The sequence below is a fragment of the Pleurodeles waltl genome, chromosome 9 (assembly GCF_031143425.1).
Source record: "Pleurodeles waltl isolate 20211129_DDA chromosome 9, aPleWal1.hap1.20221129, whole genome shotgun sequence".
NCBI lineage: Eukaryota > Metazoa > Chordata > Amphibia > Caudata > Salamandridae > Pleurodeles > Pleurodeles waltl.
Window position 1 is genome coordinate 142139375 of NC_090448.1, and position 72089 is coordinate 142211463.

Genomic DNA, 72089 nt, shown 5'->3' on the forward strand with positions numbered 1-72089 from the left:
CTCTGTATAAAACTCTCAATTCAACAGCACCTATTTAAGCAATATAGCACTCACTATACTCACTTATGTCATGAATGTAGAATGTCAGCATTCTAGTTGTTTATTAGAACTCTTTGTTGAAGCAGCGTAACACACCGAGAAGTTAAATGATAGCTTGCTGCTGTTGAAAAAGCATGTTTTACTCGGCATATCAGACTTTCACATGGATGAGGAAGGTATATGTGAATTTATAGAAAATGTGTTCTGGTTTAAGCTTCTAGAGCTGCACAATGGTTAAGGTAAGGTAGACCGTAAATAAACAGTGATGAAGTAAGAAATATTAGTAAAGCAATTATTCTCTTTAGAAAAAAAAAAAAAAAAGACATGAGTCAATATCACAATCAAAATATTTGCTAATAATTTTAGACATAGTAAAATGTTCACAAACTATACAAAAATGCTTCAAGATGCAGTCCAGTCACACTAGATACATTTTACCAGTCAGAAACCTCAATCCTGTATATGAAACAAAGGGAAGCCTAAAAACGATAGGATTCCGGTCTTCCCAGTTCATGAATATGGGTGATTTAGAGCAATGCTCCAAAAGAAAGATCAGAGTTGCTGCTCACCTGTTCCTTGGACATGCAGCCAAGAGTGAAGCAGGCTCCAAGATAAAGAGACATTTTAGTTACGTATTTCAACAGGACCAGTGAATCTGTCTATTGTGAAAAGTCAACATGGTTCTGCCAGGCTGACAGACATTTGGTTGAACTGCCAATGGACAAGTAAACATGTACAATTATACACTTGCTTTTCTATTACACTGGATCCTAAAACAAAGGAATTCCCAGTACAATGTCATGAATCTGTTAAACAACAGAGCAATTTCAGATTTGACATGCACATTTGCTACGTCGGATTTAGGGTCTTCCTCTTCATTCTTGTATATTGTTCAGCCTTACGTGCAAATGTGCAAATCCAGCTGCCCGTTTCGAAGAACAGGCATTTACCTAGAGGGCAAAATATTGAATTTATTACTATAATGTGATTAATCCTTTATGACTAATTCAAAAACGAAAACTGTTTTACCACGTTTATTAGTTAAATAAACTACTACTTTAACAGAATCAAAGCACCCATGTATAAATTTAAAGACTACAACAATCAGTCCAAATTTTGAACCAAAGGAAAATAACACATCATATCCGCAATAAGATCTTGTTCTGCAAATTAAGTACTCAAAACTGTCAGTCACAAAGTGCAACCACCAGACATTTCAAACATGACATTTAGGTGCCAAACTATTGATAACTGCATAACTGCCACCCAGCTACATGGCATAACATTCAATAACACATATACAGAGTGATTTGTTTAGTAACAAATACATGGTTACAACTAAAATTAAAACACCATACAAAAACTGAGGGACACACCGTTCTGACACCATTAATCTTGCTCTACAGACTACACCCAACACTTTTCACTTTCTGTGAGAACTGATGCTGAAGGAGTTATTATAATTGTAAAGAAATGGCTCCCTGTTGCAGTTACCCCCCACTTTTTGCCTGATACTGATGCTGACTTGACTGAGAAGAGTGCTGGGACCCTGCTAACCAGGCCCCAGCACCAGTGTTCCTTCACCTAAAATGTACCATTGTATCCACAATTGGCACACCCTGGCATTCAGATAAGTCCCTTGTAACTGGTACTTCTAGTACCATGGGCCCTGATGCCAAGGAAGGTCTCTAAGGGCTGCAGCATGTCTTATGCCACCCTAGAGACCCCTCACTCAGCACAGACACACTGCTTACAAGCCTGTGTGTACTAGTGAGAACAAAATGAGTAAGTCGACATGGCACTCCCCTCAGGGTGCCATGCCAGCCTCTCACTGCCTATGCAGTATAGGTAAGACACCCCTCTAGCAGGCCTTACAGCCCTAAGGCAGGGTGCACTATACCATAGGTGAGGGTACCAGTGCATGAGCATGGTACCCCTACAGTGTCTAAACAAAACCTTAGACATTGTAAGTGCAGGGTAGCCATAAGAGTATATGGTCTGGGAGTCTGTCAAACACGAACTCCACAGCACCATAATGGCTACACTGAAAACTGGGAAGTTTGGTATCAAACTTCTCAGCACAATAAATGCACACTGATGCCAGTGTACATTTTATTGCAAAACACACCCCAGAGGGCACCTTAGAGGTGCCCCCTGAAACTTAACTGACTGTCTGTGTAGGCTGACTAGTTCCAGCAGCCTGCCACACCAGAGACATGTTGCTGGCCCCATGGGGAGAGTGCCTTTGTCACTCTGAGGCCAGTAACAAAGCCTGCACTGGGTGGAGATGCTAACACCTCCCCCAGGCAGGAGCTGTGACACCTGGCGGTGAGCCTCAAAGGCTCACCCCTTTGTCACAGCCCAGCAGGGCACTCCAGCTTAGTGGAGTTGCCCGCCCCCTCCGGCCACGGCCCCCACTTTTGGCGGCAAGGCTGGAGGGAACAAAGAAAGCTACAAGGAGGAGTCACTGGCCAGTCAGGACAGCCCCTAAGGTGTCCTGAGCTGAGGTGACTCTGACTTTTAGAAATCCTCCATCTTGCAGATGGAGGATTCCCCCAATAGGGTTAGGATTGTGACCCCCTCCCCTTGGGAGGAGGCACAAAGAGGGTGTACCCACCCTCAGGGCTAGTAGCCATTGGCTACTAACCCCCCAGACCTAAACACGCCCTTAAATTTAGTATTTAAGGGCTACCCTGAACCTTAGAAAATTAGATTCCTGCAACTACAAGAAGAAGGACTGCCCAGCTGAAAACCCCTGCAGCGGAAGACCAGAAGACGACAACTGCCTTGGCTCCAGAAACTCACCGGCCTGTCTCCTGCCTTCCAAAGATCCTGCTCCAGCGACGCCTTCCAAAGGGACCAGCGACCTCGGCATCCTCTGAGGACTGCCCCTGCTTCGAAAAGACAAGAAACTCCTGAGGACAGCGGACCTGCTCCAAGAAAGGCTGCAACTTTGTTTCCAGCAGCCTTGAAAGAACCCTGCAAGCTCCCCGCAAGAAGCGTGAGACTTGCAACACTGCACCCGGCGACCCCGACTCGGCTGGTGGAGATCCAACACCTCAGGAGGGACCCCAGGACTACTCTGATACTGTGAGTACCAAAACCTGTCCCCCCTGAGCCCCCACAGCGCCGCCTGCAGAGGGAATCCCGAGGCTTCCCCTGACCGCGACTCTTTGAACCTAAAGTCCCGACGCCTGGGAGAGACCCTGCACCCGCAGCCCCCAGGACCTGAAGGACCGGACTTTCACTGGAGAAGTGACCCCCAGGAGTCCCTCCCCCTTGCCCAAGTGGAGGTTTCCCCGAGGAATTCCCCCCTTGCCTGCCTGCAGCGCTGAAGAGATCCCGAGATCTCTCATAGACTAACATTGCGAACCCGACGCTTGTTTCTACACTGCACCCGGCCGCCCCCGCGCCGCTGAGGGTGAAATTTCTGTGTGGGCTTGTGTCCCCCCCGGTGCCCTACAAAACCCCCCTGGTCTGCCCTCCGAAGACGCGGGTACTTACCTGCAAGCAGACCGGAACCGGGGCACCCCCTTCTCTCCATTCTAGCCTATGCGTTTTGGGCACCACTTGGAACTCTGCACCTGACCGGCCCTGAGCTGCTGGTGTGGTGACTTTGGGGTTGCTCTGAACCCCCAACGGTGGGCTACCTTGGACCAAGAACTAAGCCCTGTAAGTGTCTTACTTACCTGGTTAACCTAACAAATACTTACCTCCCCTAGGAACTGTGAAAATTGCACTAAGTGTCCACTTTTAAAACAGCTATTTGTCAATAACTTGAAAAGTATACATGCAATTTTGATGATTTGAAGTTCCTAAAGTACTTACCTGCAATACCTTTCGAATGAGATATTACATGTAGAATTTGAACCTGTGGTTCTTAAAATAAACTAAGAAAAGATATTTTTCTATATAAAAACCTATTGGCTGGATTTGTCTCTGAGTGTGTGTACCTCATTTATTGTCTATGTGTATGTACAACAAATGCTTAACACTACTCCTTGGATAAGCCTACTGCTCGACCACACTACCACAAAATAGAGCATTAGTATTATCTATTTTTACCACTATTTTACCTCTAAGGGGAACCCTTGGACTCTGTGCATGCTATTCCTTACTTTGAAATAGCACATACAGAGCCAACTTCCTACAATAATGAACCCCGGTTAATAGAGTTGTACAAATAAAAATAATAATCTCCTAGTAACTTTTTAATGTAAAAAATGCCTTTTAAATTTGCCTTCGTGGCTCAATTTGCAGGTTATTGCCCCAAAGTGGAATAAGTATCTCCAGATATTAGTCCTGCTTCCGCCAGATTTGTGGGCTGTTTGCTCCATCAGGTGCAAGCATGGGTGTGTATGTATGTGTGTATATATATATATATATATATATATATATATATATATATATATATATATTTTAAAATAGTTTATCTTATATTTTAAGTGCATGTGCGACCGCACCCATTCAAACTTTTTGAGGCACCCACTGGCTTTGAGAAAGTAATCCTGCCTCACTCTCTCCATACATGGATCTCAGTGCTGGCAGAGCAATTACTTGACATAGGAAGCCTAATGGCCAAGAGATGAGGAGAGTCCGTAGCCCGTATTTACTTCAACGACCATGGTCTCCACTTCCAGACTCATGGGAAGGTGTTATGAAAGAACGAGTAGGACACCCACCAAAGAAGCCAAACACATTCTTTAACAGAAGGGGACATTGAGGCAGGCAAATCTAAGCATTGCAGCTGATGACCTCTCTCTCTTATGTAGGCATACCTAACAATTTGAAGGACACCTATGGCACAGAGACCCAAGATGGGGGTTTTGGGTTGTAAAACTAGATTTATGGCTCCTTGCCTGAGGAGCGTCTGTGCTTGTTTCAAAAAGTCTAGCGCGAGGTAATATCTGAATAATGGGGCAGGAGATGGACTATGAATACTTTAAACGGTCTGTGGCAAGAAGAGAATGAAAGATTTAATGGATCTCTGCTACTTTATTCTCTGGGTACTCTCGAACCAGTTGTGTGGTTCAAGAATTTACAACATTCCTTGAATGTCAGTAACGCTAGCAACATGGGTGTCCACACCATGCTGTTTAAACAGTGGGTGTCATCTCCAAACCTTTTGATTTTGTCCACCACATTTTGCTGAATTTGTTCATCTAGGCCTTAGGACTCTGTGCACTTCACCACTGTTAACCAGTGTAAAGGAGCAAGTGTGTTCTCTCCTTAATACATAGCAGAACTGACCAGTAAACTTGTTAGACTTGGCATCCTTGGCGTGGTCTCCCCTAACTTTTTGTCTCTGTTTCCCAGGTCACTGATATGTGCTGGACTCTGTTTTTGCTGTTTTTGTTACTCTGGGCACTTTCCCACTGCTATCCAGTGCTAAAGTGCCAGAGCTCCTATGTAAAATGTATGTTCCATTGGATTTCCATGATTGGCATATTTAATTTACTGGTAAGTCCCTAGTACAGTGCACTAGAGGTGCCCAGGGCCTGTAAATCAAATGCTACTAGCGGGCCTGCAGCACTGGTTGTGCCACCCACATTGATAGATCTGTAAACATGGCTCAGATTTGCCACAGCAGTGTCTGTGTGTGCAGTTTTAAACTGCCAATTCGACTTGGCAAGTATACCCACTTGCCAGGCCTAAACCTTCCCTTTTCTTACAGGAAAGACACCCCTAAGGTAGGCCCTAGGTAGCCCCATGGGCAGGGTGCAGACTATGTGTACGGTAGGACATATATTACTGTGTTTTATATGTCCTGACAGTGAAATACTGCCAAATTCGTTTTTCACTGTTGCAAGGCCTATCTCTCTCAGAGGTTAACATGGGGGCTGTCCATAAATATGATTAAAGCGTAGTAGATTCCCTTTGGGAGCAGATAGACATGTGGAGTTTGGGGTCTCTGAACTCACAATTTATAAATAAATTTTTTAGTAAAGTTGGTTTTGAGATTGTGTGTTTGAAAATGGCACTTTTAGAAATAGGCATTTTCTTGCTTAAACCATTCTGTGAGTCTGCCTGCTTGCAGATTCCCTACCTGGGTTAGTTTGACAGTTGGGCTGTGTGCACCTCTCTCTAGACAGAGGCACCTGGGGTGTAGCCTGCATATCCTGATGAGCCATCTGTGCTAGGAGGGGAGGAGTGGTCACTTACACCTGAATGGGCCGTGACTGCCCTCACACAATGCAGTCTCCAACCCCCCTGGTGTGTGTCTGGGGCCTGGCCTGGGCAAGGCAGGATCTCACAAACAAGAGAGACTTTGCTTTGAAGTAGGCCAACTTCAAATGCAGAAAGGGGGATAAAAAGAGCACCCCAAACCCCTGAAAATTAGATCAATTCTGGAATCAAGAGGAACCTCTGCAAAGGAGAAGAGCGGAGTAGAAGTGCTGCCCTGCCTGTGGCTGTGCTTTGTGGAGCTATCCTGCAGTTACTGATTCTGCCTGTGAAAAGGGACAAAGACTGGACTTTGTTGTGCATTCCTTGCTTGTGGAGAATCTCCAAGGGCTTGAATTGAGCCTGCCTCCAGTTGTTGAAGTCTTAGGGCCATCAAAGAATTACCCTGCCAGCACCTGGACTCTCTGCTGAGAGTCCTACCCTGACAGCTGGTGTCCTATTCAGTCCCTGGGCACTTGAAAGGTGAAGGTGGTGGAACCAAGGTGGAAATCCACACAGGAGGCGTGCGGGGAAAATTTTGATGCACCATCTGCAACGTTGCTGGAAAATCGATGCGCCGCCTGCTTCGCGCCTGCCTCGCGGCTAAAATCAATGCACCACCTGCATCACGGCTGGAGAAACGACGCAACACCTGCTTGTGGCTGCTAAAATCGCCGCAACCCCCACATAGCGTGGTTTTCCATCACCGTACAGCCGGATTTCGCACGCAAAATCGCTGGGCGTCAAAATCATCGTGAACCTGCATGGACCCAAGGGGCTCTGTCCGTACATCAACGCGAGAAAAACAATGCATCGCCTACCCGACCAGAGAAGAAACAATGCATGGCCTCACTTGAGAGGAAGGAATCAACGCATCGATGTCTTTTCCAACGCACCCACGCTTGTGCAGCTTTATTTTTTACGCAAACCAGGTACTTTGTGTAACAACGTTTCCATTGTTTTCTACGGAGTAAGATTCTGTTAGTTTAAAAATTCATAACTTTACTTGTTTGATTTAGATCAATATTGGCTATTTTTCTAAACTGGTGTGGTGTCCATTTTGTAGTATTTTTACTGTATTACTGTTTGTGTTGGCACAAATACTTTAAACATTGCCTTTGAGTTAAGCCTGACTGCTTGTGCCAAGCTACCAAGGGGGTGAGCAGGGCTTGTCGTGAGAGTCCCTGCTTGGACAGAGTTCAAAATGACTTCCAACCAGAGACCCCATTTCTAACAGTTATTGCTTATACTAGCATGACTTTAGTAGAAGGCCTGTGAAGCCCTTTTTAGACCCTCTGTGTGCCCTTTCTAGTAATCTGTTCCTACCCAATACAGTCCACTAATCCACCCATATTCCTAGTGCTGTGCCTGGGCCAGTGAGCTCCTTATGCAGCTGTGCAGATCTGGCAAAATGTATGTCTACATTTAAAAAAAAAAAATTTCCCCCTCAGCAGTGCAAGAACTGCTTAAGACTCAGTTCAGCTTTTCCCAGACTTGACGTTTCACAGTTTGGCCCATTGGAGGTATTGCATGCATGTTAGTGATGTTAGAAGCTGGTGTGAATTTGTCTATTCTGATTCTGGCAGAAGACAACCTCCGGTTTAAAAAGAGGAATGAGAGGCCAATTGTAGGAAGCTGCCTCCTTATCTTGTGGACCAAAAAGAGGTACCCTCTTTAAAGAGTCTAAGCAAATCTCAAAGGAATTACTGAGGCACCAAATGCTTTGTTTTGTGGTGGTGTGGGGAAGCAGTTGGGCGTATCCGAGGGTAGTGCTAAGCATGTATTGCACACACACAGGCAGTAGGTGAGAGACACACTCAAAGAAATCCAACACCAATTTTTAAAAATAATACATACTTTTATATACATTTTAATACCAAGGTAATCGGAATTGGGTGAGTACTTTTCAAGTTAAGAACTTTTACAGTTTTCCAATGTTAACAGTGCAATTTTTGGAGCGGTAATGTTATCCTATGAGGGGAAAACATCCTGGTACTTAACAGTGGCTTACATGACCAATCTTTTGGACCTAAGGTAAGGTCCAAAGCAGCACCAACAGGTCACTTTGGGAGGCACTGGGGCGTCTGTGTGCAGAGCTGCTTTTCAGCACCGAGTGCCCAATGTTATCCTATTGGAGGGGGGTGGGGGGGTGGTGTTAACATGTACTGCATTCGGGCACTTAGCAACGACCTACAGGACTATTCTACTGGAGTTAAGGTAAGTATGGGGCAAGGTCCAAAGCAGAACCAACTGTTAACTTTGGGAGGCACTGAGGATTGTAGGTGCAGAGGTTCTTTTCAGCCTCTGGTGCCCTAATGTTATCCTATTGGAAAAAACAAAAAAACAGACACTGTATATGGGCACTCGGCAACAGCTTACAGGACGGTTCTTCAGGAGCAAAGATGTGTAGGATTCTCAGAGAGTCCAGGTGCTGGCAGAGGAAGTCTTTGATGGACCTGAGACCTCGGAACAGGTGGTACGCTCAGTCCAAGCCCTTGGAGAAACTTCACAAGTTGGAATATACAACAAAGTCCAGTCTTTGTCCTCTTTCAGGCAGAAGCAGCAACTGCAGGCCAACCCAACAAAGCACAGCCACAGGCAAAGGGACAGTACTCCTCCTCTTCTCCTTGGCAGAAGTTCCTCTTGGTTCCAGAAGTAATGTGAAAATCTGGGGTTTTGGGTCCACTAATTATACCGCTTACTGCCTTTCAAGTAGGCAAACGTAAAAGGAAAGTCTCAGTTGTTCACAAGATCCTGCCTTGTCCAGGCCTGGCCCAAGAAACAAACCAGGGGTTTGGAGACTGTATTGTGTGAGGGAAGGCACAGTACATTCAGGTGTATGTGTCAGCTCCTCCCTCCACTCTACCCCAAATGACCCATCAGGATATGAAGGCTACACAACAGCTCCCTTTGTGTCACTGTCTAGTGTAAATTCACAAACAGCTCAACTGTACGTCTGACCCAGACAGGGAATACACAAACAGGCAGAGTCACAGAATGGCTTAAGCAAGAAAATGCCCACTTTCCACAAGTGGCATTTTCAAACTGACAATCTAAAAACCAACTTTACCAAAAGAGGTATTTTTAAATTGGGAGTTCTGAGACCCCAAACTCCAAATCTCTATCTGCTCCCAAAGGGAAACTACACTTAAAAGATATTTAAACCTATGAGACGGATAGGCCTTGCAACAGTGAAACACTAATTTGGCAGTATTTCACAGTTGGGGAATGTGAAACGCATCAGTACATGTCCCACCTTGAACATACACTGCACCCTGCCCACGGGGCTACCTAGGGTCTACCTTAGGGCTGCCTTGGATATACTTGCCAGGTCGAATAGGCAGTTTAAAACGGCACACACAGACACTGCAGTGGCAGGTCTGAGCAATGTTTACAGGGCTACTCATGTGGGTGACACAACCAATGCTGCAGGCCTACTAGTAGCATTTGATTTACAGGCCCTGGTCACCTCTAGTGCACTTTACTAGGGACTTACTAAAATATTTAACATGCCAGTCATGGAAAAGCCAATCACCAATACAATTTACACAGAGAACATATGCACTTTAGCACTGGTTAGCAGTTGTAAAGTGCCCAGAGTCCTAAAGCCAACAAAAACAGGGCAGAAACAAATAGGAGGCAAAATGTTTGGGGATGACCATGCAAAAAGGGCCAGGTCCGACAGTGACCATACCATTAATAACAGAACAGACTCTAGCAGTAGTCCAAGTGTTAACACTTCTAATTTTACTAATCCTATTTCAACAATTACTAGTGTTACTACCACTGGTACGAATACTGCTACTCCTGATAGCAGTACAACAACTACTGGTCCTGCTTACTAGAATGGTTGCCATTACTACAGTAGCAATACATTAACATTATTACTTGTTGTAATGTTATTGTTAATACTACCAATAGTAAAAGGCAGTATTGAAGAAGCAATGCTTGGGTGGCTATTTAAGGCAAGAATAATCTACTGTTGTGATATCACTTCATTATAGTGTAATGAACGGAATATAAACCGCAGCAAGGTGAATTGCTTTCAGATATCATTGCAGCCTACTTCACATACATAGTAAGACTACAGAAAGACATTCAATTAAGCCCATTTTAGCCACAGTATCTTCCTTTGTACTGCTAAATAATCAACTGTTTCAGCTTGAAAAGTAAGCATAGTACTTCATCCTTCTGAGTATACTGAGATTTGTAAATTTCTATTGAAGTGGATGTTTCAGTAATGTGAACAACTGTGTAATGGATACAGAGCTGTACATAAAAAACATTCAAGTTACTACTAACACTAAATCAAACGAAGGCTGAAAAATTGAAAAGAAACAAGCAAAAGACTCAATAGTGCCTTAAAACAATAATAAACTAACAGGCATAGTGAATATTGTACATTTATAAATACCTTCCTCATCCACCTCCCGCCATTGGTGGGGGAGTAGGACCTCCACCCATGTGATTAATTCGACCCATCCTGCGGCGTGGATATCCAGGTGGCCTGCATTAGAGGAACAAGATGTACGCAAGTTAAGAATGCACTTCTTTTATGAATTAAGAATACACCTCTCAATTTTGTTCAATTTCAGGCAATCCCCTGCTTCATTCAATAAAATGCGATTGTCATGAATAGTGAACACTTAATTACTGTAACATTTGGTATTTTACACAGGAAACAAACAGATCTCCAGCACAGACATACATAAGCCACTTCATCAATACAACAGGCCAGTACATAGATCTTAAACTGACACACTGTACGAGAAGAGGTGTTTTTGAGGAGTCACTTTAAGCTTCGGTAAGGTATAACTGACTAAACAGTATTTGTGCCACTTGCAGCACTACATTCCTATTTTGCGCTTCATTTGGGACTGCTTTAACTTACTTTACTCAAAGGCCGTTTCTAGTTTTTTTCAACGTAGTCTGCACTCAATTTATTATTGTTTTTTTTTTTCTTTAGATCTGCTACACCACTCTAAGCCTGAACTCCCTCAGGCCCTACCTTCTGGTCCCCCATTCTGTGCTCCCCAGACTTCAGTCTCCTCTTCACCTGCCCACTTCTTCAACGATACCGGTAGTTGAGAAGTCACTAACAGAATCACATGACCTGCCTTGGACAATCTCTCAACATTAACCTGGAAGAACCGGCTTTCAAACTGGTGATCTGTGCCCAAGAACGGTCTTGTGCAAAATCACTGCTAAAGCATTCAGCTACGAAGGAAAGACTGAGAATACATTTATCGGTCGTAGTGCTGACAATACTTTATTCTTGTTACCTGTGCCTAAACTTAGGCATGTCAATGTGTGCTTTGTACTTGCCTGAATAGAGTATTGTTTCTGGCTGATTGCCCTTACAACTGCTCTCCCTCCAGTTGGTATTTACCACCACTGGTGGCCCTCACTGGACAGTGACAAATTCATTGTCCCGCTCTCCTGTGCATCCCCCCCTCCCCTCCCTTGGAGCTCTAGCACTACCCTTAAATTAACTGCAAAAGCAGCCACATAACTACTCATGTGACCTTTAATGCCAGCCCTCTTAACCTTTAGTGCCAGCCCTCTTAACCTCTACTGCCATGGTGTCCAAATAAAAGAGTGAGAGGTTAAGGGATTCTTCACTGTTTGGACCTGTTAAAGGTCTTTGGATCAAACCTTTGCTCCCTATACATTCTCTGCAAAAACGAATGACCTCAGAATCCCTTGCTCTAAGGGCGGAATCAGATCATAAACAACCGAGTACAGGTAAATTAATTGCCTTCAAGTAAACTTTATCTCTGCTATGGTTGAAGTTGTTAAGTTGTTGTTAATTAACATGTTGCTGAGGTAACCTGTATCTTCTAGTGGGTTTGTACCTGCGCTCTTAACTACAACCCAAGAAATAAAAGCTACTGGGGGTATGGCCTGCAAGATGCTGGGCTAGTCGTAGACTCTCAGAGCTCAGTGTCTGCCCATTACACCCTGACTCTGTCCTGCATCCCCCAGACCACTCGACCCCACTCCCCCAAACCACTCTGATTATGCCAGGGAATGGTGGAGGCACATGCTGATCTGAGTTTCAATGCCCGAGGTGTCCGACTGCTGAGGTGTGCCACAGAGGATGGTAGCTTAAACTATTATAAATGACGCCAGGAGGCTTTGTGCATGGCTGAAGTGGCAGTGGTGGCTTTTCCCTGACTGCCAGTAGGGGAGGCTTGGGGGTGCCAAGTGGAAGGTAGTGGATGCAGTGATCAGACAGGGGGCTCCCCCAACAGACATAGGCAAGTGTTCATGAAGAGATGGGGGGCTGGTAAGAGGTGGGACCCGTGAGCCGAGCTGCGGCTGGTACAGGGGTCCTTTGGTGTGGTGCCCTCAGAAGGAAGCTGATTAGGCTGAACCCCGGACGGAGACTTCGGCACCTAGGACTCTATCTGGCAACAAGTGGATTAACTGGTCCCCTCCTACCCTTCTATACTCCACTTTGTCCGGTGTTGGCCAATGGGGCAGCTGGGAACTGTGTGAGGGCCGGTGAGCGGCCCCGAAGACTAGCCCACATGTACTCTGCTTTTGCTTGGAGGGGTGGGGTGGGGTAGGTCTAGAGTCCTGGAGACCTGCATCAGATGCTGGCAAATCCAGATCTTGGGAGCACTAGGTGTGAACCTGGGTGCAGAAGGTGCCGCATGGACTTAGAGCCCTGTTTTTGACATCAAGGGACAGTGAGACATTGACCCAAACAGCAGCCTGTGAGGCGCAGTCTGCATCTGGACAAATGGAGACAACCCTCCCCCCCCTCCAGAGAAAGGCCCTGGATGTGGGGCAGAGGGAGGGGGGACAGAAAGTGGGCTCTGACTGAACGGAGTCTGCTAGCTGGGGGCACTTGGTATTCACAGTGACTGCTCTTATGGACTGGAGAGCTCATCGTGGGTGTCCCCCCTCTAGATGTCAGTCGTGATACTGTGGGACACAATTGGCAACCCACTGTCTATTCTTTCCCGACATGGCCGAATATAAAGATCCTAAACAACCCTCCAGGGCAAAATAGATAGATTTACTAAAGTAGTAACCCCCCCTCCACCCCTGCAGATGAACAAGAGATTGGTGAAATCCGGTCAAAGGTAACTCTTGAGGCAAGATCTCCGAAATGTGGCAGATCATGTAATGGCCGAAGAGGTTAGAGTGTCTGAAATCGAAGATACGAGCCGCTCCCTCAGGAAAGACCTGGCAGAAGTGAGGGCAATCACTAAGGACCTGGCCTGAAGTGTTGATGATGTGGAGAACAAGGCCTGATGCAACAATCTGACCCAGCGGTGTTGGGGGTGCCAGAAGGAGTTGAGGGGTACCAATATGATTGCTTTTTGGGAACAGTGGCTCTGTTCCACCTTCACAGCTGCAAATGTTTCCACATGTTTTGTACTTGAATGGGTACACAGGACTCTCTGGCCGGCCGAACACCTGGTTGTCCCTCCTGCCCCCCCCCGCACCCCCCAATATCATAGCATGCTTCTCGAACTACCGGGAAAGAGATGTAACACCCCCCAGGAAGGGGGGTGTTATCAAATATGACACATCCACTATCATGCTATTCCCGGACTGGATCGAGAAGAGACCCCAGCCGTCGCAGGGAGAGTGGAAGGGGACTCCCAACCGTGGCGAGCTAGGGGCACGGCCTTAACTTTAGTCCTCCATCCAGAAAAATAGAAAGAAAGTGGAGACTGGGAAAGGAAGGGCTAGACCCCAGGGGGGTGTGGTGGGTGGATAGGTGGTCAACAAACTTGGAGGGGCAGGCATTCCACATGCGAGCCAGCTCTTGCTGGTAAAGAGTTGTCGGCCCGGCAGATGACGAAGGACGATCTGGGTTGCGGCTCAGATGATGCTACTTCTGACCTTGAACTGGCCAGCAGAGTGCCTGATGACCAAGAGGACTTTTGATTATTGAAGGGGGGGGGTTAGGGGCTTGCATTGATGGTCACAGCATAGGATAACCCCCTCAGAGGCCACACACTTCTCAGGCCTGTCCTACAATGTGAATGACATGGGAAATAACGTGAAACGGGAATTAGTGACAATACATAAATAGACATAAACCTGATGTGGTCCTGCTCCAGGAAACTCACCTGAGGGGGACTCAGTGTTTGTTCATTGGTAGGGGGTGGCATAGACTACCCTGGCTCATGTGAGCTTCACAACTGGATCCAGGGGAAGGGCTGTCCTGGTAAAGAAAACATCTCAGGTCACCAGGATGTGGATTGACCCAAGCTGTCCATATGCAGCGGGACAGGGGATGTGGAGTAGCCCAGTTATTACTTTGGTTAGTGTATATGCACCTCCCTGCCTTCAGGCTCCCACACTGGACAAGGTGGCCTATTTGCTGCTGGAAAGATCTTCCATACACATTATAGACCGTACCAGGCAGGATGCGATCCGAACCCGCGAGACACTCTTGGTGTGCTTTGTGGCCACGCTGGGACTCACCGACATGTGGAGGCATTGACACTTTGAGGTGATGGACTACTACTGTTATTTGGGGGCTCATGGAGTCTAACCCAGGTGTGATTATATTTGCCCTGGCAGGCAAAGAGGGGACAGTGACCAGGGCTGACTATATGGCACAAGGACTAACGGATCATTCTCGTTCTGGGTTTCGGTGGGGAGGAGGCGGTGACTGGTATCAGCAGAGACCGAAGAAGAATGCCTGGGATTTGCAAGAAACTTACTTCGCTTGCGAATTACATAAAGGATACGTAGTTCTACTTCTCTGAAAATGAGGGTTCAGTTAACTCCACTCAAACACTCTGGGAGACATATGAAGTGGTTCTCCGGGACCTTGCACAAAAAAAGCCATGTGAAATATAGCAGGTGAAGAAACTTGCGTGCCAGATGACAACCCTGGAGGTTACACACTGGCGCCAACCTACTCTGCAGATACACCAACAACTTAAGGTGTTGCGGACGGAATATCGGGATCTGGTCCAGGGAACGGTACGGCGGTCTCAGTTTGTCACCCATGTCATAAAGTTGACGGTAGGTGTCTAAGCAGGTAAATTGCTGGCATGGGTTAGAAGGAAGGAGGCTGAAGCGTGTTTGGTGGGTAACATCACAACACCCAGGGGAGAAACATACAATATGGACTCCCAGATAGTTGGAGAATTTGCTTGCTATTATGTTGCATTCAATAGGGCGCCTCCGTTCCCGAATTCCGATCAAATTAGGCACTTTCTAGCTACTGTAACAAGCCTGGTCCTCTACGCAGAGGACCAAATGAAGTTGAAGGGGGGCAATGATCCCTGAAACTCAGACTACCATTGTGGGGCTAAAACCAGAGAAGACAAGGGTTCTAATGGCCTCACAGCAGAGTTCGTTAAGTGATACGCTACATTAAGTCTCCATCTCCCAAATATGATCCGTGAAGCAAGAGATCAGGGGGCGTTGCCACCTGACATACAATGTGCAACTATCAAAGTAATACATAAGGAGGGCAAACCAAAGCCTAGATTGACTCACACCGCCCGATCTTCCTACTAAATGTGGAAGCTAAGGTGCTTGCCACTGTTCTAGCTACCAAGCTGTTAAAGGTCATTACCTTGCTGATACATGGTGCCCAATCAGGGTTTATGCCAGGAAGATCCACCTGACTCAATTTGCAGAGACTATATAGCTGGCTGGCATAGGTAGTAGGGACACCACTCCGTGTCTTTCTATTGCTAGGCGTGGAAAAAACCTCCGACTTGATAAATTGACCCTAATTGCGACAAACTTTGGTGAAATTTGAGTTTGGTCCTCGATAGGTTGCACTCTATTATCAAGCCTCGATGGTCAAGGTAAATAGGATCAGGGATCGCTTCACTATCCAGGGATTTTGGGTCTATACAGCAGCCTCCGTGAAGGAGAAAATTTCCCTTTACGCACACAACATCCTCCTCTATGTCATTGATGTATGCCATGATCCAAATGATCTTTCAGACTATAAGGACATTTGGGGGTAACTATGTTATCAAAATAACTGGGGAAAGTCTATAGTTTCAACATTACGGTAAAACTGAGATTGTCGCCCTCCATGGCAGGTCACAGGTAGAAACATATTTTTAAATATCTGGCCATTCATGATAGAAATTTGAGAGGGTGTATAGTAAATTTTGGGAAGATGCAGAGAGGTAGCATAAACTGCTTCTGACTCTTCTCGGGAAGGCTGTTATCTTAAAGATGATTACCCCCCCCCCCAAGCTGCTATTCTGCCTTCAGAACACAAATTGCACAATCCAGAGAAGTGGCTTAACAAAGCTGATAAAGAGGTAAGGATGCCACTGTGGAGTGGGGTGCATCTCAGCATGGAGTTGTGGACTCTACAAAGAAAATCCTATATCAGGGGTATCGCCTTGCCCGACGAACTGGGGTACTATTGGGCAGTTCATCTTATCTCCATCAATGACTTGTTGTTGCAAATGTTCCAGTGATAATATGAAAGATGGGCTAGAAAATGTCATCAAAGATATAGTATGTGGAGTATTTAACTGTGCCTGGCGGAGGCACGAGTTATAGTTACCTTAGGGCGCGAATTATAGTTACTTGAAAGAACTCTACGGCTGAATTTCTATGGTTTTGTACGAGTAAATTTCAGAACCTAACTATAACCTCCGTTTTTTTTCCCAGCGAGTTTCTATGTTTTTTTTTTTAAACCTATAGTAATTTTCATCACTATACGTTAATCCAACCACCGCCATGCATGGCCTTTGGCTGTGCGCTGCAGCGGTTGGCACACAACATTGCACTGTGCAGGGCCTCTGCCTGTGGATAGCTGGGGTTGTCCTTTAGGGCTGGCCTGCAGCCAACTCCCCTAGCCACCCAGCCCCATGCTGTGCACAGCCTTGGAGCTTGCATGGCGGAAGTTGGCCGCAACCTCTCTGGGTGAAAGACAGAAAGGAGAGAGAGAGAGAGAGAGACACAGACACAGAGACAGAGACAGAGACAGAGACAGAGACAGAGAGAGAGAGAGAGAGAGAGAGAGAGAGAGAGAGAGAGAGAGAGATATTAAGGGTCTGAGTGGGTGTGTGAGTGGGTAAAAGAGAGAAAGTGAGAGGGAGAGATAGTTTAGGCTTTGATATATGACCTACTTAGAATGAGATATTTCTGGACAAATATATAGTTAGGTTCTGAACTTACTCGTACAAAACCATAGAAATTCAGCAGTTAGAGGTCTTTCAAGTAATTATAACTCGCGCCCTGAGGTAACTTTAACTTGCGCCCTTGTCATGCATGGGCATGTAAATTCAGAACTTAACTAACATCCCTGTAACCTTTTTTCCCCAGTGAATTTCTGTTTTTTTTTTTAGCGCAAAGTAACTTTAATTACTGTACTTATTTCAACCCCCACCAAAGGCCGTGCACGGCAGTGGTTGGTCGCAAGGCCTGGCAGCCAAGCCTCCTCCTCCTAACAGTTCTGGTCTCTCCATAACTACTAAGCAACCCACTGTACTTTCTCTATTGGCCTTTTAGCGCAATCAGGTTTGTTTTCCACATCTTGAAAGTCCTACAACAAGCTTGCCCATGGTCCTCCATCCCGCCTCCATGTCATGAGCCCAATACTCTACAACCAACAGATTATATATATATATATATATATATATATATATATATATATATATATATACACACACACACACATTTTATTCATTACCAAAACATGGCTCTGAGATGATGCTGCATCACATGGTCATCCCACAGTATCGCCCCAGACTTTGCCCCAAGAAGACATGTGGAAGGCTAATCATTTACAAGCTTCTTAACCACAAATTTATAAGACTTTTTCAATGACAAATGTGAGTCACAGTTCATGTGCTATGCAGTTACAAATAAACAAACACTCACCAATGCGTTTACTCATTACGTCCTCCCACACCACCATTAGCAACAACAATCTCTCTATTCTGGGCAACCTGGACTTAAGGTTTGAGCCACCAAATCGGAGACCCAAACATGATGGATCCTTTTTGTGGAACCCAGAGGCTCTCAACGTCTCGCCACTTGCCTTCAGGCCAACACAGTCAGCTGGAAATACCCTTGGCGCACTCTTCTCCCCACAAGTAGTGTTAGAAAACAGGTGTTTTGCTGATTGCCCTGCCCTGCCCCCCCCCACACACTTTTTGCCGTGATTTGGACTATTAGATGCTGGCTTTCTGATTCAGATCATGCCCTGGGCACTGCTAACCATTCCCAGGGCCTGTATTCTGTATAAAAGGTATATGGTAATTAGGTGGTATTACAAATGGTACTGACAACCTACCTTTAAGTCCCTGGTATATATTAGGGCATGTAATTTTAGAGCCCTGTAGATTTAATCCCCGTGTGAAATGCTGTGGTGCCTGCTATCATTTTAAAAGCCAGCCCTGCCTTGCAGACAGCCTTTAAAATAAAACTAAGTCTAAATTCAACTTTGGAATTAGAAGTACTTCCAAAGTCTTAAGGTACCTTTTTTTTTTACATAGGTCACCCCTAAGGTTTACTGTTGGTGCCTCAAGGGTAGGGTGAATTGTAGTAATAAGCAGAGACATTATGAAAGATGATTTATATGCCCTGGTGAGAGAGAAACTGCCAATTTCACTTTTCCCCACTGTAGTGCTGCTAGATCCATAGGCTTACACGAGAAGACTTTAATAAACTTCAATAAAGTCTAAATTGTGACAAGAATGAGCTACAACAGTCATTCAAATTGTTAAAATAATAAGCTAAAATAAATCCCACAACTTGCCAAGGTTTGATTTATTATAACTAGTACAGGATAGTAGCTTTAGAGCTACTTACCTAAATTTATCTAAAATCAGCCCGGTAGCAGTCACTTCTGATCGCTCAGCCTTTGACTGCTGAGCCAAGCACCAGCAACTCTGATGAGGGGTGAAGTGGCCTGAACTGAGACAAAGGCAACATCTGGTGGGAGGACATCTGCTGCCTGCAGATCCCAGAACAGGAAGGGGGCTGGGTAACAAAACTGGTCTTCAAAGGGAGAAAGACAAACAGCACAGAAACCAGGCCAAACGCCACTTCCTGCACCCCCAGCCAGATGGAACCCCCTGAAATTGAATTGGGAGGGGGGCTGGAGGGGGAGTGTTGGGGAAATTTAGCCACGCTCCCCTGGGGGGCAGGGTGGCGTTGATGGAGGGAGGCAGAGGGTGTCCCCCTGCACCCCACTGGTCAGGGGTGAGTTCCCCCCCAAAATAAAATCTCCCCTCAGGACCTCCTGAAAGAAGCTCCAGAAGTTTGGTATCATTTGAAGAATTTTTTGGGGGAAAAATCCGTAAGCTGACCGACCCGTCGTCAAGAGTCAAGCCGGTGATGGCAAACTGCAACTTGGCCTGAAATTCAGGTTTTCCCTGCTGAAGCTCTGGAGTTCTTCGCTGCTGCCGGGAACTAATACCTCCAGGAATCATTTAGGCCTTCTGCTGAAACAAGCCACTGTTGACAAAAAGCAGTCTGGCCTGCCCAGGAGACTCGCTAGACGTAGAGAAAAAAAAAAGTGCTAAGGTAAAATTTTGACAGAGGCCTACAGCTTAGTGTAGCCAACCCATGCTCTATTGTGGTCGCCTTAAAGTTTGACTTTGTACCAGTCAGGTGCAACCAGATTGCTGTGGTTCGCGCTTTTCACTTTCAATCTTTAAAAATTCCCTATATTGGATTTTTGGTAATTTTTAAGATACACATATTCTCTATTTTTATATATTGGTGTTGGATTTTTATTGTGTGTTGTGTCTTACTTATTTACTGCTTTGGTGATATTAAATGCGTTACACACATGCCTGGTAAGTGACGCCTAACTGCTTGTCAGCAAAGCTATGAAGGATTGAGCAAGAATTGATTTATTGAAACTTTGACTCGTGACTAGAACCTAGCCAACTCAATGCAAAACAGAAGTGAAACAACTCTATCATGGGTTATCCAAAGACCTTGGCAAGACTAACAACCATCAAGACCTCCTTGCTCCTTAACAGGAACAGAAGCATCCCCTAAAGTAGATCTTGTCTGACCTATCTGACAGCTCAAGCATTATCCAAATCCTTTTCTGCTTACCAGCTCCTTTCTACCTTGAGTCAGGTGTTTTTCAAGGTTCCTCCTTCTCGGTTTTACTTTTCAGCACCTACATCAGCATGCTCCCAGACATCATCAAATCCTTCATCTTCACCAGATACAACTGCACCAATGACTCAACCTTCCTCAAGTTAGAACACCCAATAGATATAAAACACCTCTGGCCTAGAGCACTGGCTCCGAGAGATCGACTGCTGGATGCTGATTAATCATCTGAAATTAAACTCATCCAAAACAGGAACCTAGGCTTGAATAAAATGGTTGGACTGCCAGACGAGGCCAATCTTGCTCATCCCCTAAACAACATCATCTGAAGTAAAACAAAAACGTGGGAGCAAACAGTTATTACAACTTCTCACTTGCTTGCCTAGTGAGCCAAGTTACCAGAAGCACATTATCCACCAAGAAAAAAAAATCTGGTTAACTAACTTTGTTTTCACAGAAGGTCCCAGAGTTCCTCATGGTGCTGTTGCAGCAGGGCTATCTAAAAGGTCTCAACACAGGAACACCACTCTAACTTCTCTCTCCAACACATGTCCATATTTTTAAATGCCCTCCTCTTTCTGCAGTACAAGTTAGCAGTAATTACAAGTGCTAATTAACAATAGTAATTTCACTAGCATTATGATAAATGAAGCTATTAAGCAATCAAAGCTGTGACTTTGTTAAAGTATATATCTTGTCCAAAGTATATGGCATTGCCCTTGTACAGTGCTTATGAAAATGCCGTTCATATTGATTTAAGTACTCTGCACAAGTGCAGCTACTCTCAGTTTCAACCAATTTTACTTAAGCTAATTGGGAAAAGTAATTTTAGTGCCTTAAGTAGGACACATCAAAAGAAACACAGTTTGGAAGAACTTTGGAAATCACCAACTCTATTGACACATAGATGTGAACTGGTAGTACAACAATTTTCTGGCTACAATGGTTATCCTGGGTGGTATGTGACACGCTAAGAAAAACTTTAAGTAACCACTATTTTTCACAGTTGACTAAGGCCCAGCGCAGAATGAGGAGATTCCGCATAGGTGCTGCAGATAGATTTCAGATTAATGACTTTGGACTACAGCCAACCATAGTCAATAATAAGTTCATGGTGACTATCAGTGCCCCAGCTCAATTCGACCTCATTCCCTTCTCAAAATGGTACAGAAATTTGTTGTTTTATAGTGTGAGAGATGTGCTTAAAAAGGCCACAAAAGAAAAAACAGTACAGTTAGACCAAATAAATACTCGGCTAGTGTCTCTGATTTATTAAAGAGGAGCCATACATCAGCCTACACATAATGTGGGTATACGTGTCCTAAATGGTGTGTACAGTAAAATATGTAGTCCAGCAGTAAATGTGCTTTTTCATACAAAAAGGCCTTACTGGCAGCAATAGGAACTACAACAGTTTAGCAAGCTTTAGAAGTAATCATTATCCAGACTGAAGAAACCCTAACGGTTAAAAAAAAAAAAAAAAAAAAATGCATCCACTATTATATTCATCGAGAAGAAAATGTATTTTTTATTATTTATGCTGTTTAATTAAGAGTTTACCATTACTCAACTTAACGGTACACAATTTAGCAGACTATGAAGGGGTGAAATGCTGAGTTGGCTTGGATCTGAACTGTTGAACTTCAGATCACACAACTATCTGTGGCAAGCATGTAACTAACTAAGCCTGAAGGATCAAAAAAATGATAGGTGGAATGCTTGAATTAATCTCAGCCATCACAGATTAATCGCTTTTGCGCCACTAAGGGGGTATCCATATGCAAATCAAACATGGTCGGGTTCCTTTGGAACAGCCAATTTCTAACTGCCAGGCCAGTCCCTCTTTAGATGGGAACTCGCAAAACCCAGACTAGTTAGGTCTTGTAGGACCATATCACTGAAGTGCAAATTAAATCCTCTGACACAGCGAGCATGGCATCAACTTCTGGGCATACCTTTCGCATTTAGGACATCAACAATTGATGGTGGGGTACTTGAACTAATCAATCCCTGCAGTCAATCTATTTTTTATTACTCAGCAATCTTGACCGCTTAACAGGAAATTGTTGTGTGTAAACTGTCAGAATGCATTTTATAGTACATGCTGATGAAGCAGAAAAAGAAAGACTAACAAATATTCATATATCATGTAACAAAATCGTATAAGGTAGTGTGATTTTAGTAAAGAAAAATAATGTACGTATGAAAATGTGCCCACAAGGTAGTTTGCCATTATTATAAACGAGCTTAATTAATCATGAAGAATCGATAAATGTAGTAATCCGTCATAACTGCAAATGTATTCTATGATTCTTGTTGAAACTGTTTTATGCTTAGCTTAAATTTAGCAGAGGCTTTGACCTAGTTTGCCTGGTCTCAAATTTAACTGCATGGTTTTCACTTGTATTAAAAAAACGTATATTTTACTTTAAGGTTTTTTTTCCAGTAGAAATGACTAATACACTTATCTCAAGGTTTCGTTCTAGGCTAGTTTCATCCCCTTTGAAGCAAGGTCAGCTTCTGCAGGTGCAGACAATAAAGACTCTGATATAGAAATAATTTGCAAACTTTGTTGCAACTTGTGTTCCAAGGCTCCAAGGACACCTTATGCATAAATGAGTACTAAGAGAAAGACACTATTCATTGGTCAAAAGGAAGCCACCCTATGAACCCTCCAATGGAAGACCCTGAAGAATTTGGAACGTTTCTTACTTAAACCCACTGGACAAAGAGAAGTCAGCCATTTTCTTTGATGCCATTTTGAAGCAGGACGCCATTTTAAATGACCTTTTGATGCCTTTTCTCTGTCGAAGAGAGAGACTTTAAGAATTCTCACCCTAGAGACTTTAACTTTAATTTTGCCCCGTCTTGTCCATGCAGTAACTTTTGCCCCATTCTCCTTGCTGCTGCAAGGAAACTTGCTGTAACTTTGCCCCTTTGAAATCTGCCCCATGCTGATCGAACTGGTACCTGAAGGACAAAGATTTTTCCTTGAATGCTGTTTGTATTTGGTAAATATGAAAGGATAATTGTATTATGAATTGCGTTTTCCTTCTTAGGTACCAACTGCTTATTTTGACAGGGCCCAAGCTAGAAGTTTTCTAAATTTGTGTTGACTAAATTCGTTTTGCATGAAGCCCCACATGCCAATGCTAATTAGAGGTTAGTTGAGGTATTTATGTGATGCACCATGCTAAATTGAAATCTTGTTATGCTGACCGATGTATGCAATTAGTCAAATCCAGTTGCTCATACCAGAGTGCATTATAATCCAGATTTTGCGTAGACTGCGTTTCTTCCGTCGCTATGGACAGCTAGTAATGTTCGTATACGTATATCATTTGATATTGAGACTGACTTATATTGTGCTAGCTTTGTTAATATAGGGAAATAAACTCATTAACTTTTAATAAACTGGTGTGGTTATTCATGACTGAAAGGTCATGGTGCGTCAAAATACTGATTGTTATTGATTTTAAAGTGTTGTTTGATCTATTAATTGAGTATTGGGTATTGATTATAATGGTTATTGATTATTGACTTGAGTAATCCGACTATTCTTGGATGAGGAGAACCCAACTCGGTTAAAAGGTTCACCGACCTCCAGCGTGTCCAAGTACAAGTAATTTATAAAGACTGGACGCGCTATCAATGCTCTGTATTAAAAATATTTTGACTGTTGATGAATGACTTAACAAATCAATGGCAAGTCATAATGAGGTGACTCCCCTCAACAGTTCTCATTTCCCCCTTATAATCACTTGCTTGCGAGCTAAAGTTCAGGAAAGACCTTGAAAACTGGCTCAGCTAGTCAGTTTAACATCCGATTGCAAGGGTGACCCTTAAAACGGCAGTCATTTTACTGTAAACAATCAACTCATATCTAATATATATTGAAATAGATTAACTCAAGAAACTATTACAAAAGGTAATAGTATGGAATAGCCTTCCATTAACGAGGATGTTTAACTGCACTGAGGGGAGGTCTTTCTATAAATTAGCAGTGCCAAATTTCGAGCATATTCTGACAACAAAAAAAACAGCATGAACAAGTGTGACACCAGTTACTTTAACGTTCTAGTTTTTCCATCATCCACAGCTGGAAAGATTCACTGCACATTACAAAATAATCAAGTACCCTCTTCCATCATCTGGTCTTGAACTTGATGAAGACGATATGCATCCCCTCCTCCTTGACACTCCAGGTTGAATTATGCTCTGAAAGCTAAAACCACCAGACAGAAAACATTAGTTGTTTTAAAAGATGTACATTTACATAAGATCATACGGGTCCAAAATAACGTTGAATAACATTGATAGTATTTTTCAGTTCTATAACCAACAAAACACTATTTACTTTATCAAATAATCTACAAACGTATTTGTTATTATTTTTACCGAGACGTTTGATATTAAAATTTCGCTTACGGAAACCCAGAGTTTTCATGTAAAACCACCTTTTCCGTTTGTAAAGCGAAACAGGGAAACAAACGAGACTACAGCACTTATCGATAAAGAATATATCAGATTTAGGGTAGGTATTTAGTTATTTCTAAACTATGGAGCCACTTCACAGATTATGCGGACTTCTGGCTCCAAACCAAAAATGTGAAAGAGGAGATAAAATGTGAAGATTGCTTGTCAGGTAGAGAATACTGGATATAAGCACATCTGTCTATGCAACTTCATACCACATAAGTAATGTTGGTTATCCCTGCGTTGGGACAGGCTTTAGTTTTCAAGACAGGTTTAGTTTAATGATAAAAAAGAAGAAAAAAAACGGAAATGTATAGCTACTTTCAATCCATCACGTGCAGTCACTGCTACAGTACTAGGCACGTATAACCTCATATTCACTTTAGACATGTAAAATTATTCACTGGTCACACCCGCAGAAGCCATTACTCTCCCAAGGCCACTTATCCCCATTATAAACAGTGCTAACGTACTTCTACTCGCCTTCAGTCTCAGATTCTCTAGACAGGTTATGCCTCATTTTAAGAGTGGGAATTTGCATCTCTGCAACGTGTCAAGCCAATTTAAACAACCATCGCTTAAGTGTATATACATTTACACACAGATAACTCGCTCTTTGGGCGGGAGCAGCGTATGATCCCTTTTATCTGCTATCTACAGCTCTGTTGAATCCCGAGATCATCCAGTGGGTATCAATACTACATCAAGGCACACACCAATAAAACTGGTGCTTCACAATACCAAACAAAACCTATTCATGTATCGTTCTCCTGTAAGGGCTCTCGGAGAAAGACCGACCGACCAAGTGTTTAAAACGAGCAAGTGCAGGCTACTCAAAGAACAGAAAAGTTACAGAAGCAGCACCTTGGTGGGTACATGAAGGAGTAACTTTTAGATAAGCAGATCATAACTATTTCAGTGAATAACAGGAAGTTGAATAAAGTACTCACAACATAGCCACAAAGTCAGCTATTCCCCAAAATAAGTCTGTGATAAACGACAATCTCCATGGTGATCGGCTTTGGCCATCCAATACTTGACCTGTAGCAAAAAATAAAATAAAAAGCATGTATTGCACAAGAAGCAATTTAAACAATCAACGGTGAAAGGTGTATATTGATTATGAATCTTCTTAAATACAAACGTCAGCAAAAGAAAAAATATCGCTAAATGAGTCTTTCAAAAACAAGCAAAGCCTTCTCAGACAACAACCGTCCTGTGGACTTTCCAAGAGGGAACAGCAAGACGTCAACTCTATAAAATTTGTGTCTGAGTGCTACTTTAGGCTGTTATTTAATCTTACTGGCGGAAGTGCACCGTTTACCATTCCAGTTCTTAAAAGAACAGAATCAGTGTGTGTTGGCTAAGCCTGAATGCTTGCAGGTCACCGCAACCCATTGCGCAGTAGTTGCCTTAATAACAACGGGCATACTCGTTTTGTAGATTTAATAAATAAATAAATACATCTGCTTGCTTGAAAATCATGAAGTTAAACAAAGAAAAGTATCGTGTTCAGAAGCCATTACGTTATCATGCTGGCACTTCTAGCCGAATCTGGTTAGATGTTTAAAGAATGTTTCTAAAAAAAGGTACAGATAACCTCCATTTATGCATCATCTGTTTTATATAGAGTGAAAAAAGCCAGCAATCCAGAAAAAGCAGGATTGTACATTAAAAACAGTAATTAATCTGAACATTCATACTTGTTTTTAATCCTAAACAGCTGGTGGGTGTGGTTATCCTAAAATGCACAGTCTTTAGTTGTTTTTCAAAATGTCAGGTGTTTAGATGCTTTTCAGAATGCCAATAGGTTTTACTCCACTGGTACATTTATCTGCGCTGAACTATTCCATTCCCAATCAATCAATCAAAAAATGTGTAGAGTGTGCTACTCACCCGTGAGGGTCTCAAGGGGGGCGAGGGGGGTGGGGGGGGTAAAATCACTGGTCGAACAGCCATGTCTGGAGGTTCTTTCTGAAGACAGTAGGTCTGATTGATTGATTGAATAGGTTTTACTCCATCTGCGCTGAACTATTCCATTCCCAATGGCAGCGCTGAACTATTCCATTCCCAATGGCAACGCTAAAGACATTTTTGTCTTCTTTCCCCATACAAAGTACTGGCTGATAGTATTAGAAGATGTTGAGAGATTTAACAGTATAACCCTTATTAAAACACAGTGGTTCTTCCGATCGTCTAGGGTAGCCTTTTTAGTGCGGTAGAGGGGCGAGACTGAATATGTACTGTGAAGTTAGGAAGTCAGTTATGTCTGGTATCTGAAAGAGGTTTTGAATGAAGAGGCCATGGTGAACGGGAACTATTATGAACAGTGTTCCCATGCCATTTTATTTTAACAGGCCTGTTCCTATGGTGTTTTTTTTTAAAAAACAGTACCTGACGTGTTAAGGCTTTCTTTGACTTGTCCGAGTGGAAGGAGGTACCCACTGACCTCACCTGACACTTTCTTATCCTTTGCCTTATTCCCCTCGTGTTTAAAACTACTACCTCCTTTTTCCGGAAAACAGAGTGACAGAATGCTGCTGCTGAAGCCAGGGTCTATCTAGCTAGCCACACCGCGGAGGGGCTTACTTTGCAATGCTGTCGCTCCGCATTTTCTCTTGAGGCATTTTTAGGCCCATTTTCAGCTTTACCGTTTCCAAACGCCGTGGACATAAGCTTGTTCACATCAGTACAACAACCAGACAAAATACGAAATCTTCAAAGTTGGTTTGGACTTAATGTTAAGATATCACATAAAAAAAAGAAAATAGTGTAAAAAACAAAAAAACAAAAAAACATTACAACGCAACGTGGGGTGAACATTTAAGGACCAGACAAGGAACCCTTTCATCCTCTTCTTACCAGGGTGCCTGCTTCGTGAAATAAATGTTAATGTGCTAAATTGGTTCACAAACTGGTAAGAGCACACTGAATATCTGCAAATAATGCATTTTCGCAATATTACATGAGCATTAGCACCAGATCAATAGATTTATCAGTCAAACCAGCCCTTCAAATTATAGCATTTGCAAAACTGAACGCAGCTCGTAGTCGAACATTTTCAGCAAGGTTTAGCTTAGTGTCCACTCCCGTGACTGTCGGTTTGCCTTGTGTTGCCAAAATGTGTTTAACATAAACAGAGGGTACCCTTTGTGCTCTAACTCCACAACACCAGTCTTCAAGGTATTAGGACACCAGCCGTTTGAAAGGCAAATCTAGCAATCATACCAAAGTGACTGTTGCACAAGGACACTCCTTTGTATTGGAAGCAAAACACATTCATCCCATATTTCTGGTAAAAAAAAGTTAGTGGAAAGGTCTTGTGCTGAAGTCGAGTGAAAAGCATAATTCCAACCTCAGTCAGGACTGGTGTTAAACCGGAGTTACTGTCTGACAATTTACTAATTTCCCAGGGTGGAAGATGAAGTCATAATTTATTCAATTGTGAAACTTGACTCTCCTAGTTCGTTTACTACTCTGCTGCTCGGGATACATATACCCATTATTAGTTGTCGCCAGCTCCGCAAACTTTAAATTCTTCTCAACCACCGGCAGGTAGCCACTGCAAAAGCAGCTAGCAAATCCACACAGAAATGCATATTAAGATCAAAAAGTACTAACAATTTTAAAATGAAATACAAAAAAATTCCAAAACTAAATTAGAAAATCAGAAAAATGTAAGAACCGCAAATGCACGAACATCATTACAATTAGATAAAAGCAACCAGAGAGAAGAATTTTAAAACCTAAAAAAGTTAAAAGTGATGCAAAAAAGTAAAGTGTCAATCATAAACAGAGCTAGCCATAGTTGAAATTTTAGGCCGACAGTGATGAAGAAAAGAGTGAATACATCAAGCAGCACATTCTAGTCATAGATTCACCGCTTGACTAGGTCTCTAAGCATGGAAATGAAAATCCTTTGGACGGGAAAGGTACAAGGCTGAGGCCGATCAGGGTCCCTTGAAGTTCGAGCACCAGCAGATGCGACTGATTCTGGCACCAAGAGCTCAAGTTGGACTTCGTAGCTGCTGAGGTCACTTTGTTGTTACCGGGATGGTTTTGGGACCTTGAGCCAGTTTCAAGTTTCATTCTAAGACTTAGTTACTTTTTTGGTTATCAAAAACACTACAGCGGGGAAATAATGGAAGCAGTAGCCAAGCATGGCTCCAAAAACACCAATACCTTTACTGGAAGGTCCATACGGTTTCAGCACACTGTCCTGGTCCTCCGCTGATAAAAAAAAAAAATGAATTCCAACTTTGCGCCAACATCTGTGAAAGTTCTTTCTGATCAGTCCTGATCTCTTTTCAGCTATGGCTTTTGCAGGGTCCAGTACTCTGGTCAGCTGGGTCCTTTTAAAGTCAATAATCCTTCTGCTTTGAAATTCTCTAGAATGAGCATACAGGAAGACAACTACCTTACTCTTGGAGCACAGTTCCAACCCCTGGGTGCTAGTAGGAGTTTAGAGTCGTCTTCGTTCTGTAGTGCCTTCTTTTTCAGATGTCTTCACAAGTCCATGAAAATTCTGAGGAGGTGATGGTGACTAACTAGAGACTGGATAATTTCCCCTACCCAATCATGTCTACTTTCTTGCTTTCTGTCCAACTCCTTTTGCAGCACTTTCTATCTGGTTTACTATAACATTTTCAAAGCCCTAAATTAAAAATGGCCAAATTCCACGTCCTCTGAAGGCACTACAGTAGTAGATATGTTTATTGCGTGATTTCTTAAAATCATTGCACCATCAACATTAAAAGAGTAAATGTATAACATCTTCAATAGAAAAGGAGAAAAATAAAAACGTTTAGATTTTAGCTGCATAAAAGTGTTTAGAACAGTATACTGGCAACAAAATTTGACTGCCTAAAAGTATCACCCAAAATAAAAACAAAGAAAGAGGGCTTCCGATTTTATGCCCAACTCCACCCAGCATAGTCTCGGGGTAAAAATTCATGTTATAATGTTAGTGAATTAAGATCGTCGTTCTGGTGTGTGTATTTGCAAAGCGTGGGTGTTTTTGCCATTTGAGTGAGTTCTAAACTTTTTATCTTATGGATATAAACATATCAATATTAATATTCGTGGTACAGGTATATATAGCTACAGTACAGCGATAATATTTACAATTTTCTAGGATTCTAAAATTCATAACGACTGAAGGAAGTGTACCCACAAACTGCAGCAGAAATGCGTGGAAATTCAGCCCCTGTCAAGGTAAGAGATTAGTGTGGTTGAGCAGCCATTTAACTAAAGGAGTGTTTTCCAAAACCAAGTTGCCCGTACCAATTGTTAACCTCCGTTGATCACGAGCGTCCTGTAATGCCCTGCCGGACATGGTGAAAAATGTCCCAATGCAAGCCAGCTCCACAGAGGCTATTGCAGTGAATATATATTTTATAGCATCTTTGCATGTTCCCACATCATTTTTCAAAAATATAGGTTTTAATAGTAGACGTCTTTCAAGGGCCAATCCCGAACAGCAACATACAAGATGTACGATTGATTCAGTGCGGTATTAATATAAAGAGCATTGTTGCTGATAGCCGTGCAGAGACTTCCAGTGGCATCTGTACTCCCAAGCAGGAAGAGTTAAAAGCCGCATCCGCAGAATAAGCTGGAAGGCATGCGCTCCCAGTGCCATTTTTATGTATGGTTGCCCATTTTTGGTCGCATAGGAATCCACAAGCCCCTCAGCACCCCGGATGTTGGCTATGTCACATTCCAGTGAGGCATGCACCCCATGCTCCCTCAGAGTCTTTTTTAACAGAATTGTCATTAAAAGTGGGTTGAGTACATAAGTAGCAGACAAATTCAGGAGTTCCTCTGCACTTCTGAGATATATGGCCCAGATAGGGGAAGAGACTGTGAATACTGCTTTCAGGGATCCTCTCAGACTGTCGGCATGGCCCTACAAACGCAGTGGTAAAGCTTAATAATGTCCATTTTACATTCAATGTCCATCCTTACCAGATCAAATTCCAGATGTATCCCAGCCTGCCTAATAGAGCTGGTGATCTGGAATATCTTCTAGTAGGCTTTCACCTGACAGTTCTCTAACAATGCAGTCAGCCTACCAGGATATGCCATGTGTCCATACAAGATCATTGGTAGTAATTTAGAATTGATGAATCTCCTGATTTCGATGATAGAGTTTGAAGAGGAAATATGCGGTACTTTCCGCCTTTGACGCCAGAGCCGCTGTATGATATGAGGGCTTCCCTGAATTTGACAGCCAGACCCCAAACGTAGCTGTATTTGGAGTCTGCTTCTATTTTTTTGCGGGCCAAGTTCCAGTCAATTTGAACTCGTTTTGCTTGGCGGCTAAAGATCATGGCTTTAGTTTTAGTCGCATTTGCTCGCAGTGCATTCTTTTCATTGTAAGCCCATTTTCAGCCCTATTCGTGTCTGAGCAAGCATGACAAACTTGTCTGCATATTGAATTATATGAAGCATAGTCTGTCCGAGCTTCAGGAGAAATGTGTTTCCTTTGAGCAGTTCTGCTCCAAGTCGGCAGTGTAAAGATTAAAAAAGAATGGGGGCAATAACACAACCTTGTTTCAATCCTCTGTTAGTATAGATTTTCTTTGTTCCATGCATTTGCGAAATCTTAATCTGTACCCATGTATCGGAATACAACGCTATTATCGATGCCAGCAACTTTCTGGGTATCCCCTATCCGGCTAGTTTCTTCCAAAGTATATGGTGCTCAACACCATCAAAAGCAGCAGTGTAATCGATAAAGCAAGCAAAGAGCAGCTGGGATAACTACTTCTGTGCTTTGTAAGCCAGGTACGAAAGGGCGAGTACATTGTCTAATGTGGAAGCGCAGGTGCTAAAACTTGTTTGGTATATAGGCATTATATGGTTTTCATTGATCCAGTTTTCAAGCTCTTGTAGGAGTACCTTTGCAAATGCCTTGCCATCCACATCTAATAGTGCTATCAGTCTGTAGTTCTCGGATCGGGTAATATCCCCTTTATTATGGACTGGGTGCAATATTGACCCTTTCCAGGCCTCTGGAATCACAGAGAAATGTAAACAGTTGTTAAATAGCACAGACAAAGGCTCAACTCAAAAGTCAGAGTAATCTCTGAAAACAATACCTGGAAGGCCATTTGGCCCAGGGGCCCCATTACGCAGTATACTGCAAAGTATGGACTGCACTGTTTTGACTGTAGTACTTATCAACCTATGGTTGAGGCCATCCAATACGTGTTGCAGACCTATTGGACCTACAAGAACAGAGTCCACGTACGGTTTCTTAACATGGCATTCCCGGTCACACGCGGAGATTTCATTGTCTTTCCCGGCAGGTGTGTATAGCAGGGTATTAACTTAGGCCCAAAATTCTTTATTTTTCCTTGGCAGCACCAATACAAGCATTCCTCTATATCCTGCGTCTTCAGTTTCCATGTTAACTTCTGGTGCTCTTTTCTTAGCAACATTCTATGTGCTTCTGTAGCTGGCGTTTTGTTGTTTGTGTATCATGATTCTGCCTGCCTATCAACCTTTTTACTATGCCGATATTCCCTAGATGCAAAGAATTTATCACCTACTCTTCTATTCACACCAGTGCACCCATGCTGTACAGAACTATTAAGTGCATCGTGCTATTTGTTAATCATAATTCCCCACTGGGTAATTTCTCGATATGCCCCAGTTTCTGATCTTAGCGGGCCATTGGCCTGTTTCCAGGATTCGTGTTTGACAGAAAGGGCCATACTCCATTTTATCCGTTTTGTAAGGGGGTACAGACTAGATGATATTAGCTTTTCACTAGTGCAAATGCCTCACTGCTCCAAGACCAATTTCTATTGCTATGGGATTATGATCACTTTCGGGTCTATTAATTACCTTGTGGCTTGAGCATCTAGTCGTTAGTGTTCTACTTAAAAAAATGTAATCTATTGTTGAGCTATTTCTGAAAGTTTGTATGAGTGTACCAGCCACGTTTTTACTATGGTTAGTCGTTCTCAGCTCAAATTCTTTGAAAAAAGATTCCAGAGTCATTCTTGCACGATGATCTGGGAGCCCTGTCTCTTGGCCTAAATTGCGGATATTAAAGTCTCCAGCAATCACATATTCATGATTTGGGTGTTCATAGAAAAAATCTGTTATTAAAGAAAGTATTGCTCTTAGCCTAACTTGATTTATTTCTCGACTTGGATATAATGGGGTAAATATAATTGCTGATATCTCAGAGTTTTCCTTACAGTTTGTCCTCCCTATGCTAAATTTCCCCTGGTATTTCCAAGAGTGTGCAGACTCGTGTGTTAACAGATTCCCTGTTACTTATATGAGTGAGCAACTGATGGTCTAGCCCTGCACTTGGGGTGTGTGCCTGGTCCGCCAACACTCCCTCCGTGGATGGAGTTGCCTCTTGCGTGGTGCCAAGTTCCTGGTAATTGCATAGCTGTGCAGCCTGAGTCAATGTGTGGGAGTTAACTAGTGGCATCTCCTGGATATCCTGATAGTTGTACAGACTGCATAAATGTGTGGGAGTGAAGTTGTATTATCGCATGATTATCTTATAGTACTGTTTAGGGGAACCCACACTGGACAAGTCATTGGAGGGGGGGGGTCATTCCTACTGGGGATACTTCCACCCGTTTGACCTTCACCCCCCTCAGCCACATGCTGCGGACTTTGGGCAGGTTTCATCTCTGAGGTGCCTGATTTGTTATGCTGTTGGCCATAGTGACTGAACATTAGACCCACTTTCCCCACTGCTGACAGTAGGGAGATCCCCTGTGTTGTCTGGTACCTTCGTAATTATACCTGCGGTATGAAGTTGTGTATCATGGGTGGGTTCCAGTGTAGAAGGGGGTTTTCGTTGGAAAATTGGATAAGTCTCAGGCTTTGATGTATTTCCAGAAACCTTTCTGTCTAGCCTGTTACAGCTCAGTCTGTTCCTTTTTTAGTTACTTTAAGTGATTTATTCAACTTTTTCTTCTGACGTCTTGTTAAATGTGGATGGAGATTATTTCTGATACCAGGCCCCACCTAACATTTAATAGTATCTATTAAAATTAGATCAATTGTGTCGTCCTGGCCAGCTTGAGATCCTGGGAGGGGGCAGGTGGGTGGGTTGGAGGAGTGGACCACAATCAGCTGGGCACTTATGGGTGGCATTCTACTTAATTCTGTACCCCCACTCCTCCAGAATCTTCTAACAAATTTGAAATGCCCTCTTTTCCTGTTAATATTGATTCTATGGATTTTGGAGGAGTTAGGTCCTGCTGCTTGTTTTCCATCACCTGGCAGCTTGACTTCCTACCTACATCATAGCCGGTTTTACAGTGGTTAATGATACTTGTTAGGATGTCAGGCAGGGTTGCTAGCTTATTTATTATTTCATCGTTGCATCTTCCCCCTGACACCTTTCCTTCTTTCCACCTTTCTCCCCAGCAATCTAGCTTCTCATTTAATAGATTTAGTTTTTTGTCCATCGTAAGTACGCTTTCAGCCAGCATGTGTGTTAATTCTAAGCGAATCTCCATTTTATGCGATTCGCATGTAAGAGCTTTGACTGCAGCTAAAAGGGAGACATTTATGGTGTTTATAATGGAATCAGATCTGTTCTCTTCCCCCTTTTCCTTACATGGTGCACATTCCTTTGCGGTTTCAGTACCTGGGGCCCCCCTCTTCTCCACTTCTCCACCATAATTAGTTCATATGATGACCACTGCTCGTATGCAGTAGCAGTGAGTGTGTCATGGGAATCCGTTGTTACCTTTTGTACAGGGGTGGAGCAGGTCTGGCTATAAACAAAAGCGTTTTGCTCAGACAGAGCCTTTTGTTGCGCTATCTGATGTATCTCGGCTTGTATTACCAATTTATTCTTGTTTAAGGATTTATTATGTCTGTCAGCCACCAGACAAGGTTTTGCCGTTGAGGTGGAGACAGTTATCTCTGGGCTGCTGCGTGATCCTCTTAAAATTTTATCCTGGTCAGAACAGTTGGGGTAACAATTATGTTGACTGTTATTAATTCCCTCTGAAGCAGTGTGTGCCATCTCCATCAATTCCCCAATTATTGGAGTGCCCAGACTTGAATCTGTAGCACTGCTACCATGGTCTTGGGCTTCCTCAGCTAACTTTGGAATAGCTGAATAACCTACTTCTGTAAATTGGCGTTAGAGTTGGCGTCATGAGAATGGACTGCGTGTCTTGTTCACCCAGGGGTATGAACTCCTCGTCTGTACGTGGTTCTCCCCTTCTCTTGCAGGCTGCGCCCCTTGCCCTTGTAAAATAGTTCTAAATAAAGGCTTTTCTAGCATTTAGCGGCTTTCCCTTTCCCTTGGGGCCCTACTTATACTGCTCTGCTTTTGAGCCTCATGTGTCGGCCCCTGGGCTTCTTCCAGACCCACCATCAAAGTGTCTCCATTATCATTCTGAATTTGTATGGGATCTATAAGTTCTACTAGTTCAGCAGGTTCTGTGGAAACACCCAGGGCCCATACTGTTCTTATCAAGCATCTATTATCTTGTAGATGTTTATTCCTCTGCTTATGCCCCCCCAACTTCATTGGTGGACATGATGAGCAAGCTCTGATCTTTGCTGATATCCCACAGCTTGGTACTAGATTGCTTGGCTGCTGTGAATTGCACCTTCACTTTTCTGCAGTCTCTGCGTGATGAAAACATTCTATGTGCCAGTTTCCAGTTACAACCAAAAATCTTGAAATTTCTTTGCACATTGTTTGGGTTTCTCGAGCCTTAACCTTTCCAAAAGCTAGCTTCCAGGAATCCAAGCCTCTTGATATACTTGATTCTGATAGGTGTGCGACCACTGTTGCTGGTACTGACCCCGTTACTGTTGCTCTAGTCAGGGGCCTTTACCCCTGCCACAATTCCTGCTCCAGCTCCAGAGGAGAAACCATTTACCAACCACTTTGGTTCTGGGTCCGAGTGCTGTCCGAGCACTGCCTCTCCCCCTGCCTATTGGTTCAATCGCACCTCCTCTTCCCCAAGATACCTCTCTGGGCACCTCAGGCAGGAGGGACAAGAGCACGCTCCATATCGAGGTGTCAAAATCCGCCGTCTGCCGCCGGAGTGCACATGCGCAATCACACGAGGATGAGAATTGGTCCGGCTGTAGGACAGGCCGCACCAGCCTAGCACTGCCCACTTCCGTCACACCAGCAGCAACTGGAGCTGTTGCCCAACAAATCTCAATAGGACCCGACCGGTCATGGACAGGTCTGTAACAGCACAATTGCCGTGGTCAGAGCAGTCGGGGTGAGCCTGGTCTGGACGGGACAGCTACACATAGCCCGCTGTGACACTATAGTGCTGTGGCTTCCTCAGTCCCAGTCACTCCCTTAGGCACTGAGCTGTTCACTGTACTGTGCCTTGTGCATCCCAAGCCACTGGTTGATCTGCTCAGCCCTGTGAATCATAGAGGGATTTGTGCACCGCACCCTCTTTCTGCTTTGTGCAGATTGTTTTGAGCCTTGCGCTGTGCAGCTCATAGTCACCAGTTCCTCGGGTAGAATCAGAACTTTTAGGCTTTTCCTCACTCTGCTCCTTCCTGCTCTGTGTCCTTAGAATATGCCCAATTTTAGAATTAGTGCTGTGGGTAGTCCGACTCCATGCTCCGTCAACAGAACCAGGGCCAGAACTGACTAGCTAACATCTAGCTGCCTCAGCCGAGTGCCATCTAGGTGCCGGGGTGTGGACACGGGTCCACACCCCAGCACCACGGCTCACGCCCCTCCGGATCCAGTCCACGCCGCTGGGCCTCAGAGTCCAGTCTGTCGAGACCCGGGACCCGTGGGCGCCGCAGCTGATAGCCGGTGGGCAACAGCAACTACCCCAGGCGCCGGGCCAGGAGCCACAACTGCACTGCACTGCTAAGGCAACCGCTGATCGGACGTCAGCACATCAGTATGTCAAACTTAATCCAGACACTGGACTGACTAACTCCTTCCTTCAGACATGAAGGCACTACAGGCACACCTCTAGCCACAACCAAATTTAGACGATCTCTCCTCCCCTCGGTCAAAGTCAGAACTCAGAACTAGTTTGCCTTCCAGCTGGAGTTAGGGGCAATGGCTTTAGGAGGACTCTTGGAATTAATAGGATCAGAAAGTCAAAAGAAGAAATGTTTAAGCAGCCCTTTCTTCTGACACCTACCCCATAACCCGCTTAGACGGCTAATCCTTGCTAAGTGTCCAGGTATTGATAACACTTCTGCTCAATAGCATGGGTACAGACGATAGGCTATTATGCTCTGGCAGGCAGTCATCAACTTTTCCCAGGAAGGTTTACTGGCTTTTAGTGATGTGATGAGTAGCAGAACTGTTTTTGACTGTTCCAACTGAGGCAACAGAAAGAACATTAAAAAAAAAAAAAAAATCTGATAAATTTATGAAAAATCTGTTTTCGTCTTTAAATCATACTTTTAAATCTAAGGGAAAGCTTTCAAGGACCTTCAAAAGCAAACATGTAAAATAATCTATACATGTATTATGAAAAATGCAGCTGAAACTACACAACAGGAGAACCTTCAAGGCCTTCACTCATTGTGAAGGCACCAATTTCAAATTTATGGTGTGCCACTTTGTATAAATTAGACACTCTATCCTGTGGGCATACAGGCACACTTCAGAGACAACATATTAAAAAAATAAAATAGGGTATTTTACACGGCTATAGCACTTTTCCTTGCAGAGTGCCTCTAAACTGCAGGCCATGAAGGGCGCAGTGCTCCTATCAATTATATTTTTGTCATACGTGGTTGATGCAAGTACTCACTGCAGCCAACAAGCAGAGTTTAGCGTTAATGTCATTGGTGCATTTACTTTCAATATTTAATATGGCCCTACAGAAATAATGAGTACGCCAAACAGAATAATCCAATGCAAAGTACTATTTAGGGGGAAAGCACAGGTGCAATACTTCTGTTTAGCAGCAATACAGCACACAGAGACCTACAACCATCAAACACTGAAAAATATGAAGGGGCCACTACTGATTCACATTCTGTCTTGGGGCCCCTGCAGCTCAAAACTCACAGATTTAACCATCCTCATGAAGTTGATTGTAAGGTAACAACAAATTAAAATACTGTCAGCATTGGTATGATCAGTCCCAGGTCTGTATCCCACCATCATGGTAATTCCCTCTAGGGAGGTGGACCATCTCAACAATTTAGGGTTCTACCCTAGCACCTGCATTAGCTGCCACCTAAGCAGTGTGGTGACTGACAGAACTCAGAAATGAGTCCCTAATAGGTATAGCTTCAGTTTCTTCAGGGTCTCCATCCACCACAAAATACTCTTTCAATGCCACTTGTTAGAAATGGGGTTTCCGGTTGGCTAGGGTATGCACCTAAGCCAAGCAGAACCCACCCACTCTAGTCAGGGCAAGGGAGTTACATATCCAAGATAACCCCGGCTCAACTTGGTAGCTTGGCACGAGCAGTCAGGCCTATCCCAGAGGCAATGTGTAAAGAGTTTGCACAACACAAGTGACGCACTATCCCCACCACAAAGGAAACACTACACCAAGTTATATAAAAATAAACTGTATTGTACACAACATTATTATTAGACCAAACACAACATGTCAGTAATATCCTGCTACTCAAGCAGTTGTCAGATCGTTACACAATAGTTACTCTGCAGAAACCAGCAGTAGTCACACATAACACACAGGTTACTTATTATTCTGCAACAAAAGCAGTAGGCAGGAATCACATTACTAAAGAAATGTACTTGACATAGAAGTATCATAAATGCCCATACAAGGAACATTATAAAAACATACGGCAAGTATTACAAACAGATCAGTCTGTCATGCCCATAAAACGATCAGCAGCACATATATGGCACAACATCAGAAGTGACAGAAAAACATATTAATCAATAATGTCCGTACTAGGAACATTAGAAACTTATATGGTCCATAAAGAGTACTTGTATTTCTGTGTGCCAGGCACCTACAGTGCCACAAAGATTAAAAAAGGGGGCCCCCAGCGCTCCTCTGTGCCAAAAGGGGGCCTTTTGGTAATTTGCGGGGGGAGGGGGTGACACGCACCCCCTCCGGCTTTTATATCAGGCCCCTCCTAGGGCTTGAGATATCTGGGACCCCCCGTGCCGCAACTGGCCCTCCAGAGGGGGAGGCCAAAGCCAGCAATAACTATCTGGGGCCAAGGACGGGGGGACCTTGTGGCGCAGGGGGCCTCCGGTGAGGCTTCCACCCCGCCAGCGGTCTCCGTGAAGGTAAAGAGGGCTCCTGTAAGAGCCTCCAATGAGGCTTCCCCTCTCCACCCTGCTTCAAACAACAGGAGGCAGCCCGCCCAGGCCACAGCAGAGGCCAGGCACCAGAGTGGGTGCTCCGCCCCGGGGGCACGGTAGGATCGAGTTTGCTCCTTTCTTCACTTTGATGGGGCCGCAGGGGCAGAAAGCCTCCGGCCCGCTTCAAAATTGATGAAGCCCAGGTCACGGTGGTGAACGGGCCCAGCAACGCGCTTTTCAAAGCGATGGGGGTGATTTAATGAGCCCAGGTCACAGCGATGATTTCCTGGCAGTAAAGCACACGCTTTCAGAGCGCGAAACAAACCAAAGAAAAAGAGCTTCCAAAGCGCTTCAAGATGACTGAACAGAGCGCTTTCCAGGCGCATTAGCAGATGGTTGCAGGGGTCCAGGGCTATGGCACCCAGCCCTTTGGGGTCAACAGTAAAAATGTAGCACAGGGCGGCAGGGTCCAGCAGCAGGCCAGCATAAGGTGAATGCAAGCAGTTGGCAGTTTCGCCACATGACCAAGCAGGTCATAGTTCAGCACAGCAGCAGCAGGCCCAGGCAGGAGAGTCCCTCCAGCAGAATTCGGTGTCCAGTTCCAAAATGTCTCCAAATTGTGGGGAAAACTCCCCTGTACTTATACTCAGTTTTGCAAGGGTTTCACAAAGAAGGGGGGAGGAGGTTCCAACCAGTTATATCTGCTTCTGGGAGTGCCCACTCTCTTCTCCAGCACAGGCTCCAAACATCATTTGGGGGTAAACGACCCTTTTGGGTGAGGCAAGGGCACAGCCTTTACAAATGCATGTGTGCCCTGCCTTTCCCTTCTCTCAGCCCAGGAAGACTATTCAAAATGCAGATGCCCCTCTGTGACACCTCCACCCTCCCTGTGTACAGGCTGTCTGAAAAATATGCACAAAGCCCAACTGTCACTCTGCCCAGACGTAGATTGGAGTCAAGCTGCAAAACACCAGAGTCCTAAGCACGGAGAAATGCTCACTTTCTAGAAGTGGCATTTCTGTAACAGTAATAAAATATCCACTTATACCAGTAAGCAGGATTTCTCACTACCATTACAACCATACCAAACATGCCTACGCTACCCCTCATAAAGCAGACAATATCCCCTGGACATAAGGCAGGGCATTTCCAATGCAATCCTATGAGAAGGCAGCTCTTACAGCACTGAGAAACGAAATAGGCCATTTGTCACTACCAGGACAGGCCACACTACTAGGCACGTCCTGCCTTCAACATAGCACCCTGCCCATAGGGCTAGCTAGGGCCCACCTTAGGGGTGACTTGCATGTAGTAAAAGGGGAGTTCTGGGCCTGGCAAGTAAATTTAGATGCCAGGTCCCGGTCGTAGAAAACTGTGCATGCAGTCCCTGTGCTAGCAGGCCTGAGACAGATTTGAAAGGCTACTTCAGTGGGTGGCGCAAGCAGCGCTGCAGGCCCAATAGTAGCATTTAATTTACAGGCCCTGGGTATAGAGATGCCACTTTACAAGGGACTTATAGGTAAATTAAATATGCCAATTAGGTATAAGCAAATCATACCAAGTTTACAAGGGAGAACACATGCACTTTAGCACTGATTAGCAGTGGTAAAGTGCTCAGATTCATAACGTCAAGCAAAAAGGGTCAGCAAAATAAGGTGGAAAAGGCAAAACATTTGGGGAATGACCCTGTAAATGTGCCAGGTCCAACAATAACTGATGCTGTTGTTTGAAAGAACAGCAATGCTTCTTTCCTTCGGAGAGTCTTAGTAGTTTATCCTTAAAATCTCCCCAAAGAGACATATCCCACTGAAAGGAATATGGAGGGCTGTAGAATTCTGGCATCAGTATGTCCATCCTCCAGGAGAAGATTAGAGACATCCCCAGCCAATTAAGGAGCACAGACAACATCAAAGGATACATCTGATAAAAATTCAATTTGGCAAGTGAGGTGAACATTCGGTAGCGTTCTCCATTGCTTTAAACAAGTTCTCAAAGTCTGAAATCAGAGACTGTGTCATATAGGCCCATGAATTCCAGACCTTGGTCCTAGATGGGAAATAGCGTATACCTTATTCAAAGCTGAATCCAATTCCTGTTTGTTGGAACTTTCAAGATACCACCCTCTGAAACTGAAGTTTGGAACTTTTTTCATTTCATCAATAGAAAGCGTGGAATTGCAGAAATTAAAGGATTCAGGTCTTTAACTCTAAGTTTGTTTTTTTATTACATAATTACTTGCCAGTAAGGAAGATATGCTGCTCTTTAAACTACATATCAACAGTGGAAATGCTTTTGTAATTGTACAAAAGTCCTATGACAAATGCTATTTGCAGCTAAAGCAAGTTTAACATCCTAGATTAATGAGTTTCATGAAGAATCAGTAAAGTGTGATTACCATGACTAAAATGAGTCTATTTGAGTTATGATTGATTTCAGGCATGGATCTTCCAGTCAAGAATATGGAACCATAAAAAAAAAAAATTCAGGTTACTATTAATAATGTATCTGCTCGAGCCTACCCAGATTTTAAAAACAAATATCCGGGACATTTCACAAAAATAGAAGAAGGGCTACAATTTCACATTATCTGTGGGGTACTGAATGACCACACTCTTTAACATAGAAATACGGACATTGAGCTGGGAAGGACATAAAGTGCATTTTTAAGCCCAGCATTTTACCTAATCAGTAATTAAAATACTCTCCGATACGAGCTGCTAACTTGTCCTGCTTTGGAACACATAAAATGTGCACCCCACTGTTTTCTGTCACCCTCTCCTGAAAACCGGGAAGTTAAACAAATTTGCTAAAATCTGCTGTGACTCCTGACAAAAGCCCAGTACTGGGTGAAATGGTGGCAGCACAGTCCTCTGACTCTTTGAATGTGTGTAAAAGGCTGTTTTATTGAAACAGGTGCATATCACAAACCAACCTAGGCATAAACGCATTACCAAATGAAAGCCTCACTATACATTTAAGTTACCTACACTTCCTATCCCGCCCCACCCGGCATATGCAACCTAGAAAATATCTACATCATTACCTAATTTATTCTATGACTGTAAAACGTTTAACTTCCCCTCCTGTTGAACTGTGCATCTATAAATATCTACTCAACTTACTACTCCTATTTCTTGAAACTCTCCCTTCCAGCCTGGTTTGCCTATGTCAACAACAAGAACCTTAATTAAAGCAAACTTGTGGGTCAACCACCACCAGAAAAAGGCACTTTCCTGACTTGTTCTGCCCCCCAACACTGCCCTTGCTCACACCTACATCCTCAATGTCAGTGAAAAAACTTGCTTATTTCCAATAAGTATAATTCCATTCCATACCTGGAAAGGTGCACAAATGATCCCTGAAAAACTCCACTGCATCATAGAGTAGCACCTCATGTACCACTCAGCCTATACCCGCCCCCTCTCTCCTCACTTTATCTATGGCTAATGGCATGGAGGCATCCCTCCAGCACCATCTTAAAATAAGCTCATTCCACACCACAAACCATCCTTACCACAGAGGTTTGATTCCCTGGAGGTCCTGTTTCATGTCCCTCAATAACGATAAGCCTTATACAACCACCATGTTGTTTTCTCCTAAATGAATTGGCAAAATGTCTGGGCAAACATTCCCCTTAAGCAAACTATTCAGCTTGGTCAAAAGCTCCTTCCACCTCATTTCCCCTCTCCCATGTCATGTTACTTAAATGGTGTGTGTGCTCAATCACTCTTCCCTGCTTTGCCCATCACACACAGGAATGGCCAATGAACCAAACTGACATAACAGCAGCCAAATGGAATGGAACCGAACCTGAAAAAAAGAAGTAGGTGAGCGCAACAAACAAACTAGTTGTCCAATAATTACCCTTCCCCAGACCTGACATACCATCAGTAGCAATAAGAAGACTATCTACCCAAGCCCATTATTTGCTCCTTTGACCAAGCCTGCCTGCCTGCCCGCCTTCATTGCTACGTCGATGCAGAAGAGATGCATGGCAGTCCATATCTACCACTCACAACTTTGCAAGCGCCTTTCTCAAAACTGCCAAAAGCTGAAAGGATGTGACATTATCCACTTACTCATAAGTGAAAACTCCCCCATGTGATCTCCGCTGCTGCTTCTTACGTTTTCTACCCCATACTACTGAGAAAAAACCTTCTACTTGAAAAGCAGTGGCCCCCTTTGACCTCTGATCTGTTTTTGACCTCCGCAGGCACATTTCCACCCATTCTGGCCTAAAACCTACATCTGCTACCCCATCCCAACAACATTTCAGACACCTGATATGCCCCAATAACATCTGCGTCATCAACGTCGAATACAACGTGGTTTCCCACGCCAATGCACAGACTGTTGGTAACATACTTAATACTCTACAGAAAACCTCCCATTTAAGGGACTTCCGTTTCCATCCTGCCCTTCTCCCTAGGCCATCCATTGTTTTGCCTAGTTCACCTGCTGATGGTGTATAACTCCAGAACATCTTTCTTATAAATGCAATGCCCGCCAGTTTCCCTGCGATTGTGACCATAGACAGTCCTTTTTCTGTCAGCCACAAAATGAATTGCACCACATCTTCCAATCTCCCATTCCCCTTCTAAGCGACCAGCTCCTGTACCTAAAAAATGCCTTATATCCCTGATCATATGACATGTGATTGGATACAGCCAGGGACCCTACCACCATTTAGAACATTCTCTGTCTCCTACATCTCATAGTTCCAGTGGCATCTAAGTCTTTTACTTGTCGCCTCCGTGGCCAGTCCATGTAAACTCTCCAACTGTGAATGAGACAAAGCATTTGCAGTGTCATTGTCCACTCCTGGTACGTACGCACCCTCACACAGAATGTCATGTTGCTAGCATCCCAACACAAATACCCGCAGCAACTTGATTATCTGAGTATCCTTCGCTGATTGACTGTTGACCTACCCAAAACAGCACCTTCTTGTGTGTTAACAAACCTCCCCATACAGTCACCACTGCAACAAGGGGAAACAACTCCAAAAAGGCTATGCTTCGACCCTTTTGTTTCCAACTTTCGGGCCATTCTTCTGCGCACCAAAGTCCTTGCCAGTACACGCCGAACCTATGCCCCACTGAGGCATCTGAGTAAATCTGCACATCCCATTCAAAACCCTGCGTGGTCACCATAGGAATGACATTAAAGGAATCCAAAAAGAAGCACCATATTTTCAAATTCTCTTTCACCCCTGCAGACAAACGCACATGATGGTGTGATAGAGATAACCCCGAAATCCCAATCTCCTGCAGAATGTCCTACCTGCCCACACTACTCTAAAAGCAAAATTGAGATGACCCAAGAGCGCTTGCACTTCCCTAACCGTGACTTTCGTTTTCACCAACATTGTGTCCCGTAGTAGTTGCATCCCAAATATTTTGTCCTACAGAAGGCGAGCCTCCATCTCTTCAGAATCTAACTCAGTCCCTAGAAATGAAATAGTTGTCATTGGCCCCACTGTTTTTTCAGGCACCAAATACTCCAACGTCCTCCATGAGCTTCTGAAAACTGAACAGCAATTGCTGGCAGTCTGCAGAGCCAGAGTCCGTTACAAAGAAAAAAAACATCCAAGTAGAGGTTCACCAACTCAAGCCCAGTGCACCACATAAATAACCATTGCAGAAATGAGCTAAACCACTCAAATAAAGCACAGGAAATGGAACATCCCATCGGGAGAGCTTTATTCACATACCATTGCCCTCCAAATTGAATACCCATCAAAACTGAAAATCCTCTGGGTTTACTGGGAGTAAGTGAAGGCAGATTTTATGTTGCATTTCAAGTTTGTGTGCTCATCTACCACGAGGTGAGTCTCTGCCTATGTGTTCTGTTGCGGATGTCAACGTTGCTGAGGAAATGTAGCTCAGGATATGGGTATTGTGGCTTCTTCAGCAGGTCAAGTTCACACCAACGTGCAGGGTCGGCCCTAAATGGCCCAGAGAACAGGGTATCTAAGAAACTGGACATGTAGTTTTTAGTTTTACGTGTCCTGGCAGTAAAAAACTCATATAATATATTTTCACTACTGCAAAGCCCACCTCTCCCATGGGAAAACATTAGGTTAACTTATTGCATTTAATAATGATAACTTTCATTTGGGAGCGGGTAGGAATGTATAGTTTAATGTGTAAAGAATCGTAATTTAGTACCCTATTTAATGGTAAAGTCCTATTTTAAGTCTGAAAAGGGCACTTTTAGTAAGTTGTCGACTTATGTGCAAGCTACCAGAGGGTGACGCACAGGTTAATTTAGGGTTTGCTGGTGACTTCACTCTGACAGTGAGACTGTGGATGCTGATTGAGTAGGGAGGGCTTCATACCCCTCAAACAGTAACCCAATTTCCTACAGCATGCCACTCCTGGCATTGCACTCTGATACTGTCCACTTTCTCTGGGTGTTCCACACACAGCAACACCCTGAGAATATCTTCCTTGACCATCTCTCCTACAGGCACACTCCTTCCTTCTTTCAGAAGGTAGGCAGACTTCTAGGTTCTAGTCTGCAGCGCTGCACCTTCAGCAGAAAGTTGAGACTTCAGGTGACGGCACCTCATCTCTAGGAAACAGGCTGTTAGGCAGATACCAGACCTAATTAAACAGCAGCTCTTCGGGTACTATGCTTAGTACCCTCTTCCTTGGTCAAGAAGAATTTGTAAATGGAATAAAGTAGGGTGCTTTGGTCCAACTTTAATACGCTCTTTCTAGACAAGGAATATGGAAGCACTGTCTCCAACTTCAGAAATGTTTTGAGATAGTTCTCTTTCAAGGGTCCTTCTCGAGCTTCTGTCCAGACTTAACCTTTGTGTACAATGATGTTTCTCACAGTAACTAACAGTGAGGCTAACTCCAAGCAGGAGCATCCAAAACATGGTCACAATGTAGTACAAGATCTCTGCACCTGGCTGTCATCAGCTTTCAAAGCAGAGTGCAGGGACAGATAAAAAGGAAAGGCCTGACTTACAAACATACTCACCTTGGGCAACCAAAACTGCAGTCTCATCCTTCTCCCCTACATCCACCAAACTGCAGTGCTCAGGAATAACGTATTGGCAGCCCCTTGCTCAAAAACAAAAAAATAGTCTTCGTGGAATTTTTAAATGTAGGCCTGTTTTCATCCTCACCACTTCAGTGTTTGAATCTTTACCTTCTAGTTGCAGGAACAGACTATGCACTTCCACTGTCCGGGGAAGCCGTTCTCATCCACATACGCGCACACACACACACACACTTTCAAGAAACACATAGAATGTAAGGGCAAGGTCCTTGGTTCATGTAACAGCAGAACCTTACACTAGAGTGGTCCGCTGGCCACACTTATTAACATAGATTAAAAATATCTTGTCACATTATTAATCACAAAACACGATATGCTGTCACCACTGCTCAATGTGCTACACCAAAGATAGAGGCAGTAGTCTTCTGCCCACTGTGATGGAACGCTTGGTATGCACAAACAGATGACAGGGCAGGTGCTGGGCATTGAATTTACAGGGACAGGCCCAGGCTTCTGCCCACATGCTAGATTAGCCTGTAACCGGGGCCAAAATAAAAAAACTCAGGATACCTGATTTGCATGCAATCACGCACTCAGAGCAGGGAAACACAACCCTAAAGAATGCAGGAAACAGTCCCATCCCAACACCTGCAATTCAATAGGTTACATTTTACCACTTTTCATCCACTTAAAATGCCAGGCAATCCTATAATACACAGGTCTGTTTCAAGATGTGACCCAATCTGCTATGACTTGAAATCTCACAGACGCTGCTCTATAACATCAAATTATATTAACAGGAAGGGGCAACAGAAATTAGGCAAGAGTGATGGGATAATTGTCTCAGAGAAAAATAAAATGACTGGAAAGACTGAAAGAGGAAGGAAAAAGTGAAAGGCACAAAATATGACCGATACGTTGGTAGTTGGTAGAGGATAATCCTGGACAGAAAGAAAATGAAAGGGGGGTAGAAATGAGTCTAAATCAAGAGTAAATGAGAGAGGGAGAGACAGTATTGCAACAGAGAATAGAAGAGACCGCGATTAAGACAGAAATGACAAACTCACAGTGACTGATGGAGAACAAAGGGATGGCAATGAAACCTCACTGGCTGCATGTACATCTCCATCACCTAGTATGTCTCTTTATATACAGAACAATAATCACTATAAACGATGGATCTGATCGCATACTAAATCCCACACAGCACAAACCTGCTCATTCTGTAGTATCCAGTTAAGCACAGCTACTGTCAACTATCCCTTGTCTAAAACCACATTCTCTATGGTGCTACCTCGGTTAAAGATTGCGCCCAAGAAAACATTTAAGTTGTGCTCAGGCACAGGAAGTAACCCGCTGGACATTTTATTTATTTTTTCTCAATAGTGCGAACATGGCCCAAGGGCATTAAAGCGCTTCCCATAAGAACGGACTATCATACGCATTTACCCTTTTTTTAGGCAAGGAGATTAAGCGATTTGTTCTGCATCACAAGATGACGAGCCGATGTCGGGACTCGAATCTGGGACCCCATATTCAAAAGTCGGCTTCTCTAGCTACTGGGCCACATCATATTGAATATAAAATTTGGTAATGACCAGTTAAAGATATATATACTGCAAATAATTACGGATCACTTTCAAATTTTTACCTTCCCCGGTTGGGAGTTGCGCCGCTCATAACACATGCACCTAATGACTAGAACTCCTTATGAGAGACAGAACCTCACCCCAGAACAGAACCATAATTTATCTGGACTCGAAGGGTAACGTTAGTCGTCCGGTTAGTGAATACATGAATATCTTGCATTAAAAAAAGAGAAGGGTGTCAATTGCATTTGTTTAATAATGCTAACGTTTTCTTGGAAGCGTATCGTACGTAGTAGAATCCAGGTCGAGAAAAGCAGGTCCTCAACTTCTCACACCTGGATTTATCCTAAAATAAACCGGATATACCAACTGACAGTAACCCTGCGTAAATTGCATGAGGGTGTAGAGTCTACACTGTAGACTACTGTGAAAGGGGGTGTAGACTACTGTGAACGGGGGTATACAATACCGTCAAACGTGTCCGTGCTTAAAACACAATTAGTGTCCGTGATTAAGACACAATTAGTGATAAAACAGAACACCCGCTTCCAAGATATCAAAGGGTGCTCACGGTATGAATCAGTGAGACAGTGTCCTGCCCCATTAACATGTGGCGGGAGAAGGTGCAGGTGAAAAACTAGACAAAAAAACATACACAGCAAGCGTGTTTGCGGGAGAGGTACCTGGGCTAGATGTCCAAAACTCCTTTGGGAAATGGTCCTTGCTTTATACACCTCTTCGTGGTTGTGTCTGCACGACACTCTCCGTGGGTTTGATAGAGACCTTTGGAAGTTGGCGAATCACTGTTTGCTTAAAAAAACACAAGCCCCCTTCCCCGAGCAAAAACAGAAGGTTGTTAATGAGTTCTTACCGTTAGAAATGTACACCATATTGACATCAGCGATGACTCTCCCTTACAAGACCCACTTCCGCCTTCAAAAACCTTCGCCTATAGTATGCAATGCTCTGACGTCTTAGGGGAGAAGTTAGAGGTGGGCGCCCGTCATTGGACAAGAGACTGATGGGGCGGAGTGTGGACGTCACTTCCGTAAACAGACTGCTTTTGTGTCGTATAAAGTTTGTTGCAAGCTGTGGGAGAAGAGGGAGAGCTGTGTTCGTTATTATAGAAAAGACGGATTATGTTTTAGAAAGAAAAAGTCTTTGAGGAGGAAGGATAGACAGAACAGACTGGGCAACCCTGAAAATATTTCAACACTGAACCTGTAGAAGATGTAGGAGTCTGGGGGTTAGTGTGCAGCATGAGGTGTGCCGCGAGGAGACAGCATATTATTTGTTTAATTCAACAATCCCGATTTAGGCTAGATACCCCATTTAAAAAAAAGTGATATCGTTTGCTTTCTCCGTTTTACAATGTATCCTGCCCAATGAAACTTAAAAGGGGAATTATTACCCCCGTGTAATTTGTTTTTCGTTACATTCTTCTTTTCCCAAATGCAGGCAGGTTTTTGGGAAGGCGAAAAGATCCTCCAGATAACTGTTAAGGGATCCAAATAAAAGACTATACAGCTCTTAACCCCTTCGCTGCCAGACCTTTTCCCCCTCCTGTGCCAGGCCTTTTTTGGCTATTTGGGGCAGTTCGCGCTTAGGCCCTCATAACTTTTTGTCCACATAAGCTAGCCAACCCAAATTTGCGTATTTTTTTCCCCAACATCCCAGGGATTCTAGAGGTACCCAGACTTTGTGGGTTCCCCTGAAGGAGGCCAAGAAATTAGCCAAAATACAGTGAAAATTTCGTTTTTTTCCAAAAAATGGGAAAAAGTGGCTGCAGAAGAAGGCTTGTGGTTTTTTCCCTGAAAATAGCATCAACCAAGGGTTTGCAGTGCTAAAATCACCAGCTTCCCAGCTTTCAGGAACAGGCAGACTTGAATCAGAAAACCCAATTTTTCAACACAAATTTGGCATTTTACTGGGACATACCCCATTTTTACGATTTTTTGTGCTTTCAGCCTCCTTACAGTCAGTGACAGAAATGGGCGGGAAACCAATGCTGGATCCCAGAAACCTAAACATTTCTGAAAAGTAGACAAAATTCTGAATTCAGCAAGGGGTCATTTGTGTAGATCCTACAAGGGTTTCCTACAGAAAATAACAACTGAAAAAGAAAAATATTGAAATCGAGGTGAAAAAAACAGCAATTCTTCTCTACGTTTTACTCTGTAACTTTTCCCTGCAATGTCAGATTTTTTAAAGCAATATACCGTTACGTCTGCTGGACTCTTCTGGTTGCGGAGCTATATAGGGCTTGTAGGTTCATCAAGAACCCTAGGTACCCAGAGCCAATAAATGAGCTGCACCCTGCAGTGCGTTTTCATTCTATACCGGGTATACAGCAATTCATTTGCTGAAATATAAAGAGTGAAAAATAGCTATCAAGAAAACCTTTGTATTTCCAAAATGGGCACAAGATAAGGTGTTGAGGAGCACTGGTTATTTGCACATCTCTGAATTCCGGGGTGACCATACTAGCATGTGAATTACAGGGCATTTCTCAAATAGATGTCTTTTTTACACACTCTCTTATATTTAGAAGGAAAAAATGTAGGGAAAGACAAGGGGCAATAACACTTGTTTTGCTATTCTATGTTCCCCCAAGTCTCCCGATAAAAATGATACCTCACTTGTGTGGGTAGGCCTAGTGCCCGCAACAGGAAATGCCCCAAAACACAACGTGGACACATCACATTTTTTTAAAGAAAACAGAGGTGTTTTTTGCAAAGTGCCTACCTGTAGATTTTGGCCTCAAGCTCAGCCGGCACCTAGGGAAACCTACCAAACCTGTGCATTTTTGAAAACTAGAGACCTAGGGGAATCCAAGATGGGGTGACTTGTGGGGCTCTGACCAGGTTCTGTTACCCAGAATCCTTTGCAAACCTCAAAATTTGGCTAAAAAAACACGTTTTCCACTCATTTCGGTGACAGAAAGTTGTGGAATCTGAGAGGAGCCACAAATTTCCTTCCACCCAGCGTTCCCCCAAGTCTCCCGATAAAAATGGTACCTCACTTGTGTGGGTAGGCCTAGCGCCCACAAAAGGAAATGGCCCAAAACACAACGTGGACACATCACATTTTTTGACAGAAAACAGAGGTGTTTTTTGCAAAGTGCCTACCTGTAGATTTTGGCCTCTAGCTCAGCCGGCACCTAGGGAAACCTACCAAACCTGTGCATTTTTGAAAACTAGAGACCTAGGGGAATCCAAGATGGGGTGACTTGTGGGGCTCTGACCAGGTTCTGTTACCCAGAATCCTTTGCAAACCTCAAAATTTGGCCAAAAAACACTTTTTTCTCTCATTTCGGTGACAGAAAGTTGTGGAATCTGAGAGGAGACACAAATTTCCTTCCACCCAGCGTTCCCCCAATTCTCCCGATAAAAATGGTACCTCACTTGTGTGGGTAGGCCTAGCGCCCACGAAAGGAAATGGCCCAAAACACAACGTGGACACATCACATGAAAAAAAATCCCCGGTTCGTAGTGGTTTCTGCCCCCTTGGGGGCAGATTGACTTAAAATCGGCCGATCGCCCCCAAGGGGGGCAGAAATGGTCTAAATACAATTTGCTCCCCATGGGAGCGACCCTTGCCTAATGGGTCGCTCCCCATCTCTGAAAAACAAACAAACAAACAAAAAAAAAACACAAACTTTTTTTTTGCCCTGGCGCCTAGAGGTTTCTGCCCCCCCCTGGGGGCAGATCGGCCTAATAACAATAGGCCAATCTGCCCCCAGGGGGGGGCAGAAATGGCCTAAAATAAATTTACCCCCCCTGGGAGCGACCCTTGCCTACGGGGTCGCTCCCCCTGCGTGATATTGGCGCCCCAAAAAAATCCCTGGTGCCTAGTGGTTTCTGCCCCCTTGGGGGCAGATTGACCTAAAATCGGCCGATCTGCCCCCAAGGGGGACAGAAATGGTCTAAATACAATTTGCCCCCTGGGGGAGCGACCCTTGCCTAATGGGTCGCTTCCCATCTCTAAAAAAACAAACAAACAAAAAAAAAAACACAACATTTTTTTTGCCCTGGCGCCTAGAGATTTCTGCCCCCCGCTGGTGGCAGATCGGCCTAATAATAGAAATGGCCTAAAATAAATTCCCCCCCCCCCCGGAGCAACCCTTGCCTTTGGGGTCGCTCCCCCTGTGTGACATTGGCGCAAAAAAAAAAAATCCCAGGTTCCTAGTGGTTTCTAAACCCCTTGGGGGCAGATCGGCCTAATCAAAATAGGCTGATCTGCCCATTTCCCCCCCAGGGGAGCAACACTTGCCTAAGGGGTCGCTCCCCTTGCGTGAAATTCACATAAAAAAAAAAAAAACTCTCTGGTGTCTAGTGGTTTCTGTCCCCCTTGGGGGCAGATTGGCCTCATAAAAATAGGCCAATCTGCCCCCAAGGGGGGCAGAAATGGCCTAAATATAATTTGCCCCCTAGGGGAGCGACCCTTGCTTAAGGGGTTGCTCCCCACCTCCAAAAAAAAAAAAAAAATACTTAAAAAAAAAAAAAAAGATCCCTGGTGCCTAGAGGTTTCTGCCCCCAGGGGGGGGCAGAAAAGGCCTTCCAAAAAATGCCCCCCCCCCCTGGGAGCGACCCTTGCCCAAGGGGTTGCTCCCTTATGTCAGTTTCACAAAAAAAAGAAAATCCCTGGTGTCTAGTGGGCATTTCAAAAGCCGGATTGCAAGCAATCCGGCTTTTGAAACGCTCAGAGAGACTTCAAATTCCTTTCCTTCCCTTTGAAGCCTCTCTGGGCCTCCCCCACGTGATCGAAAGAGAAATGCCTTGCATTTCTCTTTCGATGGCGCTGGATGCTGAGCTTCCAGCGCAATGGGAGGAGGCCCTCTGTGATTGTCAGCGCGTGATGCGTGCTGACTTCACAGGGGGGGTGGGGGGGTGGAAGGGGAAGGGCTTCCCCTTCCATCCCTGCCTTGGGGGGGGTAAGTTGGGAGCACATGGGGGGAGCGCTAGCTCTCCCCCCAGTTCCCGGGTGCAGGACGAGGTGATCTCGTCCAAGGCACCCGGGAACCGGTGCCTTGGACGAGATCACCTCGTCCAGGGCACCGTAGGGGTTAAATATATTCAAATGCTTTGGCTAAAACGTCATATTGTACAATAGTTCTGAGCTGGAAACTTCATTCACTGATAAGAACGAACGGCCGCTCCATCACACCCCTTTGGCTGTGAACAGTCAGCCCCAGAGCCACCTCAACATTTACCACTGAGTTGGGAGCAGTCTGTCAACGACATCTGTAATGGTTCCAGTCATGATCATCCAATAACCCGACCGGTTCTCCCACCTGTCAACAGCCCTGTTGCATACATGCCAACATTTCGAAACGAGAAAGAGGGAGCTAATGAAGAAAATCGGGGGAATTTATTTTCCACATTGTAACAGAGGCAATTTTAGACCAGAGTCAGCTAAAATAAATCTATTTTGTCTGTTCTAAAAATGTTTAATTCACACAGACCAGTAATAAAACAAAATGGGAAGCATGAAATATGAAACATTTTGGGCCACGTTTTATGCATAAAAATATACATATGAAATGAGAAGAATAATGTGACATTTATTCAACAAGTGAAAAGAGTACACAGCGCAATTGCTTAGAGCAGACCTAAGGAAAGGCCTTTAATATGTTGCAACTACAGGAACATTCAGCACATTACTTCCTTTTCGAGAAACATAAATTAAGACATTTCAGTTCAGGTCAAAACAAAATCATGAAATGCATTCTATTTCGATTATTTTCTGCAAAGGAAAACACAGCAAAATAATATGCACATAGTAAACTCATTCATGTAATCTTAAGAGACATTTTCTCTGTTACTCAAACTCAACACAGACAAAATATAAGTCCTGTCATTCGGAAACTCCATCTCACCATGGAACAGCCCCTGCCCCCACAGACCATGCCTGAAATCTAAAACTCATCATTGACTGCAAACTAAACATGAAGAACCAAGTCAACGCTATATCCTCGGTCTGCTTCCTCACCCTCTGCATGCTACATAGGATCTTCAAGTGGCTTCCCATTGTTACTAGGCACACCGTCACCAGGCCCTCATCAACAGCCGCCTGTATTATGGGAACGCCCTCTAACCCTGACTCACAACACACCTCACGAAAATACTTCAAGTCATTCAGAACGCAGCAGCCAGACTCATCCTGGACCTCCCAAGATGACCCAACATATCCCCCCACCTAAGGAACCTCCCCTGGCTCCACACACAAACAATGCCAGTGCAAACTGCTGACACTCGCCTGCAAGGCCCTACATAACCAAGGACCTACTTGCCTCAACCACTGCCTGAACTTTCACCATCACTGCAGACACCTGCACTCTGCACCTCCCTACCTCGCCCACATGCTCCATTTCTGCTGCAGCATCTACAGAGGCTGCACCTTCTCCTACCTGGCAGCAAAATCCTGGAACAGTCTCCCGATCCACCTAAAGGCTGCTCCCTCAATCCAGGGTTTCAGAAAGGGGCTCAAGACCTGGCTTTTCAAATAAGATCCTCACAGGAGACCCACTGCCTGGATACTCTCACGGGTGATAAGTGTGCTCTACAAGTCCTAATTGATTGATTGTTTGATTAGTGCAAAATGTATGTCAATGCAAGCAGACTGTGACCATCTTGCTTACTGAAGGCTTGCTATGGGAACTAAAACACCTTAAAATCAATCATTATTTTATATTTATTAAAAAACACTCTAATATAGTTAACATCACTAGACGCATCTAAAGTCCCTCTGTTCATCCCTCACTACCTTTCATTTCTCTCTCAAAACTTCTTTTACCTCTTCACCGCTTGGTAAATCACCTCTCTTTCTACCTTACCTCTCCCTACCAGAATAATGGAAAACATCTCCAATTAAAATTAAAGATTTGTAAAGTGCAACAAGTTACCCGAGAGGGTCTGAAGGTGCTGAATTGTGGGCATGGGGAGATTAAGTGATTGGCCCAGAATCACAGGGTGTTGAGCTGATGCTGAGACTTGAACATTGTTTCCTCAGCTCCGAAGTCGGCAGCTCTGCCCATTACATCACATCCACAATTTCTTTTGTTTTTTTCAAAGCATGTGTACAATTTTTACCACATGATTAAAGGTTTGATTTATATTGACTACTGTGCTCCCCCAAATAAGAGAAAAATAATTCCACACTTTCACAGTACTTACATACCACTCATACATTAAACATCATGCTACAAACTCAAAACGCATTAAAACACACATAGAATCAGATTTGTACAGCATGATGTAAAGGCCCCCCTCACAAGTACAAAATCCTAATATAACAATATGCAGCATATAGAATGTATATAAACCACATACATGAATTTACATCTATTGGAAGATAATTGTTCCTATCTATGATCACTCTATCAATATACTATGCACCAATCATTACAAATATGAGGGTAGACATTTCCCACGAACACAATGTGAACTTCGTCTGGTGTCTGTATGACTGAAGCACAGGCGATGATGCTCATTTTGGTGTCAGATGGTGAACTGACAACACACCTTCTTCATGTCACACACAGATGGATCAAGCGAAGAATAAAACCCAAAGGGGAGGAGGGGCACCCTCACAGTTCTCTAAAAGTGCAAAAACAAGAGTCAAAAAGAGGGTCCTATGAGTTCCTATAACTACCACTAATATACCACAGGAGTAACCACATACAACAGAGACTCTACATGCAAGCCCTATGTAACCCAAGCTGTGGTACCAGAGGTTAGATGCACTGGGAACCAGCATGTCACTACTGGACTAATCTACTGTGTCCCATCAACAAAATGTGTAAGCTAGTTGTATCACGCCGCCATCATCAGTGTAAGCATGCCCACTAAAACCTGTGCCTATTATAACCACCGCCACTGTAACATCTTGCACACACAACATATCTGGTACTTGTAGTCTACTTAGAGGAGAGCACAGTCTATCCAGCTCCCAAATGGCGTATGAGGAGCAAGGGACCCAGTAGGGCACCCAATGTGACTCTCTGGAGTGAAACTACAGGGAAACAAAGCATATTTTATATAAGGGGATTGATACGCCATAGCGCACCACCAGTTATTGCGAGTACCTATCATCATCCAATATAAACTGGATGTTAACTATAAGGGCTCATTCTTGTGTTACATTCTAAGAAAATCAAATGACTCAAAAAACAGCTGAGTTGAAATGGATTCTTTACTTATCCAGACTTATTAATAAGAAGGAGGGATTGTTCAGTCACGATCTCCAGTCAGCTAATATATAAACTAGGGGAGATGCTGTTGCATCAAGAATTTTAGATTCTGTTATGGACACGGAGGCTTTGGATTATGCTTCTCTTTCTTTACTGTTTATTTTACAGCAGCCAATCAAATTGAACTTTAAACAAAACTAGATAACCCATGACCAGTTACACTCAGTTGACCAACCATAGAGTATCAGCCCTATATAACCTCATTGCAGTCCATTGACTTCCTCTTTCTTTGCACAAGTCCAGCAGTCCATATTCATAAACAAGAAAAGTCCACGGCCCTATAACAATGGGACCCCAATCACATGAGAAAATACTCAAGCCCAACCGGAGCTCAAACTGACAACTTGGATCCAGAGCCTGAAAACCTCCAACTGCACAGCACGTTGACTGCGGAAGTTGAACGCGGGAAATCCACTGGTGAACTTGAACATAAGAATCGCCGGCTTCACTGCAGGAACTGGAACAAACATTCAGAGATCACCAACAACGGCTTCAAGTAGCATTGATCCCTGATGGATATAAGAAACCCAGTAAGCCATTCTTACATGGAACAGCTACATAAAAAGGAGGGAACTTTATAAAAACATGTATTGCATTCTGTGTCATAAAGAATCATAATAACATATATAAGTCATTTATTGTCTCTTTGGGTGGGATAATCCTCACCTTCTTGTCCTTAATGGAATTTAAAATTCTTGACTCAACAGCTAGATAAATTTTGTATTCTATGTCAGGACCGGAGGCCTCAGTTTATGCTAGTTCAAAGTTGATTCACCACTCCAGATGCCACATCAACAATAGGTTTATTATAAGACCTTAAACTTAAATGAAGAATCAGAAGACCAGTCTGCCGCAGCCATGTTATCTTCTAATCGGGAACCTGCGGAGAAAGCGTTAGAGGCCATAGCTCCACAATCCAAATGTGCCCTAAAGTGAGACACATCAATGTCTGCCTCACCCAACAACCATTTAACCTACCGTGCTAAAGTGGCCGAGGAGACTGGGTGGATAGGTTTCTGTAAGGAAATAAGGAACTGACCTGTCAAATCCTGTCTAAACTCACGTATACAGTCCTCATATGCCTCAATACATTGCACCACACACAATTTGCGACCAAGAGGAAACATAGGATAATAAATACAACGAGATGCAGTTTGGTGCATTTCGAAATGGAAAAGGACACCCCTGAGGGAGTAAAAACTCTACCTGTAATTTACAAGTCTCTCACATCTGATACATGTCTACATGAAATAAAACATAAAAGCACCGCTAATTTGGCCGAACGTTTTTTACGAGACAAATCCTCATTGCAAGGCCAATTCTTGAGAAATCTCAAGACAAACGTTCACATTCCACAATGCCGAGTATTTCGTCTGAGGCGGTTTTACCATGCGGATGCCTCGAAGAAGTTTACATATTAGAGGATGCTCTCCAACAGGCCTGCCTTGTATATGGGTATGCCCTGTCGAGATAGCAAACCGGAAATTAATAACAGTCCTATAGGCCAAACCCTGGGTAGCCAATTCAGAAAGAAAATTTGCTGTGGCAGAAATTTCTGTCCCCACGAGATCCACACTCCGTTCACTGCACCAATGAACCCATCGTCGCCAGGCCTGTTCATATCACTTATGAGTAGAGGAAGCCCAGGACTGCAATAAGAAAAACATTGCTGAGTCTGAAACTCCCAGCACTTGCCAGCATCTCCACAAAGTTTCCACCCCATTAGAGATAATAGACCCTGAGATATCAAAATTACACAAAAATCACACAAACATTGTGCCTTATCGAGAGCTGAGAAGGTGGAACCATATTTTCTTAAGTCTTTTACAAACTTGTCACCAAATAATAGGCTGTTGGCCAAGGTGCCTGCCTCAGAGGAGGCAAAATTTGCCAGTTTGGGATCAAGACAGATGAGAAAGTACCTTCTACTCTCAGTGGAAGAGTTTATCCTGGCAACCATGGCAGGTGGGGTCCAGACCCTTCTTAGGGTCCCTGGTGAATTTCGTCAAGAATGATGTCAGATTAGGATCCAATGCCGGCGTGTCTGCCACATTCCTAAGAAGGGAAGGGTGAGGGCATTCGGACCTGAGGGAGCATCTGGCCTCCTTTTCAAAGCCTTTGCATATCCTATCTTACACAAAGTGCGCAACCTCCATACAAGGAACCCATTCGGTGGATCATGGGTAAACTATATTCTCTGGCTCAAGCATTAGGTTACGACAACACAGGCTCGGAAGTTCAGATGATAGAAGATGGGTCTCACATTTCTTTTTTGAGGGGGAGAAGAGTCCTTCTGTGACTCCGTTATGGAGTTCTCTGAGTCAGAGGAGTCATTAGAGGCTTCTTGAGGTGGAGGTTTGTTAAGGAAACAATCTGATGATCCTAGAGAATGTGAGTGCCCATACTCATGATTGCACAGCAGGGGGCCTCCAGAGCATTGTCTTAGGTAGAGATCCGAGGCACTGGGTGCAATTTGAGGCATCAGGCTAGTCAGGCTGAAGTCACCCAGCAATTCGCGTCTGCCAAAGTTAACTAGAGATTGTGTAAAAGGCTTCAGGGTATTGATCAGGGCTTAATTCATGGAGTCGTACACATGGTAACCCAGTGCCTCTCCAAGTCTCTCTTCCGTTTGGTGTGTCTGGGCCACTTCATAATCCTCCTGATACTGGTCATCTTCATCATGGACATAGAACACAATTGCCGTAGGCTATGATGAGTGAAAGAGGTTCTGGGGGGAACTCAACTCAAGGCAGGTTAAATTGGTGAAATATTAGGGTTTTGTTTGTTGTGGAGGGAACCACCAGCCAAATCAGTATTTGTTTGCTCTAAAACATTAACTGAGGAGTGCAAAGAAGTATGCCCCTGGGCCAGACCCTGAAAATGTGTTATTGTGCCCCGTTGGGCATTCACGGGACCAGATGAGACGTTCCTCGTGAAGCGCGCTGCATGGAGAGCCGATCGGAAGAAGGACACATCCGAATCGGCTTACCAAGTATGCGTGAAGTGGGAGGTAGAAAGAGGACAGAGTCCTCATGTGCAGAATGGAGAGCATTCTCCGATGGTCCCACTCCCACTCCACTAGTAGCGTGGGTGGGAACAAAGCTATAAATTCCCAAAATGAAGCGCAAACAAAGCAATTAGCACATAATAACAATCACTTGTAATGTGGTTAAAGACACAAAATAGAGCACTTAACTGTGGCTGGAGCAGCAAACAAAGAGGAAGTTATATAGGGCTGGTGCTCTATGGTTGATCATGTGAGTGTAAGCGGTCATGGGTAATGTAGTTTTGTTTAAAGTTCAATTTGATCGGCTGCTGTAAAATAAACAGTAAAGAAAGAAAAGCATAATCCGAAACCGCTGGTCCTGACATAGAATAAACCAACAAATATGAGCCAACAAGGCCCAAATATACTTGGAAACAGGCAACACCCAAATAGAGATCTTGTAGACTGGCAAGGTTACTCACTTAAATCCGATACAAAAGTCACTTATAGGATTGACACAAACTCCATATGAACCGCGGTCGGACTCCTGCTGCAGCAGGTTTCAAGACAGGACACAAACCTGCTCCGGTCCACTGGTGTCTATTTAAATCAGGTTTCACTCCATGTGCTCACTAAGACCATACAAGTCAAGCGATGCCCAGTGCTACGCTAGACCGTCAAAGGATAAGTATATCCCACTAAACCAGCTGCCATCTTATATGTGGAGGGCTGCTTCCCCGAGTGGCTACTTATGAGGAGGCTCCTGACATAATGTGATAGAAGATCTGCAACAAAGGGACTAGTCTATATTTGACATTGGCGTATGAATTTATGGCGACTCCCAGGACAGAGTATGTTCCATTTGGCAGTACAAATCTTTTAGTAGCTATCTCACTTTCAGTAACCCAAAACAAAGCAGTGGCCATCTTAAAAAGTTAGCCTCACTGATGATAAATCCAAGAATTTGAACTAGAAATATTACGCCTTCAATCAATAGGTGTTATCAATAAAAATCAAGCATATCCCAATAAAATCCACACAGCTCAGGAATAAATTAGATTAGAAAGAACCAAAAATAGTTAGAGCTATTCCCAGGTTTACCTATATGTAACGGATCTATCTGCTTTGGAGGGAGCCTCGCTATTACACACGCTACCAGGTGGAGTCCATATGCTTTGTCTTAAATGCTGGAATACCCCACATACAAATGTTTATAAATCATGGATTCCTAGACATAAGCTGATCTGAGATATGGTACAGCTTACATGGACCGTTTACTTAGAAGAGGAACTCTCCCCCTGAAGAAGCATTGGGCATTCCAGTAGGGAGTTAGATGGTATAACGTCCCTGAAATTGGTAAAAAATAAAGGTACCAAGGATGCAAGATATTCACTACCGAGGTAACTGTTATAGAATATTTTCCCATGGTGTTTTATCATTGAAGGCCTTTTCAACCAAGTAAAATATCCAAAAGACCTCCCTCTATTTCATGTATGCATTAATATCCTTTTGTTTAAGGTTAGCCATTTTCTATAAAATAGTTCATATGAGTTCACTTTCTGTGTGGCCCAGTTCAATACAATGATTTGTCATTGTCATAGTTGGACTCTCGTTCCTAAGCAAGACTGCTGTTTTAGAGATGACAGCACTTATGTTTGTAGGTGACCAAGCCACTCCTACAACAAGTCCAACTGTCAGCCCAACCCGACTCACAAGCAGTATCTCACCAAAACTCAGAAAGCAAAGGTGATTTCTGGCAGCCTTATGCATGGACTCTAAATGAGACCTCTCAGGGAAGTCATGGTGGAGCAGAAATTACCCTTTTCTCAAGTTAGCAATAAGTCTCAGTCACACACAGGCAATGAAGGAGATGCAAGACAGTTTTCAATATTTTTATGGAAAAGACTGCAATCTCTGATAAAATGCATGAGCTGCAATGATTAGGATAATGGCATAATTGTGAAGATTAGAATTGTGGATACAAAACCCCCCACCATCTTCCAATAAACATGAGATGTACAATTGCTAGCATCGAAAGTCAAATCTCTACCCTAATAAGAGCTAGGTATGATAAACCTAATCTGCCAGTACTGGCCACCAGAAGCGTTTCTGTAAGAGTGATATTGTGACCCAACACCAGCGTGAGCCTCATGTGTTGCTTTGATAAGATCTAATCTTTTGTCCTTGTTGGGGATGACTCTAACTCCCACCCCAGGAATTGTCACAAAGGCAACATTCTGTGCACTGATATGGTAGGAATATTTTGTAGGGTTTGCTTTTGGAGAGGCTTGCCCTCAGCCAAAGCTTTCATGGCAGCCTGAATTTCATTATCCAATCTCGTCTGAGGATGAGTCACTGTAGCAACAGAAGCCATAGCTACTGCGGATTTGGCCACTTCATCACCAAAGTGTTTCCAATAATGTGTACTCTTTCATGTTGGTGGCCCAGTGTATGTACTACATGAACATCTGGTAGCTTATCCTTAAGATCAGCCACACTCCCTCACAGAGTTCTGCTCTGTGTTTTATGGTGTTCCCCTTTGAGTCTCCGAACCCATTCAATCTCCAATGATTGAGATAATCATTGTAGGACTGGACACAGTAGTACGAATCACACACAATCAATGTGAGCCATTCTGGATTTGTATGTTCCAGTACCAAGATCAGAGATTTAAGCTCAGCCAACTCAGCAGTTCAGCCCTGTAGGGTCTGCATGTAGGTATGTTTAGGGTGGAATACACAATCTTTCATCTCTCCAATTACAGAGTATAGCTGTTTTGTACCTACAGCTGGCTGTGCTGAACCTTCAGTGTAAATCACAGTGTGGTATCTGTCAAGTGGCAAGATGCTAAGAAGTATGTGGTACTCCTGTTCATACTGGAGAAATTCTTGTGTTTGAAGTTTTGGGTCAAAAATGTAATCAACATCAGTCGCAGTCAGGGAGATTGCCCATTAAGTCCATTGTGGATGTAATGCTTTAGAGTTAGGAGCTCTTGCTTTGGTGACAGCCTCTAAGGCTGGCACCGGGGCAATGACAATAATGCGTTTCCCTTGGGCAAGTGGCTTCTCCTTAATGACAGCCATCTGTACAGCAGTCAGAGTTTTTTCTGTGGAGGCAAAACGCTGTTCTGCATTGGAGTATAAATGTGATTTGTATGCTATGGGCACCGTGTCACCCTTGTTAAAGGTGACATTGGTGAACCCAGTGGCCCCAGCAATTATGCTGACGACCAATTTATTTTTGCTGTCATTTATGTGAAAGTGTTTTGTTTCTAGCATGTCTTGTTGCAATCCTCTAAGGCTGCACGTGTGATCAACTGTCCAGTGTCTACTTGAGAAATCTGGGCAAATTAAATCATAATGTGGTTTTATGTGTTGTGCATAATCTGGAATGTAGGTTCTGCCAAGCTTCAAGAAACCAAGTAAAGACTGCAGTTTCTTGATGGATATTTGGTTGTTGGAGTTGAGCGAATTTCTCTAGAAAGTGCGGGGGCAGGCTCTTACCTTCATTTGAAAGCTCGTATCTCTGAAACAGGATGCTTAGAAAGGCTATTTTAGTTTCCCTAATGTTAAGTTTGTAGCCGAGGGCTGTGAACACTAAAACGATCTGATTAACCATGGCAAGATAAATGCTGAGGTCATCATCTGAAGATAGATGTCATCCACATAGGACAATGCCTCTGGATCAATATCATGCAATATTGATGTAACACAGGCTGTTCTTATAGCCCTGGGGCAAACAACATAAATGTTTTTGTGAGCCAAATGACAATGCACTCAGGTCCTGATTTTCATGCGCTAAGTTTTGGCAGAAGAAACTGTTGGAAATATCCAAGTTTGTTTTGTATTTCTTATGCCCTATGTTGTTAATTAGTGCGGTGTTGTGTGAGGTTTGTATTGCATATGTGAATGTATAGTGTCTGTAATCTAAGACTAAGACTAATTTTGCAACAGGGAATAATGGGTTATTCATTGCAGAGACACAGGGCTCTATTACTCCCTAGTACTCGAGTTGAGTGAGAGTCTCTCTCACTGGAGCTTTAGCATCCTGTTTAACAGGATATCGGGGCTGAGGTTCAGGGGTAGACCTGATAGGTATTATCATGGTAGGGTGAATCCTTATCCCACTCTACGTGGTTGCCGTATAGGGTGGGTGGCTGTGCTAAAGCCCAGTCAACAGTGTAGGCTTCTTTCACTGCATCCAGAACAAGGTCTGAGAAAGAAGGCAAAAGGACATCTTCCCCACGTGGGCCCTTGCGAACATGTTCGGGGGACCAGTCTCTTTCTGCCAATAGGATATCACAATTAAGTTCTTCCCAAAATATTACACTAATAGTGCACTCCTTGTCTCCTTCTATTTGGATATTTAAATCATAAACCCTGTAGGGTGGGGGAACGCGCCAGTCTGCAGTCTCGGCTGCAGGAAAGTCGTTAGTTGCTGTCGCATCCAGATGATCTTTCAGACTCTGGCGACATAACGTGACTTCTGCCTTGCTGCCCAGCAGGGTCACTGCCCACGTCTTGTTCCTCAGCAATGTTCTCAAGTTAGCTGGCATGTTTAATTGAAATTGCTGCCACGTTTTTCTTTTTAAATTGTGGCTTTTGTTGTGGGGATTTGTCTTCTTTCTTGCCTGAAGACTGCTGTAAGTTTTTCTTCTGTTTCACATAGTCAGGACGTTGCTCGGACTGGCCCACTCTCTCACTCTGTCTATCCGCTGTGCCCTGAAAGGAACGAGAGGGACGTGAATCAGCATATCTATCAGGAACCTTTAAAGTTTCTCTAATTCTGAGATTATGGCGGTCATTCTGACCGCGGCGGGCGGCGGTCACGACCCACCATGCGGTTACCGCCGAATGACCGCCCCGCGGTCAAAAGACCGCGGCGGCCATTCCAACTTTCCCGCTGGGCCGTCGGGCGACCGCCAAAAGGGCGCCCGCCGGCCCAGCGGGAAAGCCCCTGCAACGAGGAAGCCGGCTCCGAATGGAGCCGGCGGAGTTGCAGGGGTGCGACGGGTGCAGTGGCACCCGTCGCGATTTTCACTGTCTGCTAAGCAGACAGTGAAAATCTGTATGGGGCCCTGTGAGGGGGCCCCACGACACCCGTTCCCGCCATCCTGATTCTGGCGGTGACAACCGCCAGAAACAGGCTGGCAGGAAGGGGGTCGGAATCCCCATGGCGGAGCTGCAAGCAACACCGCCATGGAGGATTCCCTGGGCCAGGGGAAAACCGGCGGGAAACCGCCGGTTCCCCTTTTCTGACCGCGGCTTTACTGCCGCGGTCAGAATAGCCCAGGAAGCACAGCCAGCCTGTTGGCGGTGCTTCTGCTGCCCTCTGCCGTGGCGGTCATGGACCGCCAGGGTCGGAATGACCCCCTATATCTCCTTTCAGAGCAGTCCGGATGCGGAGAGTCAGCTCTCTGACTTCCTCTGTCTTTATTTTGTTTTTGTTTATCCCAGCATTTTTTAGAACCCTCTTGTGTTTGTTTAGTAATGTCCGTAGTGGTGGTACTCAGAATTTCAGGCTTCTTCAGCTTGACTCCCAAACTATCCCGTACTATACTAGTGTAGGTTTCGAAAATAATTTTTGACAGCTGAGGCTCCTGTTTTAACTGGGGAATCTCCAGGAGTCCCTGACGTATGGCCAACTCTGCTGCTTCCCCTTTAATGTTACTTAGTATTATTGAGGAGACTGTGTCGAAGTTATGCATCAGTTTCATCCCCACATCTAGGGCATCCCGTGTTCATTTTGAATTTGTTTGACCACTTCTGGTAAATTGGCAAGTGTTGGAGTACCATGCGTCGTAGTGCAAATTGCAGCAAGGACTGTACCCCATGTGGTGCAGTCATTCATTGAGGGAACCATTCTGAAAGGCAACCACATTGTGAGAATTCTATGTTTATCTTGGGGTCACTTATGGGGAAAAACTGCCTCCAGCTGGTTAGTTTTTTGTGCTATCCACAATGGAATCTTCTCACATTCTGTGGATGCCTTGCCCATGATAGAATGTACTCTTTGTGGGTTAATCCCAGTAACTGCCAATTGGTGACCAGCTGGTGCAGCCCGTGCTAGGGCGGTGTTCAAGGTCTGCATAGTGAATTGTACTAATCATCTGTAAAGTTGTACTAGCTCATTATAAAGTGTGGGTATGTCAGCTATTTGCATTCCCCTGTGTGGCAGGATGTGGTGTGTATGTGGCAAACATGGGCCACGTCGGTCTGTCATTACTTAAAGGACCTAATCTCACAGGTTGTATTACATGGGATAGGGTGCCAATGAATCAATTTTGATGTTCTTGATAGGAAAGCGGTATCTCTAGATACCTGTAAGCTTGGTACTGCTGCATTACGTTCGTTATTTTATATGTGTGGAATGTATGTGTTCTGTCATCTTCTTCTGGAAAGCTGACTGAGGAATATAATGTTTCTGTTTGGTAAGCTTCATGAGCTTCCACAATAAATGTGATATCCCCACTCTCATTTGTAAAGCCACGGGCTTCCTAGTGTTGTTTTAAGGCGTGTCTAACATTTTCTGAAATTTCTATGGTGATAGCGATGTTGAATAATGGGAACAAAGAAGGAACACCAAATGGGTAGAAAGTCCTTTTAAGATTTCAAGCTTGAACAACCTACAGCCTAGTTAGGTACTCCCTATTCAGCTGAGGAGGATCATCCCTAAGACCACGGACGTCTCCATATAACTCAGGATATCTGTAAATTAGTGCCAAAACACCATCGTTGGTGGCTCCATGTTGTAGTTGGACTCTCACTCCTATGGAAGACTGCTGGTTTAAGGATGACAGCACTTTTGTTTGTAGGTGACTAAGCCACTCCTACAACAAGTCGCAACTGTCACCCCAAGCCTCCCGGCTCACAAGCAGTACCTCACCAAAACTCAGAAAGCAAAGGTGATTTCTGGCAGTCTTACACATGGACTCTAGATGAGACATGTCAGGGAAGTCGTGGTAGAACAAAAGTTACCCTTTTCTCACATTAGCAATAAGTCTCAGTCACACACAGGCAATGACGGAGATGCAGGAGAGTTTTAAATGTATTTATTCAAAAGACTGCAATCTCTGATAAAATGCATGAGCTGCAATGATTAGGATATTGAACAGTAAAAGAAAGATAATTGTGAAAATGAGAGTTGTGAATACAAAAGCCCCCACCATCTTACTATAGACTTGAGATTTACAATTTCTAGCATAGAAAGCCTAATTTCTACCCTAATGAGAGCTAGATATGATAAACTTAATCTGCCAGTACCATGTCCATGAGAAGCGGTCCCCATCCCTTGTTACCTTGGAATAAAGGGCCATATGTATGAAAACTGGAGCTTGCGAATCGCAAATAGTGATTTTTAAGAAATCGCTATTTCCGAGTCGCAATTGGCCATGTAACAATATTGCGATTCGGAAATAGCGATTTCTTAAAAATCGCTATTTGTGATTTACGAGGCCCATTTACCGAATCGCAACTTGTATTATCGCAAATTGCGATTTTTTTGCGATTCTGTAAAAAAGCGCAAAATGCGAGAAAGTTCGAGAATGCACACCTGGAGGAGCCTGATGACAACGCCAGCAGGAAATGAGTCATCCCAGGCAGTTTCAGGTGCCACACCCAAACCAGCATCCTGAGAGAGAGCAGCCCAGCCACACAGAGCAGCACTCAGAAGGAGCAAGAACACCTGAGCCAGGATGGATACCTCAGGCCAAGCACAGGAGAAGGGTGAGAGGAAGCGCAAGCTGAAATTCAGCGAGCAGGAGCTAGAGGTACTAACTGAGGAGGTGGTGAGGAGCGATGACCGCCTGTTTGGAAAAAGCTCACTCCAGGTGCCTGAGAGTGAAAAGAGGAGACTATGGCTGGACATACAGTCCAAAATCTGCGCTATTGGAGTGGCACAGCGCTCCATTGAAGAGATCAAAAAAAATGGTATGACCTGCGGTCCTGTGCAAAGGAGAGGGTGGCAAGGAGACTTGCGGAGGCCAGGGGTACAGGAGGCAGTCCACCCACAGAGGCACCATCAACACTATTGGAGGACCTAGTGGAGTCCACACTCCTCCCTGAAGCTGTGACTGGGGTCACAGAGATCGACATCTCCGGCACACCGAGTACCAGCCAAGGTAAGTGCAAGATTGTTTTGTAACCCTATATGTGTATGCACAAAAGCCCCTTAGGAATTAGCAAGTAATGTGAAACAGTGTGAGAAGTAGTCCAGTCCACATCTTAGAAGCAGCACTACAATGCATTATGGGAGTGGCAGTCCACAACCTAGAACTGAAAGTAGCACAACAATGTATTTAAGTATAGTGACACCCAGAGTAACACACACAACACAGTGTAGAGCAGTACCTGTACCTTTATTGCCATTGTCTGACAGAAAATGTAACATACAGAACTGACATGCTGCATATTGTTGTTGCTGGTGGGCCAGGCCCAGCAGCCACAGCATCTGCATGTGTAGGAGAGACAGACACCCATCTGCCCTCAGATTTGAACACCAGTGGGTCCCTCCACATGTCGACTGGACGACGCAGGCCCAGGGCACTGCCTCTGCCAGAGCTCAGCAACGACTCTGATGAGCAGCAGGAAGGACCAAGCACACCATCAGCACCAGACAGGTGCAGCCAGATTCCAGAGGGCAGGTGTCATCCAACCACAGCACCACACAGGATTGTGACAGAGTCCTAGGCACAGCAGCATGAGTCAGGTGAGGGTCCCTCCTTATTCGGTGGCCTGGAAGCTGCTATGTTGCAGCAGCAGCATCTGCAAAATAAGCGGATCCTTGCATTAGACAGAAACCTGCGCAAACACAACCGCAACATGATGAGCCTGCATCGCCAACTTGACTCACTCAATAGTAATATTGTACAGCTGCGTGAGGGACAGGTGCAGGCATCACAGGACACCAGGGACCTTACAAGTGCTGTCCGTGAACTCTGCCAGCAGCTGCGCCATGAGAGGGTGAGCCAGCGCAGACAGGAGCGCAGATTCCGTACAATGTTTGGCAGCTTCTGCCGTTCCTCTAACAGGATGGCAAATTCGACAGCATTGATTGCCCGTCGCGCAATGGCTGCGCAAGTGGAGGCAGCACACAGCAGCAGGGACGTTGTGAATGGACTAGTGCAGATCACAAATGTGATCGAACACATTATGGGACCAAGATCAGCCACTCCGAGTGAGCTAGCACTGGGGGACACTGAGGACAGTTCCAGCCTCAGCAGTGTTGCCGTACCAGCAGCAGACACCAGATGGCGCAGTGCCAGACACAGCACTGCCACTGAGGGTGACAATAGAGGTGCCAGTGACATGACTGGGCACCCAAGTGGTGTGCGTGGTAGAAAAAAATGACTCTTGCTGCCATTGGACTGCTGCTGACACTATGAAGAAATAGTGCATAACTCTGGTTATTCGTTGGTTTGCGTTTGTCACATCACCTGTTTTTTTTCTTACTCACACGTACATTACCTGACGTAAGGTAATACATTTCTTTCACTACAGGTACAGTTGTCAGAGGATTTGTGTCATTAATACTCACGTCTGAAATGGTTGTGTGTGATGTCGGCACGCCTTTGCCTTCCCTCTGCTGCACTGGTCCTGTCTGCTGGCTGTAGAGGTGGTATGGGATTGTCATCCTCATCTGATTCAGTATCACTGATTTCTACAGGTATGCCCCTGGTTATAGCTATATTGTGCAGGATTGCACAAGTAGCCACTATTCTACATGTTGTCTCTGGATTGTACTGTAGTGCCCCTCCACTTTTGTGGAGGCACCGGAAGCGACTCTTCAGCAGTCCAAATGTGCGCTCCACCACGTTGCGGGTTGCCCTGTGTGCTGCATTGTATCTCCGTTCAGCTGGTATTGTAGGATTGAGGTAGGGCGTCATCATGTAGGTGCGCACTGTGTAAGCACTGTCTCCGGGAAGGGACAGAGGGTGTGATGAGTAACTGAGCCATCTGACATGGGTACGCCATCTATGCACCAGTGTACAGAGGGACATTACCTAGTAGATATCCTTCACCAAACTCCCCAGCTAGCAGTCTTGTGTGAATCCCGCTGTGGCGAAAGATGTAAGAATCATGTGTGCTCCCTGGGTACCTGGCCACGAGATCAGTAATGATGTAGGAGGCATTGCATATCACCTGTATGTTCATGGAATGTTGGTATTTCCTGTTGCGGTACACATACTCTGTGGCTGATGGTGGACAGATTGCCACATGTGTGCCATCTATGGCACCTAGGACGTGGGAGAACTGTGCTATCTGGTAAAACTATTTTTGTCTGCTGTAATTCCTGTGGGGTGTGGGGGAATCTGATGTACTGGTGTATCCTGCTCAGCATGGCGTTGATGAATGCATTGAAAAATCTGGAGAGGGTACTTTGTGATACCCCTCCAGCTGCTGCTATGACCCCTTGATAGCTCCCTGAGGTGAGTAGGTGGAGGGGGCATAATACCTGCACATGGGTGGGTATGCTGTGAGTCCTTAGTGTTGTGCGCTGCAGTATGGGTTGTAGCTCAGCTATCAGATCAAGTATCATGGCTGAGTTCAACCTATACCTCTCATATATTTCCTCCTCTGTCAGGTCAAAAAGTGTAATGCGCACTCTGAAAATGCACTCCTGTCTCCTCCTCCCTCTCCTCAAACCTGCCAAGATCCTCATCCTCCTCGCCATGACGTAGAGTGCAGCCATTGTGGAAAAGAGTCTGAAGCATTCTGGGCCTCTTTATATACAGTAGGTTGCACCAGGTTACCACCTGGTTTCAGTTCATGGTATTTTGCATGTGTAAAATGCCATTCTGCGAAAAATCGCAATTTGCGATTTTTTGATGCATCTCTTTGCGACTTGGATTTTGCGAATCGCAATTTGCGCCTCGCAATTTCCTACTGGAAATACCGAATCGCAAAATGCGACTCGCAAAGCCAGGTCGCAACGCAAAAAAACGCAAATTTTGCGATTTCTTATTTTTGGTCTGCAAATGCCTTTCATGCATCGCAGACCGCGTTTTTGCACTCGCAAACGGCCGATTTTTGCGATTCGCCCCGTTTGTGAGTGCAAAAATGTTTCATACATCTGGCCCGAGGTCTTTAGGACAGACTCCATAGTGACACAAAGGCTGCGTCCTGCAGCAAGGTGATGTGAAGTGTATATGGCATCTGGAAGGAATCCCTGTAATGACCTTATCTGTGTGAGATGTATTTATACAGATCATGTAGGACCCCTGATGCAGGTATGTTCCCAAAACAACTGATAAGAAAGCAGACTTGTGTCGGCAATTATAAAAACAATCCCCAACAAGTGTACATTATGTTCCTATAACAGGTAAGGTAGAAAGGGACATGATGTTAATACCTATATACATCACTGATCATGACGCTGATAATCACACCATCACAGAGTGGCACTGATAATACAAATCAAAACATCTTTATAAACTATAAACAAAGGCAGCCATCTTAAAATAAATAAATAATAAAATAAATGGAATAAAACAGAGCAAGCTAAGTAGGTTAAAAGTCACTAGGTGACGGGGGCACAGGCCTGCAAGCCAGTAGGCTAAGCTAAACTCCTGAGTCCCAACAAGAACTAAAATGGATTTACCACACCTTGAGTGCTGGGAGTTTCTTGTTTTGAGTGGCAGGTTTATCAGGCCTCGAAAAAACCTACTTACTCGCTAAGGCGAGTCAGATTTTATCAGGTCGAGCTAAATTTAGAATCTACTCACCTGTTCTGGCGAGTTGACAAAGCACAGGTGTTCTGCTCACTCAGAGGGTGAAGATGCTATAAAATGCCTTTAAATCTTCTGATGGACCTGGCCCTTTTATAGGCTCATTTCCCAGACTTTTTGCCTTTTGCCTCCTTATTTTTCTGACCTTTGTTGGCTGACGTTATGACTCTGAGTACTTTTTCACTGCTAATTAGTGCTAAAGTGCATGAGCTCTCCCTTGTAAAATTGGTATGATTGGCTTATACCTAATTGGCATATTTAATTTACCTATAAGTCCCTTGTAAAGTGGTATCCCTATACCTATGGCCTGTAAATTAAATGCTACTATTGGGCCTGCAGCAGCCTTTCAAACCTATCTCAGGCCTGCTAGCGCAGGGCCTGGGTGCGCAGTTTTCTGCCACAGGGACTTGGCATCTAAATTTACTTGCCAGGCCCAGAACTCCCCTTTTACTACATATAAGTCACCCCTAAGGTATGCCCTAGCTTGCCCTAGGGGCAGGGTGCCATGCATGCCTGGTAGTGACAAACAGCCTAACTTGGTGTCTCACTGCTGTGAGTGCTGCCTTCTCATAGGATTGCATTAGAAATGCCCTGCCTTATGTGTAAGGGGTATTGTCTGCTTTATGAGGGGTAGTATAGGCATGTTTGGTATGGTGGTAATGGTGATAATAAATGCTGTTTACTGGTGTAGGTGTATTTTTATTACTATTACAGAAATGCCACTTCTAGAAAGTGAGCATTTCTCTGTGCTTATGACTCTGGTGTTTTGCAGCTTGACTCCAATCCACGTTTGGGCAGACTGACAGTTGGGGCTTTGTGCATACTTTTCAGACAGCCTGTACACAAGGAGGGTGGCGGTGTCAGAGATGTGCATCTACATATTGTATGGCCTTCCTGGGCCTGAGAGAAGAAGGAGGCGGGGCACACCTGCATTTGTAAAGGCTGTGCCCTGGAGTCGCACAATAGGGTCCTTTACCCCCACTGATGTTTGGAGCCTGTGCTGGAGGAGAAAAGGGGCACTCCCAGAACCAGTTGTAACTGGTTGGAACCCCCTCTCCTTCTCATTGTAAGAGACACTGCAAACTGAGTATAAGTACAGGGGAATTTCCCCCACAATTTGGACATTCTTGAATCTTGAAGAGACTTACCTGAAACTGGACACTGGACGCTGCTGAGAGGACTCACCATGACCCACCTGGAACTGCTGCTGCTGTGTTGACCTGTGACCTGCCTGGTCACTAGGAGGAACTCCCACCATCTGCAACCCTTGTGCTGGACTGTAGCTGGGTTCGCCAGCCCTGTGCTCCTTTTCCACTTCTGTCCCCAAGGGGCAGGGTGCCATGGCCCCTGACCTCAGCCATCAACTCCTTCATGAGGAGTGCTGCTTGTTGAAGGAAAGCACCTAGAAGCGTGCTCACTTGTGACCCCTGCGTCTCCTGCGTCCAGTTGCCGGGGAAAAAGAATCCTTCTCATACCTCGCCGCCAAAACCTGGAACACCCTCCCCACCAACCTGCGACAGACCCAAGACCTACTCACCTTCAGAAGACTCCTCAAGACCTGGCTCTTC

General features: G+C 44.4%; 1 protein-coding gene across 1 annotated transcript; it reads right to left on the bottom strand.

The window, feature by feature from the left end:
* Nucleotides 1-374: 374 nt before the first annotated feature.
* On the bottom strand, nucleotides 375-48532 carry SELENOK (selenoprotein K). Its single transcript, XM_069206445.1, has 5 exons — nucleotides 48431-48532; nucleotides 25665-25755; nucleotides 24377-24463; nucleotides 10616-10708; nucleotides 375-989 (listed from the first exon to the last, which is right to left on the bottom strand). The coding sequence occupies exons 1-5, from the start codon at nucleotides 48447-48449 to the stop codon at nucleotides 986-988; spliced, it is 294 nt and encodes a 97-aa protein (XP_069062546.1). The 5' UTR covers nucleotides 48450-48532; the 3' UTR covers nucleotides 375-985.
* Between the last annotated feature and the right edge of the window lie 23557 nt (nucleotides 48533-72089).